The 72,089-nt window shown below is 40.9% G+C and overlaps 1 protein-coding gene across 1 annotated transcript; it reads right to left on the reverse strand.

Moving 5' to 3' along the window:
- Nucleotides 1-797: 797 nt before the first annotated feature.
- On the reverse strand, nt 798-58,516 carry LOC111233823 (xenotropic and polytropic retrovirus receptor 1 homolog). Its single transcript, XM_022761728.1, has 16 exons — nt 58,078-58,516; nt 32,268-32,319; nt 16,122-16,223; nt 14,943-15,166; nt 13,787-13,936; nt 13,535-13,618; nt 12,579-12,660; nt 11,987-12,076; nt 11,793-11,890; nt 11,428-11,607; nt 10,367-10,532; nt 10,090-10,284; nt 8,420-8,586; nt 8,191-8,330; nt 6,784-7,005; nt 798-5,643 (listed from the first exon to the last, which is right to left on the reverse strand). Exons 1-16 carry the CDS (start codon nt 58,144-58,146, stop codon nt 5,589-5,591), a joined length of 2,076 nt encoding a protein of 691 aa, XP_022617449.1. The 5' UTR covers nt 58,147-58,516; the 3' UTR covers nt 798-5,588.
- Between the last annotated feature and the right edge of the window lie 13,573 nt (nt 58,517-72,089).

Genomic DNA, 72,089 nt, shown 5'->3' on the forward strand with positions numbered 1-72,089 from the left:
GGACCTGGAGCTGCAGCGTCCTGGACCTGGACCTGCAGCGTCCAGTGGACCTGGACCTGCAGCATCCTGGACCTGTTGCCTTGGGAACCTGAGCTCAGCTTGTCTTCAGCAACAACCCTGTTTTCCCACTGATGCATCAGATGTGAGGATAGAGAGCCTGGAGCTGCTGGTGGTGTTTCTTCCTCTGTAGAACCAGATTCCTCAGTCTGTTTTCAACACAAGGACTTTTACATCTTCTGTCTCACCACGTGATCCTGATGCTTCACTACAGAGCTGAATGTCTGACAGTCATCTGATGCCAAACTCAGTCCTTTGTGGTTCCTGATGAGGTCTTAGAGAGACAGTAGTAGTAGCAGTAACAACTCATACAGACAGGTTTGTTCTCAAGTGGCACACAGAAGCCATTTAATAGAGTTTGTGTCATTCACCAGTTCACCAAATGAAACTCACAAGTGGGTCCAGACCTGTTCTACAAGTACAGATCTCCACAGGGGAAACACTCATGTGACTTAATGATGACATGTTGGAGGCTGTATTCATATTTTCTTGTTGTTTCAGTAACACCACTGTCCTGACACTGATATATTAGTTCTCTCTTTGGCAACATTTGTGTAAATGAAACTTTCCCAAACAGACTGAAGCAATTTAATGTGAGTTCAACTTAAAAACCGGAGTTCTCCTGCTGCCTTCACAGTCGTTTGATGGATTTTAAAATGTGAGACCACCTGATTTAAGTTCACTGAACTGGAGAAAACAAGTCAAACAAACGGAAAATATGAGACTGAATCAACAACTGGTCAATGAGAAAAGCTTTACAGTGTCATATGCACATGAACAGGTAACATCATCAGGCCAATACCAGTCTGCTGAATCTGACTTGTGATGTTAGTACAAACAAAAAGAATACGAACATGTTCTTGCATAAGGCCTGATGAAACTGGAAAATGGAACTGGTGAAAAAATCCTTAAGACGTTCGGAACGAACTTCTGTTTGGTCGAGAAGGATCCGCCTCTCTGGACCAGAGCTGGGTATCAGTGGTTCTGGTTTCTACACAACTCATGTTTTCATCTGACAAAAGAGGCCGAATGTTTCAGGATTTAAATGTTTAAACACAAGCTGTTGTTCCAGAACTGTGCCTGAATAAAATCAGATGAATTCTGATTGAAATCTGGAATCTGAATCCTGAACTTTAACTGTGAGATGCCAACACGGTATCTCACAAACAACACACTTCTGTCTGTGTGTGAGACCCAGCCCTGTCCTTGACTGGCAGCTTTCATTTGGACTGACACCTGGAAAAGGGGGGATAGTTTCACCGTCTGTCACAGTCTCACAAACCTCCACATACAAGTGTGGCGTTCAGATGTAATGGGAGAGTGAGGCATCACCTGGAATGTGGAAGAAGAACTAAAGGTATGTTTTCTAACTTTAATCCCAGTACACCATGGTCCAAATCAGTCACAGCATGGTCAGCATGCCGGAACAGAATCATCAATCAACAAGAGAAACACATAACATGTGAAACACACAACTCCATCAGGCTCTGTAATGGGACACAAACAGTTTTCAGAGATCATCGTATGTTACTTCCTGGATTTGGATGCTAAGCTAAAAGCTATGCTAAAGCAGATCTCTGGGTGTATTTATGTGAGAAACATACATTCATGGAGTAAAGGTCTCAAATGGTACATTCATTAAAGGACTGCCAAAAAAAAATGAGGGATCAGGTGACAGGAAGTCAATAAGCTCACGTCCTGCTTGTGCATCAGCAGGCTAAGGTGCAAAACTATGTCCTGAGCTCAAATCTTTATAACACAGGAATAATGGGTTTATGATAATCTAATACGTCTCTCAACATGAAAACCTGAGGAAGTAGAAAATAAAAGTCCTTTAGAAAGTTCAACTGTTCTCTTTGGATGGAATGATTGTGTCCGCTGCAAGAAAATGATAGAAGACAGACAGCAGTTTCAAAGCTTGTGTAAAAAACGTTCTGATTAACAGATAGAAACAAGAGACGAGTCCTGAGCTCCAGAGGTGCAACAAAAGGCAAAGTAGAAAACTTAGAGCTGCTACTTTTACTGTCCAGAGACAAACTGAGGTCAGTCAGAGAGCTGCTCATCTGTGACTGTAGTTGTATCATGAAACGACAAAGGATCCAGGAAAAGCTGCAGCCACAGATGCATTTTATATGACTGAACTAAAGACCTCATTAAAAATGTTTTCAGTTTAATGTTTTTTAAGATCAACATTTTCTAGCTCACTCCAATTTAAAGCTTCATCCTGGATGGGCACAGAGGTTTATTGCAAACCTCAAGCTACTTCCTGAGCTGCCAAAATCCAGCTCCAAGGAGGCACCTGTAAGGTCAGGGTTTGGGTGGTGGAGCAGAGTTAAGCTGCATGTCATTGCTAAATGTTTTGTTTAATAGGCTAACTGCTGAGCTGCTGTTACTGGTGAGCTAATCACAGCTAACTCTAGGATAACCCCTGGAGATTCTCCCTGCTGTTCTGTTTACTCCCTCCTGGTCTGTTGTTCACTGTTGTACACAGTGTTTAATAAAAAGTTTAATAAAAGAGAAAAGAAAATCAGCTTGCTAACATCCTTTAGCTCGTTAGCTTAGCTTGGTTACTAATGGAACAATAAGATCACACAGTTTATTTGTATCTGTAGAATTAACTCCTGTTTCACAACTGTGAGCAAACAGTTTTTACTCCGAGGATTTTAAATAAAAGTGAAGGGTGCAACACAACTAATGAGCTACGAGCTATTTCCTTTATGGACTCTGTAGCTCTCTGTCCCCTAAAAGGTTAATGCTGTCAGGACAACCAGCTGTTGGTGGAATCAACTTTGAACCTCGAGGGGCAAAAAAATCTTGTGGATTTCCTTTGTACTATGGAGTAGTGGTGTCTCCATGCAGCATTTCAATGGCTAAATTTTACCCCAACACTGACTGCTGTGTTTTAATTTTTTTTTATGACATCTGCAACCAGCACAGATGACCTGACTGAGGTTTAATCTTTGTTTCATGTTGCAAGATTTACTTACACACCAGAGGAAGTTGTAAATAAAGTTTGCAGAAGCTCTATCTATTAACACAGTTTCTCAGTGTTAACGCTGAGCAGCAAGCCCCCACTTCAAATATGTCACACCACTTAGGGAATGTGAAAAACTAAGCTCTAATCTTCACTCTATTAAAAACATATAGAAAACATTTTCTCCAGTGTAATCACAACTACCCGTCTCTACCAAACCATAGAGATGATTTGATTTTGTGGCTCTAATGACTTGGCAGCACAGGGGTGGGGGAGGGGGCATTCCTCAGCTGGTAGAGCAGGTTGGGCACTGATCCCTGGATTGGCAGGAAGAACCGGCATAAAAACCTTTGCCAATTCAAATATGCAGATGGTACCACCTGTCACTGCAGCGGCTGAAACACAACAATGATCTGGCAGCACACACTGACATTAGTGTCTGCAGCGCTGACATGATGACAAGAAGTTTGTGAAAAGAGTCGCCAATATGCAGATGATGTGATGGTGTCTGTGTGTGACCTGCAGTTGGTTGCCGTTAATGGAAATTCACATAAATTCTGGTATCATAACATGAACAAATAAAGACCAGCAGGTACAGGTCTTACACCAGTCAGCTGTTCAGTTTCTCTGTTTAACAGAAACACCTGATTCATTTCAGTTTCTCCTCCTGACTGATGTTAAACATGTCTGACATGTTGTTGTACTCACCACATGTTCACATCTACTGATCTAATTAGAGCATAACGCTAAATTTATCAAGGCATCAGGTAAACATGGAGGAAGTTTAGAGTTCACTTCACTGGGCAGCAGGAAGCAAGTAAGACTTTCTAATTTAATCAAGATAAAAGTCCTGGTTCTCTCTGCTACTGTGGTAAAATAAAGGCGATTTCAGAAGAAAACTCACAATGTGCTGAATATTACAATTATATATTGAACATACAAATATATTAAAATTACTTCCTCAATCAGATTCAAACCCACATGGATCCTTCAGCACCAAACCAGCTGGATGAGCCACTTCCTTCAGATTCAGCTTGAACTGTACAGTCCTTCTGACTGCATGTTTGAGGGTGTAAGTGACAGACAGGTGACCTCCCCCCTTTTCATCATCATCATCATCATCATCATTATCATCACATTTCAATGAACCAACATCACAGACTATTTCATGAACCAGCAGCTGCTGATCAATCAGTCTTCTGTTTTTCTCTCAAGGTTTCAGGGGACAAATTAAAATTCCTCGGGTTGATTTTTAAAAAGTGCTGGGTCTACAGGTGATGACAGGTGGTGTTCAGGCATCGTTCCCACTCATACATACATAAATAAGTTGGCATACATTCAGCAGTAATGTTTCAGGATATTTTCTCACACAGGGTGACTGGGAGTTACTGCGGGACACTTCAGACCATCATCTTCTTCTAGAAACAACAAGTTGTTTCTCAGCTGAACAGTCATTCCAGCTGCTGTTCCAGTAGTTTTTCAATTTCACACCACTTCCTGTTTTGGTCCATGTCATATTTACAACAACGGTTACAAATAATCTATAGTCTGTGTGTTTGTGTGTGTGTGTGTTGCATGTCCATGAACAATTAAAACATATTAAAATCACTGTCTTTAGGCATTGCAATTCACTCTTCCTATAAAGTGTCTGTCTGTCTGTCTGTCTGTCTGTCTGTCTGTCTGTCTGTCTGTCTGTCTGTCTGTCTGTCTGTCTGTGTGTGAGAGAGAGTATGTCTAAAGCATGTAAGGTGCAGGTAGGCAGCTCTGTGATGATGGGACAAGCTGAAGAGCACGGACAGTCAAGCCAGCGACTGACTGGTGGTACCAAATGTTCGTCTGTTGACCAGCGCGGCGGGGGGGGCACACGGTGTGACCCTTTTATTCACTCACACGAAAAAACAAAAAGGGGCTTCAGGTTCAGTTCCAGGTCCAGACTACAGGTGGATTCTTCAGGTGCAAATGGTACATCATTTATTCAAGGCCTTTTTCTAAGTGTTACCTGGATGCTGGGATTGGAGGAGGAGACTAATAGCTGAGGGTGGCGGGGGGGGAGGGACCTTTTGGACCTGGACAGCAGTTGGGCTGGAAGTGTCGGCCTCTCCCTGTGTGGGAGTGTGTGGCACTGAGAGGGAGTGGGGACACTTCCTGTCAGGGTGATCGGCTTGCATTCCATTTAGCTGTGTTGTTCATGCTAGGCTGAGAACCAAAGCAAATGGCTGAGGAGTGAGTGTAGTTCTAGAGTCCACCTCTGGGTGGTTGAGGATGTCAGGGAGAGATGTCTCTCACAGAGTCTAAGTGATAATCCCACCTGTGGTTATTATTGAAGGAAGCAGTGGGAGCTCTGTGGCCGTCCTGCTGGGCTGTTTGTTCAAGTCTTCTAAGTTCTGAGCCCAGGCAGAGGCTCGTGCACTGGAAAAGGATTATGTAGGCATGAGAGTTCAAAACTCATCCTCGGTTCAGAGTTCGACGCCCGACTCGCTGGGTAATTCCTCGGTTAGGAGGCGGAGTTCCCTCCTTTGAATAGATTCTGGACCCAGGCGAGGGGCGTGGCCTGATGTCAGGAGTCATCATCAGTGTCCTCTATCAAAACCTTGGTGTCACGGGTCTTGGACCTGGAGGTGAGAAGAGAGACTGTGATTTAGACTCAGAAAACAAACTGTCACCTCCAAACTTTACATTAGAAAAGCTGCTGTGCTTCCATATGACCTGAAGCTACCAATCACAACAAAGAGCAGATGTTACACAGTATACTTAGAATGTACAATGGGAGAATGTGAGTGGTTTGGTGTGAGGCTGATATTAAAAACATGAGGGAGACAACAAAAATAATTTCAAAATAAAACCATCATGAAATCATAAATAGAAAAAAGAGTCCAAACAGTCATTTTAGGGGAAGATCATGAAATTTATAGTGTTGAATTACTACTACTACTACTACTACTAATAATAATGATAATGAAAATAATAATAATTATGATGTAGAGTTTCAAAGAGAAGGGTGTCAGACTTCAGCCTGTGGTCATCAGTAAAACAGTAGGTAGTTAAAGACAAGCCAACAGCACAGGTTTGACTATTTCACTGAACACAGTGACAGTAAAGTTTGTGTTAAATGTATCACACAGTAGATCAGTTTTTATATTATGTCAATTAGACCTGAAAAATAAATGTACTAACTTACACCAGAGCTTTACTGTCCCATGTTTACAGTTCTTCATCCACATTCATTTCAGTCAGTCACACAATAAAACAACAGTGTGACTATATCAGCATCATCACTATCACTGTGGTTCAGAAATAACACCGTCATCTAAAGACATGTTTTCTGTTGAGCCATTTCAATAGTAACAACTTTAGCAGCCCATCTCATTGCATGTTATTTAAAGATTTTAATATAAAGCTAGCTAACTAGCAAAAACATTAACTAATCTCTTGAAAAGTGTAACAGCCACCAACTCTGCCTGTGTCACATGGGATGTTTCTTGTTAGCTCGAGATAACAGACCCTGTTAAGAGATTTGTGCCATCGATTTTTCAGTATAAAATGAGCTTCCAGCTGTGTGGGGACACACCATTATTTTCAGCCTCTCATTAGAGTTGACATGACCTCTGCCTTCTGGGTTGAAAGCTTTGCCTTAAAATGTGTTTCACTTATAATGAAATGAATGAAAATTCACTTATAAAATCTTAGATCTTGAATAAATTCCTTCATGTTGTCCTCAATCATTTTCTCTTGGTGTTGCTGTAAAGACTCACTGCGAGGCGAGTCGTGGTCTGCGTAGACTCATGCTGTAGCTCCTCTTCCAGCTCTTCTTGCCCTGCCGGTTCCTGACTCCATCCTCCTGGTCCATCATCTGCTCCAGCAGCGTCTGGTCGTCTGCGTTGAGCGGAGCCACGCTGATGTCTCGGACGGCCCTGAACTCACCACAGTTGTTCAGATGTTCGTTCTCCAGGCGGAAGAAGTTCCACACAAAACGCCTTAGAAGAACAAACAGAGCAGTCAGAGGCTGATTTATTCACATTTTCATATGGAGGGTCATGTTTGCAAATATTGTCTTAAGAGATTTTGTGTTTAGATGACATTTAAATGTTTATTTCAGCCATTATTTATATTTATACATAGTATTCCAGTGTGTCAAACATACAGAGACCAAAAGAGAAAGTAAGAAAAAAGTAAATAAAAGACTTTCACTGCTACATTTATGCAATTAGAATGATCTTATCATATTTATTTATCACCATTTACCAAGTGAACAAGACATTCTTAGTTCATCCACAGGTTTAACTCTTTGACAGATATGCATCTTCTTTTTACATTGGTCCTTACCCTCGTCTTTTTTGAGTGGGAGTAAATGATTTTGTGCTTTCTACATTATCTGTGCAGTTTTAAAGTCAAAGCAGATCATGAAAGTTTAAAGCATATGAATGAATAAATAGTGGGTTGGTTGGTTCATAATGATCTGATTGACTGTAAATTGAGTTTGTGTTTGTTTCTCCATGTCTCCACACAATAAGTCATGTATGGTAATATGAGAGAGCAGTATAATATATGTAGTGATTTCTGGTTTAAAATGTGTTGCAACACTGCAACAGTTTTAGCTCATTTTGTCTTTACATCGTTTATTTGTGGCTTTCAACATAATTTATGATCAATAACGACACCCAGAACCATACTTAGTTTGACTTAAATTAAATGATAACTTGTTAGTATCAAACCATGTCTTATCGTTTTCAATTCTCCATCCACTGAATTCAGAAGCTGTTCCAAACTCTTCCCGGAGCAGTATAAATAAAACAAATGTGTGTTAACAGGCAGAGTTTGGTCATTTATTTTTGTAACTGATATAAAGCAGCTGTGAGTTTCTGAATGTTAATAGGACAAAACAAACTATTTAAAGACTTCTCACTGGTTCAATTTGTAGAATAATCTACATAAAAAATGAAAAGAATAACTCTGTTTTCTCTTTGTCTCATTCTATTATTTACTGTTGTGATCTTCACCAGATCCACATGCACAGCTTTGCAGGTTCAGATAAGAGTAACTTAATCCTGTGTAAACTCTGTACAAGACGAGCAGAGTGTAAAGACTGGAGGAAGAAAAACAACAGCAGGAAGAAGAGACATGGATGAAATAATAAAGTGGTGGTGGTGGCGGTGGTGTACCTAAAGACCTCCATCGGGGCGAGAACAGTCGCTAGTATGTCAGAGATGCCATGCAGACCAGAGACTGTGCTGAGGGTGACGGTTAAAGTCCATGAGAACCGCAGCAGCACGTCCTCCACTATAGCACTGTAGTAATAGGCCTGAGGGAGAGAGAACAGGAAGAACACATCAGACCTGACCAGAGTTCAACTGCGTCTCAGCCCGTCCCCTCCACAACATGGACACGTACCTTATGAGGGTAGACTATCTCCTCCCTCAGGAACGTGTTCTCCCCTGCGTTGCGGTCAAACAGACCCCAGTCCATCTTCAGATCCCAGACCAGTGTGTAACAGGAGCTGACCACCAAACAGCTGATGTACAAGTAGAAGAAGATTTGGGCATCATCGTGTTTCTCAGCTGCGGAGGAGAGAGGGAGGGAGGGAGGGAGAGAGAGAGAGAGAGACATGAGGTCAGATTTATATGTGTAAAAATGGAAACATCAGTCAAAGATGTTTGTTTTCTAATGATCCAGACACCTGGGTTTTCCACCGCCAGAGCACCTTTAACTTCTCTGATGATGAGAAGCTCAGACTGATTTAAAATCTCTGCTCTTTCTGTCTGTTAACCAGCTGTTACTTCAGCCTCTGACACACAACAGGAGAAGCTGCTCCATACTGAACATACAGAGAAACAAAGAGAAACACTGACGCCTGGGAAACAACATGTTACAGTCTACTCAGCTGTCACTTAGAGCTGGTGACTGCAGTAAACACGTTTACCCTGCAGGGAGCACCGTCACACCCTGGACTCAGCTCCGCCCAAGATGACTGTGATTAGTTTAGAGAAATACAAACCAGAGCGTTTCTTCCTACTAATGGTGCTGTGAAAGTAATAGAAGATGGTTGGTTTATCATTTCAATACCAAAATGTGGAGTTGAAGTTATTAGTTGAGCATTCATTCATTCTTTTCTCCTGTGACGTTGATGCATCATTAGCAGTAAATGTGTTGCAAAGGCCCGCTGATCTCCTCATCCTGTTAAAGAGGTTATCTGAAAGTCAAGGTGTTGCATGAGGGTTGAGTTCTTAAGTAACTTTAGATGTCTTGCATTCAAGCACATATGTGTAAGTAGTAGATATGTAAATGTAGGTCTTGTGGTTGGTTGCTATTGGTTGTAAACATAAGGTGATGTGTATCTTGACCAATCTGTGTTCACTTCTTTATCCCATGTTCTTGTTCTATAAAAGGTTACTCGCACTCTGTGTTGTTTGGACAAGGAATGATTATACTTCCCAACTTTGTGTGAGCCTTGTCCCCTTATTGATCAATAATAATCTTTTTTACTCATCTTCAGTCAGTCAGTGTCTGTGTTTGTATTTCTGTGCTTATGTCCAGTGATTCACCACAATACACCACCACAGTACAGCCAGAACTTCCTCCAGCTCTGACACAGGTATTCAACCAGAGGGCTGCATGAGAAAACTGGTCGAACACCTGACCGTAAAAAACAAGATGACCCGTCACATAGCAACAAATATATGGTAAATTCAACCTAAAAGCTGAATTCAGCATTTATACAACAGAGTGACATGACCTGTTTAATTTTGATGGACCAGCAAAGAGAGGAATTACAGCTAATGGCTGAACGCCAGAAAAGTAAAAGAAGAAAGACTGGCGTTAACATCTCTGCAGAAAATGCTTTTTCCAACTGTGACTTTGAATCTTGATGTTTCCTTATTTATTTTTTCACTCCACTGTTGAACTGATGAAACTCTACTGTAACAAGAATTTATCAAGACGACAGGAACAGGAAAGAAGTAAAATGTTCATCTTCCTAAACTGCCTGGGTGCTCTTTATATTCCAATAAAGCTTTATCCTGAACGCAACAAACATGTGCAGTGCACACGAGTCTCCGCCCTACCTTTGTGCGTGCTGTAGAGAGCAGCGAAGGTGACGACAAAGAAAGATGTGGAGTATTTCCCTGCATTGACCAGGTGAGGGAAGGCCCGCTTGGTGTCACGGTAACGCCGCAGACACTGGACGAAGCGGAACCACGCAGGAAGACACTGGATGACGGCACGGACGCCGTAGGAGTAGGAGTTGCACACGTCTCTACCTGTAAAAACATGACACGCAATAAGATGTGAGTCTGTCATCACGGGATCAGCTGTCACAGCAGTGTTTCATCTCAGCCTCACCTTCACTGCTGATGAGCCCGTCGTGTTTCTTCCAGTCCAGTTCGAAGCTGTAGAAACAGATCATGTACTCCAGGTCCATCAGAACCACCACTAGAGAGTTCAGCTGGTCGGCGAGCCAGAAGTCTGCGAAGCCCACACGATGGAACGGAGCCGTCACCACGCGAAACTGTGGAGGAAGACCAAGTGAGGAAGTGCCTCAGCCACTAACACTAACACCATGGCCAGGATCAAGAAGACCCAACAGCAGCTCCATCCCCTCCAGAGGCTCGAGCAGGCCAGCCCACCCATCACCTCCTTCTACAGGGGCGCCACCCACACTGTCCTCATCTACTGCACCACTGCCGAACAGAAGCAGCTGAACGGGACTGTGAGACCAGCAGGGATGGAGCACCTGCATCAGGACCTCCAGGTTCTTAAACAGCTTCATACTCCAGCCTGTGAGGATCATCAACACTCTTGCCCCCCCATCATCAACTCGTAATTATAAGAAGAGATCCTGTAATTCTCGTAATTATGAGAAAACTTGAAAGGTGTAAATCAGTTTTTCGATTGCTGGTTTGCTGGTTTTTGATTTCAAACAGAAAAACGGAGCAAACGAGCCATATTTCTGTTTTTCCAGTGTCCATGAACATTGAATATCAAGTATTAAAAATGTATTATTTATGAGATTTTTCTCAGACTTTTCTCATAATTGCAGGATCTTTTCTTATAATTACGAGATACGAGATCCCTGCAGGTCTCAAAGATCTCGTAATTATGAGATAAGTGCACTTCCATGTGCAAGAGACAGTGACAATGAAGAAATCTAATCTAATCTAACATCTTCTTTGGTTTAAATCACTTCCCACCAACAGTCAGTCCTAACCTCACTGACTTTTATGACCTGCCTGTTGCTTTATAGAATCATCATCTTAGTTTAAAGACAGGGACACTCTTTTCCAGAAATGTTAGATAGTTAAATTTATGCCAAACAATTGAAACATCTTTGTGAACAATAAAGACTGGGATTCACTGAATCAAAAACCAAACAATATGAAGCCTGTATGAGTGAGTGGAGTTACCAGGAGCTTGAGCAGCCAGAAGCGTGACTTGTAGTAACACGTCTTGAAGGGGTTGATGAGGAAGAGGAAGAACAAGCCGTACAGAGCAAGAGGGTTGGCCTGCATCGGCACCAGGATACTGTCACTGAAGAGACACGACAGCAGGCTGACGCACCACAGCACCCCCAGCATACCTGCAATCTGCACACACACACACACACACACACACACACACACACGCACAGAGAGAGAGAGAGGGAGAGACTCAGACATCTCCATCAGACTCATGGTGAAGCTGACGGGTAACACACTCTGTCACTGTGACCTGAGTGTCTTCAGCCATTTGCTGTGTGTGTGTGTGTGTGTGTGTGTGTGTGTGCTCAGACCTCAAACAGATGTTGGTGTGACAGGTTGTTTCTGGGGTTGAGTTCAAATATGAGAACATGGTTAACTCCTGCCTGTCTCCAGCCGTAGGTGTTGATGCCTGGAAGAAAAACATACAGACAGTCAGTCAGTCAGTCAGTCAGTCAATCAGTCAACAAGTGTATGTGTGTGTGTGTGTGTGTGTACATGTGCATACCTAACAGGAAGAGGAATTCTATCAAGAGGAATCCTCCTCTGTAGATCCGGACCATAGGCCAAACATCAGCACTACGGATCACCACCGCTCCTGATGATAGGGAGAGAGAGAGAGAGAGAGAGAGAGAGAGAGAGAGAGAGAGAGAGAGAGAGACAGATAGAGGGAGAGAGAGGGGAGTAAAAAAGACAAATGAAAGAAGAGCAGATTTTTCAGACTGTTTATACTTTTATACTGTTTTCATATAATGTAATGTTTGTTAAATACTTAAATACTAATATTAGTAATTGAGTAGGAAAGAGGTGTCGTTTCTGTTATTACAACGTTTCGGTTATGAGTTATTGAGTTATTACTTTACAGAAGTATATTTATCTCATTATCACAGGATAATGAGCTTTGTTATCTTGAGATAACTGGATAAAGAAATATGTACGAGTACTGCTTTTCTGGGCTTCCGTACTGATGGGACCAACACATTACAAATACATATCTGGTCTGATTCACTTGATCATCCAAAGTTTCAGACCTAGGAATCCCACAATGTTATTAGATGCTTGGATGTTTGTGTGTGTGTGTGTGTGTGTGTGTGTGTTACCTGTAATGACTACAGTAACCATTAAGACGAGGAAAACTCCACAGTAAAGTCCCACTCGAAAGGTGGTCCAAGCAGGAGCAGGCTGCAGGTACAGAGACACACAGAGTCAACAATATGACATGATGAGGACATGATGAATACATGATGAGAAAATGATGAGGACATGATGAAGATATGATGAAGATATAATGAAGACATGATGAGGACATGATGAATACATGATGAAGACATAATGAGGACATGATGAGGACATGATGTCTAGTGATGGGATCCGTCAACATGTTGACATTATGACCCCTGAGTACTCCCCCTGATTACTCAGTAGTCATGGCTACATTACTACAGTACTCATTAGTTATGGGTGGGACCACACCCATTCCCAGCCAGCTGCAGTCACGACTTTAATGCAGATGTCACAGATGTGATCAGAACAAGGGCCTCAGTGTATAAGGGCATTATGCTGCTGCTGTTCTCCTCTTTTATTTCATTACATCTTCAAACACACTGTATCGTTTCATCATAGATTTAATAACATCATTTGCTTTGGCAACAATGTAAACTCAACATTTATATCAGTAAAGCTCATTCGATTTGAAGGGGCTGTGTTTGGAAAGACAGAGGTTAAAGAGAGATGTAAATGTAATAAAAAAGAAGAAATAAAACATAAAAACAAAGAAAAAAAAAGAGAGAGATGGTTTCTCCCCAACCCTTCTCAATGATCACCTTTAAAGACTGTGTCTACTGGGAGGAGCATCCTCGTTTTAATGCTTGAAAATGATCACTGTTACCTAATTTAAATGGGACGTTTGGTTTGTTATTTTGTGACTGTAAACGTTTTGTGGGTGAGAGTTTTTTGTGCAATGAGGTGACAACAGGAACGAGTGAGTGAGAGTGAGTGTGTGTGTGTGTGTGTGTGTGTGTGTGTGTGTGTGTGTGTGTGTGTGTGTGTGTCTGACCTGTGCAGCTCCCAGTGGAGGCACCCTCAGCCTCTTCATGGCCCTCTGTCTGTCACCACCTTCCAGCTCTGTTGTGACCAGAGCCTGAAACACACACAGAGGTTTGAGTGTCGTCCTCTTCCTCTCTGATATGTTAGCAGGATTGTACTTAGCTACAGCCATGCTAATGAAGTGAATATGAGCAGGATGACACGTACAGTACAGGCCTTAACTGAGTCATGTGACTGTATATCTATACATATGTGTGTGTACCTCAGTCTCAGAGATGAGCTGTGTGATCTTCTTGCAGGTGTAAAATGGAGCCACTTCAACATGGGCCACCCTCCAGTCAGCCCCCCTCGATGTCTCCAGAATCTTATCATGCTTCTTCAGGATCTTCCTGAAACCTGTGAAGTTCAGGTTCTACAGAGAACCAGAGAACCAGAGAGAGAGAAAGAGAGAGCGAGAGAGATTATTATAATTAGTAGTAGTAGTATTATAGTAGACCTATAATACAATGATTACTGTTCTTTTAACTTATTCATTCTATTTTACTTCATAGATTATACGTGTGTATGTATGTATTTTTCCTGATATCATTATTATACTGTCTGTAACGCTTTGGAAATATTGTCCACCTCACATTCATGTCAATGAAGTATACTGAATTGAGAGAGAGAGAGACAGAGAGAGAGAGATGTTTAATGAGAAGAATCAGATGTGTCCAAAGCAGCTGATTGAACAGACTTGAAAGATGTGAGACAGTAAAAGAAGGAGGGACAGAGCTCTGCATGTGGTCTCTGCATGTGGTCTCTGCATGTGGTCTCTGCATGTGGTCCAGCTGGGACTGAATGTACTGTATAAAGTGGGGTAACACTGTAAACACCCTAGTCCATCTAGTGACGGGATCACAGTGGCAGAGACACCCGTCACTGTGTCGATGTTCTGACCTCCGACTACACAGTAGCCATTACTACATCATTACATGATTCTCAGTACTCATGGGTCGGACCACACCCAGCTTCCAACACAGCTTTCGTTTTGATCTCAGCTAATAGTGGCTGTGGCTCAGGAGGTAGAGGAGGACGTCCACTAATCTGAACATGTCTGCACTGCAAAATACTGTAGTGATAAATGATTACTATGTTGTGTATATGAACATAGGAGCTGCTGTTTAACTTGCTCTTGTCTTTTCAACATCTTGCCAACAGATGAAAATTTGCCTTCTTGGCTCATTTACAGTTCTTTTTAATAAGCGTTGTCCCTGTCAAAATAAAATTGTTGATTTTATTCTGACAGGGACAAAATCTGTTATGTTCCCCAATGATGACCGAGGGGATGAGTGGAACAAACAATGTGGAAACTGGAAAACTGAATCCCTTTGATTGTATTTTTATTGTGTTGTGCTGAGTTGTGTGTGAATGTGCACCTGGTAGTTCTGCAGCAGTATGAGGCTGAGGTAGAACTCGGAGAAGGCCAGCTGCAGGTCCTTTATGTTTCTGTGTTTGCATCGCTCCTGCTGCGACAGGGCGAACACCGTCTTCCTCCTCCTCAGGCCCCGGGCGTTAGCCGAGCTCTCTCTCTGGGCGTCCAGCGAGGACTGCAGCTCGTTCTGCAGCGTGGCGAATCGCCGCTGAGCCTCAGCCAGCTTCTCTGAAGGGGGAGTGGGAAACAGAGGGAAACTAGTTTAAAGACAGAGAGGAAACAGCCACAGAACAGGTGCACTCACTGAGCACATTATTAGGAACTCAGTTCCTCAGTTCTTCACGTCATGGATCCATGTTGATATGAATGCATCACATCACTTCTGCAGATTTGTCAGCTGCACATTCATGCTGCCAATCTCCTGTTCTACCACATCCCAAAGGTGTTCTACTGGATTCAGGTCTGGAGCCTGTGGGGGTCACTGAAGTTCACTGAACTCACTGTCATGTTGATGAAAGCAGTTTGTGACATGGAGCATGATTCTGCTGGAAGGAGCCATTAGAAGATGGTGAACTGTGGCCATGAAGGATGAACATGGTCAGCAACAATCCTCAGACTGAAACAGTCAGACCATGATTGATTGGTATTAAGAAGAGAACATTCCCCACACCATCACACCACCACCACCAGCCTGGGCTGTTGACACAAGGCAGGTTTGTCCATGGACTCTGTCTCTTACTCTATCATCTGCTGGCTCAGTACAAATCCACATCCATCAGTCCAGGTCTTCAGCTGTCCAGTGTTGGTGAGTCTGTGTCCACTGCAGCTTCAGGTTGCTGTTCTTGGTGACAGGAAGTGAAACCTGACATTTCTCTGCTGTCTCCAGAGTAAAAACTCTAGAGACTGACGTGTGAGAAAATCCAGGAGATCAGCAGGTTGAGAAACACTCAGACCAACAATCATGTCACAGTCAAAGTCGCTGAGATATATTTTCCTCATTCTGATGTTTGACATGAACATGAACTGAAGCTCCTCACCTGTATCTGCAGGGTTTTATACACTGCTGCCACATGATTGACATGATTGGCATGATTGGATACGTATGAATAAGCAGGTATACAGGTGTTCCTAATAAAGTGCTCAGTGAGTGAATATGCCTGTGTGGTGTTCGTTGTATCTTTACCAGAGTAGAAGGTGTTGATCTTGGCCAGCTCTTTTTCACACGTCTGGAAGAACTTCTCCTCAAACTTGGCGTAGTACCTCTTGACTGTGTCCTCGTCTGTGACTGTGGGAAGAGACAAGGTGTTAGATCAGTGAACGACTGTTTGTCTCACAGCAACGACCAAACCTTACTGCACCTCAACGTAGATAGGAGAACAACAGGTGGGCAGACAGGGAAGGTGGAGGTGGGCATGGAGGACTGACTGACTGTATGTATGTATGGTACTGAGTGAGACCATGGCTGCAGTGGAAAAGTCTTTTTTTCTTAAGAAAGTTCAAACTGAGTGAAATGAGCAGAAGTCTCTGAGCAGCAGCCATGATCAGAGCTGCTCCACTTCTCTAGATGATGAGGAAAGGAGCCTCAGTGCTTCCTATCTTATCCCCTTTAGCAGAGGAAGCACCGGACCTTCCTTTATGAAAGGAAAGAAGAAGATGCCGTCCCACAATTCCTTGCTGCAGCAACATTTCAAGTGACACACCGTTGTAGTTTCACCTCAGCAGACCCACGTAAATGTAGAAACATCAGAGCAGCTGTTTTATGTTTGTGACTCGATCCAGAACTGATGGAAATCCTTGTCTGATCCACTGAAGCCCAAATCCATAAATATAGATTTATTCTCTTCCAATCAGGACTCATGAAGAACAAACAGGTTGAATCTATAGTAAACAATATCATCATCATAACAAAATACTGTAGTCTATACATAAATGTTGTTTCACTAAATCCTCTCATTGTGTAAAGCACTAAAACGAATTTCTCCCCTAAGCAAATGTATAGAAATGTCAAAAACACCTATGAAACTATAAACTTGTGTCTGAATATAATTTACTTTAACCTCTTGCTCAGTTCCTCATTTCTATTTAAATATTATTTCAATGGCTCAACTTTCTCTATTTGTATATTATTGTATTGTTTCAACGTTTCAGTCCTGTTGGTTTTGTTGGTTAGGAGAGGAGGATTTAGTCTCCTTTAGTTATAAATAAAGTTAGTGAAAAAAAAACCTAGTGTCAGTGCAGTCAGATTGTTTTCCTGCTCGGCCAGCAGATGGAGCTGTGACACAGCAGCAGGTCGTCCAGTGGTTTCTGTGAGAGTTGACATGTTTCAACCCTCCAGCTGTGACAGACATTCGATATTTCTGTTTGTGGATCTGAGACCGTGCTGCGTTCACTAATCCAGTGTAGACAAATTATATTTCTAATTTAACTTAATTCCACTTTGACAAGAAATAAACACTTCATGAAAAACAAAAAATTTGCCAAGAAAATGTTTTTAACATTGTTGACTAATATTTGATATTGGCACACTGACCTTCCAACACATTAACCACAGATATATCATTAAATAAAACTCAATACACTTTTATTCATCACTGCAAGAGGAACTGTACACAACAGTGACCAGGCCAACACAGACACAGCTGAAACAACCAAATGCTGAAGCTAAAGACTTTATGTGGGACTCTGGGAATATGTCGCACTTAGAATAACTATTATTCCTACTAGCAGGTAGAGCACACTGATGTCCTGATGCCAGTGGTTCAATATGCTCATTGATTTCTTCATGATTAATTGGTCAGAATAAGAAATCCCTCTGTTTGACTCCAATAATCACTGAACAACACAATACAACACTGTTCAGGCTGTTTCTGCCCCTCACTGACAGACGGTAAAACCAGGCAAAGGAAATCTAAGGTTAAAAGATTCCAGATAAAAGACTGATGAAATGATTTAGAAAAACTGGACTGTTTGTTTTTGAAAAAGCTGCACCCTTTGATTGACAGTTATCTGACTGTTGTAGCTGGCTGTCAAACATTGTGCTCATGTTCTTGTAATGCTGGAATCAAACAATATATTTTTTCTCTTCAGATGGTCGATAGCCTTGTTTAAACAGAGATCCCGCTACGCTGCTGTAACCACACCCCACCCCACCCCACCCCCCATGTGATGTTAGATATGTCAGCTAGAGGAATCACAGGTGTAGCGTGTGACATAACATGGCTGGCGTCCTGTCCCGCCATGATGTCTCCTCCTCTTGACATGACTACAACACCTCGTCCTCATACAGGTCCTCCATAAACTACATTTCTGTCCTGTTTAAGGAACCAAATCTTTTGAAAACTGCACAATTGAGGATGTTTTAGAAATTATTCCTGACATCTGCCGTGACAGCGACTCTCCTGCTGCTCTGCAGAATTATCTTTATATTAAAAGTTATGTTTACTTGTTTTTTTTTTTTACACACTGAGAGGTTAAACTCTCCGCTCCTCCCACTGAGTCAGACGCTTTTTTTTTTTTTAGTTTTACCAGAATGCAGTCCTGTAATTTTCATCACTTTTGATCTCAACTATTTAAGAAGTCACGCCGGGACAGATTCTGGTAAACTCTAATTGAACAGTGGACATAGAGAACCTGTGTGTCCAACCACTAACATGTAGCCAGTGTCACGTCAACAGCAGCCAAACAACAGGCCGGGCAGGTGGTTTTGAGTCAGGCTGTGCACACTCAGTGATTCACTGTGTTTCAGACTGGCTGCTTTTAGACAAGACACCAAATTAACTCAATTGGAGTGTCCCAACCCCCCCCCCCCCCCCCCCCCCCCCCCCCCCCCCCCCCACACACACACACACACAGAACACACCACACCACACCACAGTCAGACTACAGTAATCTCCTCATCCCTTTTTGTCCTTATTCTGCTCTTTTCTCTCTGTGTCTCAGCTCATGTCATCATGATTATTATCATTATTATCATTATGACACGTCTGTCTCTCAGTAACAGGCTATACTTTCCATTTGACAATTGATGTTTTTTAGGGCCATTTTTCAGCAACACCCTACTTCTTTCTCACAGTAACACACATCCACATGTTCACAACTCGGGCTCTTAAACAGCAGCTAGACCAGGACATTATGTGCTGTTTAAAGAAGGAAGGCTGCTTTTATTTGACATATCTGTCTCTAGGTTTTCTGCATCCACTTTAATACAATGGACGTGCATGAGATCTCATCTGTGATGCTCAGACCGTAAAAATGGAATGACCTCCTCCTGGTTGTTTCCTCCACCAGCCAGTACAGTTACAGAGAATATGGTCAGTTTCTCCTTCCTGAGTCACAGCAGTGAATAATGACCAGAGGTGTATTTTTCAGAACATTATGTTGTCATAGTGAAGTTGAACTTTGACCATTTGGATATAAAATGTCATCACTTAATTTATCCTTATAGACATTTGAGTTAAATTGTGTCATGATTAGTGAATGAATTTGTGAGTTATAGCCAAAGACATGTTTTGTGAGGTCACAGTGACCTTAACCTTTGACCACCAAAATCTAATCAGTTCATCCTTGAGTCCTAGTGAATGTTTGTGCCTAATTTGAAGATGTTCCATCAAGGCGTTACTGAGATATCATGTTTATGAGAATGGGACGGATGTACAATGAATGTCCGTACGTAGGAACAACCTGAAAACAACATACAGTGCCTCTGGCTCTGGCTGTCGTCGCAGAGGAGGCATAAACATGATGAACATGCTGTCAACCTTTTGAAGACAAATTTTTTTGCCGAGTGGCAAAACACAATTAGAGCTAAATGAGAAACTTGGGTGAAGCAACCCTTTTAACAAGACATTACCAGCCAGGAAGTACGTGCACTCAAACTTCATATTCTCATTATAAACATGCATCTTTAATTTCATATTACTACCACCCAACAACCAATAGACAAAAACCATATACAGAGATGGGCAATTCATTCAATGTAACTGAAACTGATATTATGACTCTCTGACCCAGTGGTTCTCAAGCTTCTTCACATCAAAGACCCCTGAACTGACGCAAACTAGACCACAGACCCCCGTTTTATAAGATGCTGTCCCCGGGTCCCCATCTGATAAGGTTTTTGCTTTTAGACGTTTTAATACAGAAAGTGTTTAAACCCACGACTGAAACAGTCACACACTCTGTCATTGTGTTACTTATGGATGGAATTATTGTGAAAGTAAATTATTGCACTTTTTGCTGGGAACCCTAAGGAACCCCCTCAAGGACCCCTGGGGGTCCCTGACCCCACTTTGGGAACCACTGATCTAACCCAACTCATTTTAGTCATGTTGATATGTTCAAGAAATTCATTCCTTAGTACAACAAAGAGTACAACGCTACAGATCTAAATACACAGCTACTCAGAGTTTTCCGTGTGTTCATTTCCAGCAGTGATGTCATTAACTGTGTCCAGTCAGAGACAAGACCACTCACATGCTGCAGAAACAGAGGGAAAAGAGTTGGTTCACAAAAAAAGATGGTAAAACAAAAAAAGACTAAACTAAACAAAGGTAAATGTAACTGTCAGAAAACAGCAGAGTATACTGCAGCCTCTACACAAGCAACGACAGTCTGGAGATCTCACAACACAGACCTCTTCTCTGTCGGTTCTGGTTTCACTGCTGCAGTAGTTTAGAGCGACCAATATGTACAAGCGTGAATTAAAAGCTAAAACTATAATACTACTACTGTTATTGTTATTGAAGTGTTTTTGGAGGGAAAACAGAGAGTATCAGACTGATATGATCTTCTTCCAGGTTGAGCAGATATAAATTAGCAGATAAAACCAAGCAGCAACATCTGGTGTAGATTCAAACTGCATCTAGTGTTGTATTGTATTGTTGCAATCTCAACCACACCCACTTAGGAGACAGGAAGTGTATACCATATCCTCTGCTTGTAATGCATCATCTTTTGTTATAGAGGATCTTTGGTAAGAGCTCCTGGTCGGAGTCTTGTGTCAGGTTCACTCTCCTCCATGTTTGTTAATGGATGATAAACACATGTTATTGCACAGTGTGAGCGTAAAACTAATAGAATTAGTAGGTAAGTGGATGTTATTGCACAGAGACTGTTCCTGAGGTTACAGAGTGATGGCATTGTCTCCTGAGCTGCAGTCATTAGTGCAGAGAGAGAAGAGCAGTAGGGAGAGCACACATCCCTGGGGGGTCGCTACTGTTGCCTGCTGATGTGATTTTCCCACCCTCCCCTGCTGCTTCCTGACTGTAAGGAGGTTGGCGGTCCAGTGACAGGTGGAAGCAGGTGCAGCTGGGTTAGTCTGGAGGGGAGGATTTCTGAGTCCACAAACAGGGAGGGTGGGTGAAACATAGATGGATTTTTTTTTTTTTTCCAGAAAGGGTCACGTGACAGGAGTGTGATGAGTCCGGGAAGGATGCGACTGATCAGACCCAATCATGGGGTGAAGGTGGGATGAAGGGGTCATCAATTCCAAAGTATTCCTTTCTACCCTTCCAGATTAAAATGCAACCACAGAGTTTTCAAACTAAAACAGGCCAAATGTCTCTGTTCTATGGCTCAAAAACTGGATGAAGCTTTAAGCCACACCCACCCTACTACGTTTCAGTTCTAAAACGCATCTCTTTTGCTATGTTTCCTCTCCCCGTCCACACAACTCCAGAGTTGTCAGCCAGCTGACAGCTCTCCACAGCACTGGGGGGACTGCTTCCTGTCACTTGCGCATGGTCCCTAGCAGAAAACTGTTTTTTCAGCTATTCAGTGTAGCCTCTCTTTGTACTCTTTATCCCTCTTGGTCAGTGCGTTTGTGGCCTGGTTGTACAGGATCCTGTCCCCATTTCTGCAGTCCTACTCCTTGGCTGCCTGAGTTTAGCTGGAGACCAGGGCTTGACGTTGATGAAAGTGGGGGAAGTCTTCATGGGCAAACATGTCCTCCCTGTATGACGTCACAATGTCAGTTTATCCAGGTCTGTAGCTGCGGTTCTGCAGTTTGTCCGTCTGCTCACAGTCTTGACAACAGGCTTTGCAGATTTTAGTTTCTGCTTCTACGTTGGGAGAAGATGAAGCAGGCAGAGATCAGAGAGTCCCAAAGCTGCATGAGGGGTAGAGTGGGACATCTCATATGCTGTCTGTATTTTGGCAGTTTGTGGCTAAGGTTTAGCTGATCAACCAGGTGTTGTGATGCCTCACTAACACAGGCCTGAGGTGGGATGTGCAGTAAACACAGACTGACACAGTGATGCAGGTTCAACCAGCGCTGGACCGGATGCTCACCACTGGTAGAATGAGCACAGAGACAGCATGCAGGGAGGCTGGCTGTGAGGGAGACTGGTTTGGTAATTATGTAAAGTAGTTCAGATTAATTCTGCTGTTTAACACTGATGTATTGTTTAGCAGTTCCAGATTCAAGCCTTAGAGAATGGTGACAACAAGGGATTAGGCTATGAGAGTTAAGAGCCTTCTACCACAGGGTTCACTTATTATCTTTGTCACTGGATCATTTATACACTTGTCTGTAACTTATCTTTCAGTGAAATCAAAAATGTATTTCCTATCACTCCACTGTTATACTATAGAGGTGTGCAAAAAAAAAAAAAAACAGTTCACATTAGAATCTCAATCTGTCTCTACCAATTCAAAAACAATTCATAAATTCCAAAAAATCAATTCATATTTTCAGTCTTGTAACAGCGCTGGTACGAGTTTAGGTCATCAGTCCAAGAGATGGCACCATGTCATTTTCCACCCAGATACTCCTCCTTGATGTGAGTGAGAAGAATGTAATTCAGCCTGGCTTCAGTGAAGCAGTGTTTGGACACATTTCAGATTTTTATAACCTCAAGGGAAGAGGCAGTTTGATCAGACCCATGTTATCTGTGGCTTTATATATGAGATCTGATCATAACTAAAGAGTCTGTCATGTAGAGAGCTAATAAAAACAAATTAAATGGTTAAAGTTCTCATATTGACATTAAAGGTGTATTAATTGATTTCCAAATGTCAATCATGCATTGAATAACACGCAAGAAAACATTCCACCTTAAAAGATGTCGGTCGCTGCCAGTAGCCTCTGATCTGCTCAGTGAATTAAATCATTAAAGAAACATGACAGAGTCAGTCTGTTACACTTGGACACCTTGTGCTGCCGGAAATAAAACCTAGCTTAGCTACGTTTTCATAGCCTAGCCTCTTAGCTTAGCTTGACCTCTGCCTTCCCCTGCTGCTTAATGCTATGCTAATTGCAACCTGCTGCATCCATGGTATGGTCTGATATTCAGGGTTCCCACACATTTTTACCAAACCAATGAATTTTCAAAACTTTTCCATAATATTTTACCATTTCCATAACTTCATTTAAGCAGAGGTACACCCATGAAGGGATCATAGGACGCAGTAATGAGGCTCTTGCTGCGATGCACTAGCCCTATGACTGTGTAGCAAAAATGGAATGTCTGTGCCTGCACTCACAGTAGACCCAGAATTCCATTCCAATTCCATTCCAGCAAGAGCCTCATTATTGCACCCACCCATATGCTTTTACTTTCACTAATCCTGCATTGCCTTAAGTGAATGTCAGCATTTGCCCCATTTATCAATTTAAAAGTAATAATGCATAGAAGTTTTATATTATAGGGTTTTTTGGTTTTCCTATCTAAAAGTTAATTTCAATACAAGGAATGTATTTCTTAACGCAAGATGTGTTTTGGAAATTTTATTAATAAGATTGCAATATATGTTGCAATGTTTTTAGATGTTTTTCTGCCTATGAAGCAGTTTCATCATGAGTGAATGATGAATAAAAGGATGTTTTGTCTTTTCATCTTTACTAATTAACGATTTAAGTCACTGAGCAGCTTAGAGGCTACCGGCATCTTTTAAGGTGGAATGCTTTCTCGAGTGTTGCTTGATGCGTAAAATCAATCAATACACTTTAAATGTCAATATGACTTTAACAATTTCATTTGTTTTTATTAGCTCTCTACATGACCGCTCTTTAGTGATCAGATCTTCAACCGCTTGTATATGTATATAAAATGCATATAATACATGTATATAAATATCACCCAGATTATGTGAACTGTAGATATTTTATGTCATCTGGAAAAAAAAAAGTAGTGGAGCGTCGGTCCGGTGTCTCTGGCAGCTCTACACCTGTGGTTCCATCACAATGTTGCAGGCGGTACAAAACAATTTAACTGCGCTTTCATGCAAAACATTGGGGAAATGCTTTACACAGTCTTTAACAGTAATGTTTGTTGGTAAACGTGAGCTTCACAACATGCTTCAAAACCAGAAACAAGGAAGTGAGTTTGGTGACTTACATCAAGGTTTTGCGCAGGGACTGGTATGATTGGTTCAACGCGCGGGTCACTATGATTTTTGATTAAAATTGCTTTATTGTGATCGGACAAAAATACAAGGCCGCCCAGAATTCACAGGGATTGGTTGAATTTGCGTTGCCTGGAAAACACTTTTTCTAATCTCATCACTTTTCCAGGAATTTCATGACCGTGGGAACCCTGGATATTACTGAGCTGGATGTTTGTCTGATGCTGCGTCATATTCTCAACATGATCAAACAGTTCATAAAGTCAGTCTAACATTTGATCATGTGATCATAGATGACTTATAGATAACTTAATATTAAACAAGCTGCAACCTAACGGTGTCCGTCACAGGTGCACTCTAGTGAATAAACAAATAGCTCTACACCTCTGACCATCTTATATATATGAAATATGGAGTGAAATACTGTATGACCTATTACCATTGTTTTTGAATCAAATTGTGGGCCGAAGAATCAAAATCCAATCAAATCATCACATCTTCATGCACCCCCTATTACACTATGAGTCATCAGTGAGTAAGGTTTTAGCACAGTTGCAAACAGTTGACATGGATAAATGGATCATTTCAATTTCGGTGTTAGTAGCCTGGGTTGACAACCTGGTAAAATTCCTCTGTGTAGTGTAGATATGATGTTACACAGTTGCACATTTTCTGTAAATGGTCCTTTCCAAACTGTTGACCAGTCAATTATATGTGTATTACTGCTCCAAAACCCAGTAAATTAGACTTTGTGTGCAACTTATTCTCAAAGCAAATACCACTGAAATTAAATGATCATTACCTCAGGTCTAATTGACGGCTGTCCTGAGTTTTTAAACAAAATCTGCAGTAATTTTCTGTTTGTTTGTTTTTTGGTCAATCTTTCAGTTGTTTTGCAGGCCACCACTAATGCTGCATCAGCTGTTGTGTTTGAAAAAATGTGTGACTTCTGTTTCAAGCAAAAGTTGGTCATATGGAGAGGGAAACAGAACCAGATCATGAGGGAGGCCATAGTCCATGGTAGAGGGATAAGTGAAATGATAGATGGTTTGTGGGATTGATTTAACAAGCCTCCCTCTACATGTGAAGCACTAATACCCAACATCTCTAAAATCTGCCAGCGTCTCAAATTCCTCCGTCTCCTACATCAGCCCGTTTGTTTATGTACATTTATGCTAATTACAGTGCTACTTGAGATTTTGTAGATTGTTTGTAATCTGGACTGATCAAAGTGATCTTGTGCTGGATGCTCAATACACTTCACTGTTAGACGTTAAAGCAGGAAACTCAAGCGTCCACAAAATGAGGAAGTAATTTCATTACTGTGGGATCAAGACATACACGTGGTAATTCACTGTACAGGAAGTTAAAGAAACTAATGCGTTGGGGAGAGCAGTTGTCTGCATCATGACACATTTTCCAGCTGATCGTCTGAGCCAAAGAAAAGTCAGAGGAAAACCTTGAAAATAAACTGAAATAAAGGAAATAATGAAACACATTGAGACAGTTAGGTGGATTTATCCTGTGAATCACACCATTAACATGTGACTATGCACTTCTGTATATAACATTGGATCATATACATATATATATATATATATATATATATATATATGCTGAGCTGACAGTCAGTCAATGAGCAATACCATATCTGGTGAAAACACACACACAGGTGTGGTATGGTGCACAGTCAGTGCAGCAGTGTCAGTGCTCTGTCTGTCTACACAGGATGCTATCAGGATCAGTACTGGGTAGAGGTCACCTTTGTTTGGGTTTAAGCACAAGTGAAATACTGCTATTACATGGCCTGTGCAGACAGCTGTGCTAATCAAAAAAGACTAGGTCTAAACCTAGTCTATGTCTGGACCCCCTCTGGTCATATCATGATTTTATAACTGTGACGTCATCAACAAACACGTCAAAGAAAGACAAAGACTGAGCTGTGATTTCAGCTGGATTTACTGTAACATCTCACAGAGAAGGTTAGAAAAGACACAATATCTTTCTTCTTTTTAGGTTATTGTTTCAGGCTTTTGCATTAATTACAGGGAGGGAGAGAGAGAGAGGCAGGTCTTTATGTCTAACTCCCTGTGTTTGATATGTAGAGTTGGTCATAGCCGTTAGTATGAAGCCTCATTACCAATGACTTCTCTCTTTCCCTCCCTCTCTCCTGCTCTCTCTGTTCTGTGTGTCTTATGTTTAGTTATTCCTCTAATGATACATGTAATGAAAGTAGTTTATTTGCTGTAATGAGGCTAGACTCAGTGTATTGGAAGCGCTCCTCCTCTTCCCTGCAGTTCCCGAGCAGCCGGGAAACCAGAGCGGCTCGGCAGACTAGCTCAGTACTCCACTGACCAGAGGTGGAAATGTCATCAGTCAGTCAGTCACTCACTCAGTCAGCGACATTCATGATTATAGGGCTGGCCTCGCTGTTGTGGTCCAGCCAAACAGCACAGTAGCTCACCACCATCCTGATGTTGGAAATGAACTTTCTAAAACTTCTTTTCTTCAGTCAATTCTTTGGAGTTTACCTCCATTTTAAAATACTCTGATGCAACTTCTGCTCCTTTTTTTTTTTTACATCATGTGTAGGATTCTTCTTTAGCTCACCATGATATAAGCATCTTAAGCTCAGAGTAAACAAGTAATCTGTTCACAAAATACAGGTTTAAGTTGTCAATGACTGTAATTTACTGTGAAGTCTTATATAATCACAGCAATGTGTCTGCAGACAACAATAAAAATCTGAAAATGAATAGAGCTTAATAAACATCGTGTTGAAAGCTGTTTACATGAACAACATCATTATTGTTGGAGGGAAACAACTAAACACACACCTCATCACCTGCAACAAAGTCAGTCAGTCAGACGGTGCAGCTGTTAGTGAAGTGACTGTAACTCACTGGAAAGAGAGAGTCAACCTGTTTAAACAAATCCTGACACATCAGGAAGTGATGCTGTGTCTCTGAGCATGATGGGATAAATACAACTTACACCTCAGCATCCATGACCTCCATAACAAAAAACAGTTAGAGACAAATAATGAGTTATAGTGAAGACTTCGTCCATATCCCTTTTTTTAATAGTGAAACTTACAGTTCTACTATGTAACTTTTCCACATTAAAATGTCTAAAAACAACTAGACCTATGTTCTAAATGTTGTTAAGTTGTGTCCTTACATTATCCCAAATGTTTCGCTCAATTCTCATACCTGAGAAATCTGTGATCTTAATCACGGTAACGATGCGTTTCATTGGTTGCCTGTCAATGACATCATATCCTCTATGATCAGCATTTGTGTCAGTGTTGTGTTTGTCTGACAGAAGCTCAGGTTTTCAACTATATATTATGTATGCATCTCCTCCTTGGTGTTTCCCAGTGGGGGAGATTAAGATGGATGAGGGTTAAGGTTAGGGCATTTGCCCAAAAATGTCCTGTCCTGACTTGAGTTTGGGTGATCTCAAATTTTCAACATGTCGTCAAGGTAACCAACATGGAGAAAAATAATAGCGTGCTGCAAAACGGGCTCTGACCACAGTTACTTCTGCATCTGTTTTAAATGTATGAAAATTCAGAGCAGACACAGCCACTGAAAACAGCCATAAACCGACTGATCCAATGAGGATGGACAAATGCCATCCCAGCAACATAACACAACATCAGCTCATTAATTCTTGTAGTATTGGTATTTCACAGCGCAGAAGAATATTTTAGATGCTTTAGATACAGCTCTACACATGACACAAACAACCTGAAATTCACTCACTCTCTGCTGCCATGGAGAAGTCTGACTGGTTTGGAGTGCATGAGCTAAAACAGTCTCACACTTAAACCCGGTCTGAAATCATGTTGATTCACAGGACACAGGATAGTACCTACTGACCAGTTCAGCTGCTAACAGCCCGCTCTCCCTGTGTGTGTGTGTCAGGTCAGTCAGAGACTGATGACCTTCTCATGAAAACTAATAACACACGCCATGCCAACACATGCCATCAGATCAATTGGCAGTTGGCAGATCTACAAGTGAAGCTGATTACAGTGCAAGTGATGTGACAGCCCCCCCGGCCACAGCACCAGTTCCCTGTCTGTCTGGTTGCTGAGACCTGGGGAGCCGCTCATTAGGAGTGATGGCCGACACCTGAGCAGGTGGCTGCTCACCTACTTATATCCTGTCCAGCAGCAGGAGCTGCTTTCACAAAGACAGAGTCTGACTGTGGCTCAGATAGAACAAACAGTCAGGCTTCAGATAGACTCAGTCTAAATTCATCTGCTGCACAAAGCACTTTAGTTCTCGACTATCTTAAGCCGGACTGTGGTACAATGAATTCTGGGTAAAATAAGACCTTTTTTCAAAAAAAAAAAAAAAAAAAAAAAAAAAAAAAAAGGCCAACCGAGGAAACGTATCCAACCACTAAGCTCTGCTAACCCCAGCAGAAAATGAGAAGAATGGTGGTGTAAGTGAAACAATAAAAAGAAATATCTGACTTGGAAATAAATCTCTGTAGTGTCTAAAAATTTTCTTTGCTCTCTCCATTACAATGTTTGCAAACCACAAATTATGAGCCATGTCTTCTTGTTTTTTGTTGTTGGGTACTACTGGCCAGTGCGCGTGTCATTGATTCTTACCATGGTTACACTGGTCTCAGGCCTGAGATAGCCCGGGGGTAAGGTGTCTAATGTTTTTAACTTTAAAGTAACGATGCTGCGATCATGTTTTTTTTTGCCACTGATACGACCATCTATGAGTGAGATCAGCTGATCCACGGTTGATATACCGATCATTTTGGCATGCCATTGCAGATTGTATACGTTATATCAGTCTCAGACAAGGTGGGAGGCGGGACTACACTACACAGCACACAGTACTGCTCTCAGCCGTAGACACCATTGTATTAACCACAGGTGACTGGTTTTAAGGTGATCGGAGACTAGAAGCATTAATTCCCCTCTAATTTTTCATGAAAATCGGCTGATCAATCGGGGTATCCCTACTTAAAATGAGTCAGTCTTTATTTCTATGAAACAGTCACATCAGACTGATCTATGAGCAAAATGAAAAGTGGACCAACACCACAGAGCAGTCTGAGATATCTGTGTGAAACCGGCCCCTGGTTTGACTGAACTTTGGCCTTATGCCTGAACATGTTCACACATCCACACACATATCACTGATGAACTGGTTGCACACTTAACTTAGCTTTCTTAAATGAATGTATTTTACTTTGAAGAGTCTTGTGTGGTCTCTACAGTCTGTCCGTCCTCTGAGCCGGGTGGCGACAGTGTCTGTATGAGAGGTTGCATGAGCTGCAGGTTCCACTTGTTTGGTTGCATCTGATCCGCTGGTAAAAACATTGTTTTGTGACAGACTGATTTACAATCACAGGTTTAAATTCTGTCATGACTGAAAACAGGCCCTTTAAGTGGTGAAACTACAGAATAAGATGACAGGAAGGATACCAGGAAAAACATATTGTGCTGGTCACACTGTTGTGTATCACTCTGAGAGTACAGTACAGCACAGAGGCACGAAGAGGCTTGTAATTACATGATGAAAAATAACTGGTTTAAGACGTTTTAAGACTCTGTGAGGCCTTAAATTTTGGTCATACTGTGACTGCTGTTGTGTATTTTTACAAAGACACATAATTAAGCAATAATGCAGGATGAGGTAGCTCCGTATAAAAAATAATGAAGTAGCTGAAGGTAAAAATCTGCACACGCCAATGTTTACAGCAGTAGGGAGTGGTGTTCTCTCTGCTTCCTCCAGCTGAACTCCTGAGAGTAACATCACACTTCACTGTTTCCCATACAGTCATTTATTTATGGCCGCCCGCTCGGCGTGTGACAGCGTGCTGCGTTTGTGTGTGTCAGGACTGAGCTCAATCACAATAGCCCCCACCACCCAGACCTGGTCAGGGCTGTTACAAGGTGAAGCTCTGGAGCCGTGTATTGTTCAGTTAGTTATTTATCACAAAGTTGTCAGCAGTTACAATATTTGAAGTGGGGCATATTTTAATAATTAAATAATTAACCCAGATACAGCCACAAACAGAATCTAATTCTGTGAGAAACGCTGCACTGACACCAGCACAGACATCTGAATCAAACTGAAAACACTGAGGACGACTTCAGACAAATACTGTTCATATTCATACACTGAAGGCAACTGTCCTGCTGCTTCTTACACTAGGATCATTACAAGCAAAACATCCCATAATACTGCATTTTATATTTGTTTTAGCCACATTTCACATCCTCTATGATCATGTGTCAGTGTGTTTGTCTGACAGAAGCTCAACATCGACTTTTATCTAGTTTAAAGCCACATACACTTTTGACACCTTGGTGGTTTTCAGCTCTATATTTGAACCAGATGAAGGATTTTAGTCGTCGGACGTCTGGATCTGAAGTTATCAGAGAAACAAGCTGAGGAAATGTTAGACAGCTCAGCTCCCAGCTGCTGGAGACGTCCTGTCCTGTGTCACTGAAGAGCGTCGCTGAATCTCTGAGTCTTAAAGTCAAACTGCTTTATTCAGTGTTTCTACTGGTTCTAATCCCCTGGTGTGTTTGTTATGGAGAGGAGGACACCTCTGTGGAGAATTCAGCTGCTGGTAAAAACCGGGGGTTCATTGATGTAGTGACTTGATGTGACAACAAATACGTGTGAACGTCAACACATTTGCATTTATTTTTTCTCAGTGACATATTGTTGTTGTAACGCAATGTAACGTCACGCGTCTCCCTTTTTCTGTATTTGTGCGTTGGCAGAATGAAACATTACAGGGGAGCGCGTAGAGTAGTTAATAGTTAATCGAATGGGATCTTCTGACGGATTTAAAAACAAACATATACAATGTCAAAACGAGTCGGGAAATACACTTGGGTGGCCAATAATATACCTGGGTGGCTCGCCCAAGTAAAATCCATGTGGGAAAACCTGACTGCTATCTGTAGACACCTCGTAGAGTGAGGTGTTTCCCAACACGTTTGCTTAATTGTTTATTTTTTAATAAAATGTTCAGGTGATAGACCCACCTCACAATCCAGTGCTTCGCCTGTATCTTTAACTCACTATAGTTCTGACAGTTGTCATCTCAGATTAACTTCATGGTGGAGAATAACTTTCCTTCTGTGTTGGCTCAGTGAGCAGGACAGACGATCTGCTGAGGTTAAATCAGCAGAATCATTGTCCCAGACTCATCAATAAAACTAACAGTTTTTAACAAGTTCTCATCTCCAAACATCACAGCATATGAATACAACACTCTGTGGTAACTGGATAGTGAAGCTCTGTCATTACACCTTCATGTCAGCATGTGACTGCACTATGAAGAGAACATGCTGCCATTATAACACTATGAAAGTTTAACCAACACCAGTGCAGACGTGTGTTTCATCATGATGCATTCATTATTCTGAGTAAGTTTCAAGTCCTTGTCAACTGATCTGAAAGCAACTTTTAACAATTCAAGACCAACTGGCGCCTGGAAGGCAGCAACAAACCAGTGGATGGACTGGGAAATGGTTGTCAGTAATGTCAGTTGTGAGCACATATTATCGTAGTGGGATGACTATGCAAGATAAGTGGTCCTTTAAGTTAGACGGCTGGGCCCCTCAGGGCAGGGGTGTGGGGGACCAGGGGAAACTATGGAGTGAATCTAAGTTGGATAAATATGATTTGTCTTTCAACTGTGTTTGCTGGTGCTATCATGCTGGCCTTTATTTCACTAAAATTCTGCTTTTTTTTAGGTTGCTTCCTGGATCATTGTTCATGATTGATAAAATGTAAAAATTGTGGGGAGGGGTGGTGTATACATCTGAAGGGGGGCATGCCAGAAAAGGTTTTAAAACCACTGCTTTAAGCTCTTAAAGGATCATCCAAATTTGGTTCACATACACAATGCTTGTTCATTCCAACTTCCCAGTGTCTCCAGCCACAACACTCTAATAATAGAACAGACTTATTGTATATAAAATCTGTAATACCTTCAATAGATGGAGCCTGGTCCTGAGCAGCGTACAGCATCTCTTTGAAAGCCTGCAGGAGAGAGACATGATCACATTATTAAATATTAAACACTTGCATTCATTATTTCATCTCTTGAAACATATAAAAGGTTTAAAAGGCAAGTGCTATATGATGCCAAATACCACCATATACTTATATACACTTATAGATCCCACTGGATAAATGTGTTGTCACCACAAACAATGAAGTGTGAAGCTCAGATTACGTTTGTTCTCATACTCAGCTTCTGAATGAGTTACAGTCATTTTGGAGGCTGCAGTTTGTGTGGGGGTGGACGAAATATGGACAAAAATCTGTCAACATAACACAATACACTTCAACAAAACCACAAACTGTTGAATAAACACAGATTCAATAAAAACTTGACATTACAACCCTCATGACAGAGGATTTATTACAGGACTGTGTTAGACAACATCAGTTTTTGCGAGGTGTTCCTAATAAACTGCCAACTGAGTGTACACCATTATGTTATACAAGTCCCATACTCTAGGTTTGGGGCAACATTCAATAATATGACATACTCGATATTCAATAATATCAAATATCTCGATGTGTCTTGCCATACGTGATATTTTTCATATTGTCAAAAAAATATTTATATATTTTTACTTTTGTAGTTGTGCACAGTCTCCTTTGTTTACTGTACATTGTAGTTTGGCATGTGACAAACAAAACTTTGAACTGCTGTTTACAACAATACAAGTGCACTGGAGGAAATAGAGTATTTGCAGTTGACATATTCCAGTTGAAATTCTTAAAGAATCAATCAATAAATCTAAAAAAATTAAAAAAAATTGTCATTTAGTAAAAATGTTGTAGATGCGGTGTTTAACTAATGAAACAATAATAAATAAAGTTCCACAACAGGTATATCTAATTTTTATGCCTCTGCGCCGGCAACAGTAGATTTTGGTGGTCAAAGGTCAAGGTCGTGTTGACATCACAAAACACTTTTTAGCCATCACTCATGACTTGACACAACAGTTATGACAAGATTTCACACAAATGATTCATAATGTATATGAAACTAAGTCTAATTAAGTCATTCACAACATCAACTAATGCATTAAGTAACACACTAGAAAACATTCCACCTTAAAAGTTGCCGTTACTTGTCGGCAGCACAGTGAACTTAATCAATTACTCTACCAGACTACTGTCAACTGGTAAAGACGGAAAGGCAGCAAATCATCATTTATTCATTCATCATCAATTCATCATTCACTCTTCTGATGTTTCTTTATTTGTGATGCATTTGCAGAGAAACTGTTAAACTTGAACAGTTTGTGCAGCTGGAATGAAAGATGAACTTTTCATGAAGTCAGTTTAACACTTGATCTGTTATAGTTGACTAATGTGTGCAAACTTGTTACATAAGCCCCCCCCCCCTTTCAGAAATGATGTGATGCAACCATGTCAATATGGACCAGTATCTCCTCTACCTATTATTAGTCTGGTGTTCCTGATGAAGTACATGGTGAGTGTTGCATTGGGGAGGTCTCTGCTGTAAACTTAAAATTACTTTCTATGTTGCACCTGTTGGGTTAATGTGCTGAGAACACTTCAGCTCATTTTCTAATACAGATACTTAAGCCTGCAGCCTCATACCTACAACCGAATCACAGCTGTGCTGATATTCAGGGCAACATCAATCACTCTGTGATATTGTTTCTATACAACCGTTCTAGGAGTGCCATATGAGTTAACAGTAAAAAGCAACAACAGATTATGATTTTTCTGTTTGTTTCATCATTTATTTGGCAAGGCCAACACAAACAGTTGACTACACTGGACTGTTGTCAAGCAACACAAACATTTTCCAAACCTGCGCACTAGCTTGCTACTGTATTTGTATCATTCTGCCTCTCATGCTCTCCTTGTAATAATGCAGAGCTGTTGATGCAGCCACTCAGTCTCCGTCATGCTGTGTTAGTGTATCTGCACTGTATACTGCAGCTCGTCTTTGCTGTGGAGAGGGCGGCTACACCACAGTCATTCAGTCTCAGTGAGTGCCAGCAAGACAGGAAGACAGTCGCCCTTTTTCATCTGCTCTGGCTCGAGGCTTAGACAGTAGAGTGGTCAGTCAGTGTTTCAGACCACAATGGCCTCACTGTGCCAGTCAGTCAAAGAGCGGCAGAGTGGGGCACACTGGCTTCTGCAGCAAACAGCCGAGCGAGTCAAGGTCATGATGTAGTCCACACAGCCCACACATTCTCACTGCTTCACCAGCGTAACCACTCAGATGTAAACTACAACAATAAACCACATACAACAAACACAGGGTTAAAAACAGCAATGAAGAACAAAGAAATGACTTTCTAAATACACTTTTAAAGTTGCATTGAATTAGTTTGAACTCCTAGATAAACACAATTACAATTAGCCATGAATTGAAGAGAACAGAGGCCTGTACAATGCAGCAGGTAGCTTATTCTCTTATATTTACTGGGGTAAATCTCCATGGTAACTTATGCTGCACACCTAACCTGCTGCAGAACAGATCAACATCTATAAAAGCTCCCCAACCCTTCAATTCATATTTTCCTGTTGGCTGCAACAAGCCTTTTCATTGTGATTTTGTATGATATCATCCTCCACCAGGGACTGACTGCAGCCCTGAAGCCTTGTACTTGTTGCTCTTAGAAGATAAAAGTAACTTGACTCACCGCTTTGAATTATGTTTTAATATTTATTGTTTGACCACACTGGACTGCAGATGAAAGAATCAGGCTAAAAGAATACATCTGAGCAGCACATTCATTTCACTGAGTACACACATGTGATTATAGTCAAATCTACTCATGCTCTAATGATGGGCAGTGATATTAAGTTACACATTCTCACAGCTGGTGATTTTTTGGCAGCTTCAACTGTTGCTTTCAGCCTGAATCATGTGTTTAACTTCTTTGTATTTGTCTATATTACTTTTTAAAATATGCTGCTCTGCTGCCAGTAGATTTGTCCATGTCTATAATTGGTCAAATGCTGCAAATCCCACCTCAAAAAAAACCTGGGATGACTCACTGAGTTGATGACCACTGTTCACCATTGTGTGACTGCTTAGCCTGGCTGTGGTTGTTCGGCTCAGTGATGCCAGACAACAGAAAAATATCGTGGGTGTAAAGGTAGAGATGCACCTATCAATTGGCTGGTGATCAAAAAGGGACGATTATCAGTATAATGACATTCGATTGATGATTGGCTGATCAGTCTAGCATTGAATTGTCCGTTAAAGAAAAGTTAAACTAGAATCCCCTCCTGGTGGTCGTCTGCCTCCTCCACTCAGACTAGTTTCAGGTTACATCCCTGTTTATCCAGAGTCAGAGAAAATATGAACCAATATGACATTTTGTCATAACTGCTTTGAAGTCTTGAGTAATGGCTAAACAATGTTTTGTGAGGTCACACTGACCTTGACCTTTGACCACCAGAATCTAATCAGTTCATCCTTAAGTCCTAGTGAACGTTTGTACCAACTTTGAAGAAGTTCCATCAAGTGTTACTAAGATATTGTGTCTACGAGATTGGGATGGACGAACGGACAAACTGAGAACAATATGCCTCCGGCTCTGACTGTTGCCAGCGCAGAGGAATAAAAATGTTTGTCTGTCTGTCGTTAATAGTTCTTAGAAAGAAAATCGTGATTTGCAGTTCAGACCTTTAAAAACATCAGAAACCGGAATCGGCCAACAAAACTGCAACTGGTGCATCTCTATCTTTTACCCAACTCAGAGAAAGTCCTGCAGATACAACACAATGTACCACAGGGTTGTGGACTAGATAAAATCATTGTGTTGTCATTGATTGGCTATAAAAACAGAGTTATAATCTGTGTGCCACTGTAACCTGAGAGATGCAGAGTTTTCAAACACTGTGAGGAGTTGAGTCGACTGCTGTGAGCTCCGTTTAGTTCAAACAGCATTCCCATCAGCTCCGCTGCCCTCACTGTGTTTTCCTTCACCACCAAGAGAAACAGCTTCTTTTCATGCAAACACAACACACACATGAACAGGGCAGAAACTAAATCCAGTGTTTCTGACTGACACAATTCTCCACCAGGGACCTGTGTTCAGACACATTTTCTAACCTGCTGTGTGGGAATCACTGATGCTATAAATCACATTGTTAATAACTGCATTAATACCATCACTTTCATTGTCATTTATCTAAATAGACAGGTGCAGACTTAACTGCAACTTGCTACTGACAAAGTCTTAAGAAGCTATGTGAAACTGAGAGATCATAGTTAAACACTGCTGTTGATTTCACTTGATGAGCGTCACTTACTAATTTACCAGCTATGGCTAATTACTGTTCTTCCATCAGTTGGCCAAACTGGCTGTTGTCTGGTTGACATGTTGGATGTCAGTGCGGTGGTTTTCTGCCATAAGCATCATAATGGAAGTTTTATCCAGTTTTACAGGAGACTTTTAGATCTTGGTCATTTTAAACTATATTTTAATTGGATCAAGGATTTTGGTCATCAGACGTCTGGACGTCAGCAGCTCAGCTCTGACATGAAAATGCTTTATTCCGTGTTTCTACTGGTGATAATCAGCTGGTCTGTTTGTTGAGGAGAGGAGGACACCTCTGTGGATAAATTCAGCTCCAGGTTAAAACCCCCTGAACCACTGACACTGAAGGAATCCAAACCAGAAGAAGCTGTCAGCAATGGTGCTGGAGACAACAACTCCCATGATCCCATACTTCTTCACAACATCACCCAACTCTGTCTGTTGCTATTGTTTTGAGGTAGAGACCTCTGGGAGTAGGAGTTACATATTGTGCTTAAGCAGCATCACTATCACCACATGTGGATACAGGAATGTGTCGTTGTTATCGATAAATAAAAACACTTCCAAGTCCAGTTTACCACTATTGTAATATATTTATAAATGAGCTCGTTAGGTCATATTAGTTTATGGAAAACCAGATACAAATAAGACTGTCTCCAAGTTTACTTTTCTCCACCACTAATCTGACTGTGATTTTATTTGGTATGATTATATCTGCTTTAAAATTATGTAGACCATACATTTCCTCCAGCTTTTGGACTATGAATTAAAGACACCATTTGACCTTGGAGAACATTCTCTATACTATGAGAAGGTGTGCTCAGAAATCCCATGCTATATGTTAACCTATTTTAACTTATGTAGGAAGAATGGACACTACTGATACTGCAGTTTTGTGAAACTGACCCCATATCATTTATTGTAAGTCTATTGTAATCTTTTTGTAACTATCTATTTAACAATCTATTTTTTTTCTATCTACTGTATTGTTTAATTTAATTCTGTTCTTTTTGCTTGTGTTTTTAAAATTTTCTTTTGTCTCATCAACATTTTTTGAGTTGCTTATGGTTTGTGATCTGATGGAGATGACAGTGAAGATATCATGTCTCCTTCAGTAACACCAGATAAAAACTGTGATTCAGCGAAGCTCTGTATGTTTGATCTGTATGTGGATCAACTCTCTGGATTCACCTGCAGAGAGTCTCAGTGACCTTTAAGCCTCAAAGCTGCTCTGTTGCTCTGCACTGTTATCTATTTGACTGTGTTATTGGCCACAATGTGTAAACAACACAAACATACAGATACAGTTTCTTTGATGCTAATTTATAGTGTCACAGTGTTTGTTCACCAATCTGATGTCATGCTATCCTCAGCAGCAAAGACACACACACACACACACACACACACACACACACACACACACACACACACACACACACACACACACACACACACACACACACAACATAAGGACACATATAGGTGATAACTACAAAACGATGAGCTTTCCCACACTTCTCCTGAGACCCATGGGATGTGTGTGTGTGTGTGTGTGTGTGTGTGTGTGTGTGTGTGTGTGTGTGTGTGTGTGTTTGTTCAGTGGGCTGGCTCAGCATGTGCTAAGGCGCAAGTTTCCAAAACAAAACACAGGCAGCTCAACAGGAAGGAGGGCAGCTCTGCTTATCCTCACAGATTACCCTACTTCTGTCCTTTTCCCCTTCACTCTCTCCTTCTCCACCTCTCTCTCTCTCTCTATCCTTGGTAGCTCTGTCGAGGGCATTTTCTCTCCTCTCTCTCTCTCTCTCTCTCTCTCTCACACACGCATGCCTCTACGTTGATCCAGACACATCATTTGTGGCCATCACCACAGGCAGACAGTTGGACCACTACAGCTGACCACAAATCAGCCAGACTGACAGTGTGGTGTCTTCTCCACCCCTTTGTTTACTTTATCATCTCTTTCTAATGTTTTTGTGTCCTCTTCCTTTTCCTCCTTTTGTCCACTAATTTATAGTTTATTATAACCTCTCTCTCTCTCTCTCTGCCCACTCTCTATCTCACACACATGCTCCTTCTCCTTTGCATAATCCCTTTTATACATTCCTTTCCCTCTCTTTCAGCCCCTTGCTCTCTCTTCCCTTACCCCCACCTACAAGTAGACAAACACTTTATATCTTGACACCAAACTGTCAGAGGGATTATATGAGTCATAAGTGGATTATGCTCTCGTTTGTGTCCTGTGGAAACCTAAGATGTCAAGGCTTTTCCTTATTTCTGTGTTTTGTGGTGGCACACACAGCCTGTGTACAGAGTGTGTCCTGAAGCCGGGATAAAGAAGATGAAGGGAGCTGCTGTGTTCGTGAATCAAACGCCTCTGAGGGCGTTCCAGTAGGAAGCAAAGATTGCCCCCAAAATCCTAACAACTGAGGCTTGTGGAGATATGTTTGTTGCATGACTGTGATGTCACACTTAGTGACGTACAAATGACGCAAACTAAAAGCAAAACCAATGTCTTCACTCAGTATTAACCTCTGACTAAGCAGTTCTTTTAACTGTGTGGGGATTCAGTAAAAGTAAAAAGGTGAAAAATATTTGAATCTTTTATTTATACAAAGACTACTGAAACTGAAAACCAGCTTTAGAGTCCAGGTTCTAAACCTGTGTTTTGGATTGTGGTGACAGGTTACTGCTTGTTTTGATCTGGCTGATTGACTGTGCCTTTAGGAGGTTTAGCAGTTTGAAGATAATTAGTTTATCTCAATTAATATGCAAATTACTAGAACTAAGTGTTCCAAAAACAGATATTGTCTCTACTGAGGTGTCTGCTCTGGCAGTGAAATGTCTATCACATGTTCAAGTGTGTGTTTCATCACAGACTGAGCCTTTAGGAGACATTTATTTCTGACAGATGTTCAACATGCTGCAATCATAAAAAATAAAATCACTTCAGTGTGAGGAAAACAGTAGTTACTGGATGTACACATGTCAAGTCCTCTAACAGGCCTCGCTATTGGTTAAGGCTCCGCCCTCAGCACTCTCAGACAGATCCCCCTAATCAGGGGGTAGGGAGGCACATGTATGCCCAATGTGAACTGTTGTCCTTGTGACTGAAACTGTAGGCCATTACTGTGACTAAACCTATGACAGTGGTCCACACTCTTTCCCTGTAGACTATACACTGATGAGCCAACACATTATGACCACCTGTCTAATCTGCTGTTGGTCCTCCATAAGCCACCAAAACAGCTCCACCCTGCGAGGCATGCACTCTGTAGGACCTCTGAAGCTGCGGTATCTAGCACCAGGACGTTAGCAGCAGACCCTTCAGGTCCTGTAGGTTGTGAGTTAGAGCTGCTGTGGATCAGACTTGTTTCAGCACGCCCCCAACACCCATCATTGGTCTGTGGTTTGACTCTCCTCTGACCACTGTCTATTGGTACTCACCACTGATGACCAAGGAGCACCCCACAACGCTTCAGATGCACCTTTCAGTGTATTTTTAATGGTGGACTTTCTTAAACTTTGAATACAGAACAGAAATACAAATAACAAAATAAATTAAAAAAAAAAAAAAAAATCAGATAAATAAATAAAATAATAAATAATAATATATCTGAATATATACAATTTTATATATATATTTATATATAAATAAAAATAAATTAGATCAAAATCAATACGATGAACTATGTTGTTACATTAGTGTACTTCCACGACATACGGAAAACTCCAAAACATATATTCAACATTGTGGTAAACTATACTCAACATATTCAGCTCAGTAACTCAGTCGAACGAAATTAAAGGCTGAACCAGCAAACTGCTCAAGATGACGCACTCCTTCTTACGCTGCTAACGTACGCCAAAACGTAACCAGGAAGTGGATGGAGGGATGGTTTTTGTAGCGGGATGAAATTGTTGTGAAACAAAATGTGGCACAATAATCGTTTTATTTCGATTATCTTCTTTTCATAATCATTGGAAGACAAAATCAAAATCGTAAAATAAAATGTTGTTCCATCAATAAGCTGGTATGGAGGTAGTCAGAGAGCTCCATCTACATCCGTGTAAAAGAAAGAACCAGCATGGCGGGACAGGATGCAGATGGTGTTGTGTTACACGTCACACCTCTGATTGGGGGGGGTGGATCAAACAGTGGGACACTGTTATGCCAGTTTTGTTTGGTTCAGTGTATTTGATCCTTGTCAAAGTCACATCCTCCCTCATAAATGTTGTTATCACAAAAATACCTTGCAATACTGTAGTATGATTTCAAGGTCATGTCACCCACCTCAATCACTAATCAAAGAGGTTTGGATACAAGTTTAACCAACAGGAGCCCCAACAGTCTGATGCAACACAGCCTCAGACATGTCACATTTAGAGCTGGCTCACAGGAGTGATGTTCAACTTTACCGGTGGAAAAAAATCTCAGTCTCTTTCTCTGACTATGCCACTGCTGCTGTTCCAGGAAGTAACACGTGTAAATGCTCTACCTGCAGTAGAAGGTGACAGAGAACAGACGGGAATAATACTTAGAAGGTATGTCTTATATAAGACTTGGCTCACAGGACAGGAGACGGCTATGGGAACTCAGAAGACATCTGTGCATGTGATCTGTGCATGAGGTGTGAGTGTGGACCCTCTAATACCAGTCAGGTAGGAGCCAATGCATTCACTCTGCTCTAGTCTTTCACATCCCTCTGACCTTTTTAGCCATTTGTCCTTTTCCTCTGCTTTTTCTCAATGTTTCCATGTTAAGATATTTTCTTTTTCTCTAAATGTTTCCCTTTGTTCCTACAAAGGGGTTTAATTAGAGTTTGTATGAGGATTATGACAAAGTCTTTAGAAATGTCAGACTCTCTGGTCTCTCTTTTAATCCCTCTCCTCTGTCTCCTCTGTTATTATCCATTTCCTTCTATGGACACTGACCTCTGTGTCTGTCCACATCTCTCCATCTTTATCCCCCTACATTTCACTCCCTCCTCCTCCTCCTCTCTCTGCTCTCTCACACTCCTCCTCTTCTGTCCTTTATCCTTTGCTTTCCACCCTGATCAGATAATAAGACCAGCACAATCAGCAGCTGTCTTCCATGACTGTATTCTGCTGAAGGCAGCAATACCAGGGACCAGCAACTTGTCCAAAACACACACACACACACACACACACACACACACACACACACACACACACACACACACACACACACACACACACACACACAGACAGGGTGCCTCTCCTGAAGTCTGCATTTTAAGAGCAGATATGTCTGAACAGATTGATATCTGGGAGGGTCCTCTGAGTATGACCTAGAAATGAGGCCCTCTCTAGTCCGTATGTGGAGGATACATGCAGTGGGTGGGCTTCGCGGCCCCCTGACTATCAAACAGTCCACTGCTGTTCAACTGTTACACACTATACTAGTGAAGTCATTAAGTGGACAAATATCCCAAGACTATGTCATATTTACCATGTGTCTGTGTTCTGATGTCCATCAGTCACTTGTAAAAAATACTACATCACACTAACTGGACAAAACTGAAAGCCCAGTCCAGTGTTCATTGTTTGTAAAGGGTCCATCATGTGAAATATCAGTGTTCATACTGAACCCAGGATTCATAGAACTTATTTGAATTATTTTAATTCTGATGCAGAACCTGCATTTCTTAGAGATATAAAAAACTTTTTTTTTATATGTTGCTTTTAAATAATAAAACTTCTGTCGAAACACAAGCAGCAAGAATTTGCCTCAAAGAAACACAGTCTGAAATCTAATAAATCATTATCTAAACCAGGAACTTTCTGGTCAACCAGAAGGGCTGCACAATTAATCAAATATAATCTAAAAGACAATAAGAGAGAAATAAAAACATTTTTTTTTTAATCTTTTTTGTCTTTTATCCATTTACTGAAAGTTGGAGGAAATGTATCCATCAGTTTAAACAATAGTTTAGCTAAAAGAGATGCAAAAGCTATCATATCTTTTGCCCGATGACTAAGATGTGCATCTTGTGGAGTCACTGGAAACACTGCTGTAATAGCAGAGGGTTCTACGGGTACCTCCAAAACATCTGAGAAGGTTTTAAATATTGACTGCCAGAAACCATGTAATCTTGGACGGGACCAAAACATATGTGAAAGGGTGGCTGGTGCTTGTTTGCATCGGTCACACACCGGATCGACACCAGGCATAAATTTGGCCAGATTTACCTTGGACGAGTGAAGACGAGGCAAAACCTTAAACTGGGTAATTCCATGCTGTAGGCAGATTGAAGAGGAATGTATCCTGTCCAAAGCCCTGTTCCAAACCTTATCAGAAAACTGTGTCTCCAAGTCCTCCTCCCACTGATTCTTCAACAAGTTCAAGGGTTCCAAATTATGTGAGTTAAATAAGGAGTAAATTATCCCAATGGACCCTTTGGAACACGGATTGTCTGAACTGTGTCCAGATTTTGAAGGAATGCTTTACAACTAGATTTGAAGTGTATCTGGATATAGGATATGATAGGGGGAGTTTTGAACAGAGCAGAGCATATAAGGAGGCGGGGCCACAGGATGAATTTTCCAATTGTTAACATTTGGGGCCAGCCTCATATGATGAAGGCTTGGTCCAATACAACATAGTCCTATATAAAATTGAAAATTAGGGAGAGATAGCCCACTGTGTTGACAGCGCCACTGTAACATCCCTTTACGTACTCAAGGATTTTTCTTATTCCAAATAAATCCAGACAACTTGTCTATGGACAAAAAGAAAGATTTTGATAAAAAGATAGGAATGCATTGAAATATATATAAAAAAAGATTGGGCAGCACATTCGTTTTGATTGTATTTATTCTACCTCCTAGTGATAAAGGCAACTGATTCCAACGCTCCAAATCTTGTTTCAGATGAAACGGCAGTGGTGGGAAATAAGCTTTAAAAAGGTCTTTGAAGTCATGTGTGACCCAGATTCCCAAATATTTGAACATGTATGTGCTCACCTTAAGGGGGAATGAACTAAGCGTGACCGACTTGGCTACAGTATTCACCGGCATGACCTCGCTCTTTTGTAAATTAGTCTTATATCCTGATATTTTGCCGAAATCTTCTAATAGGCAAAGTGTTTTTGGTAAGCTAATAAGAGGAACAGATAGATATAAAAGCATGTTGTCATCATTAAGGGATACCTTATGTTCCGAACCATTCCTCTTTATTCCCTTAATGTTGACCTCACCACGCAGTGCAATCGGCAGTGGTTCAACTGCAACAGCGAATAAAAGCGGTGATAGGGGGCAACCGTGCCTAGTGCCGCGGCGGAGAGGGAAGTAGGGGGAGAGACAGTTGTTTGTTCAAACAGCTGATAATGGGGAAGAGTTTCCTCAAATACAGGAAGCCAAATAGGGGCAAGCTAGTCATTAAACTTCTTAAAGAATTCACTTGGGAACCCATCAGGTCCTGGAGATTTTCCATTTTGAATAGAGCTGACTGCATTTGTAAGTTCCTGTGAAGAAAATGGTTCTTGTAGATCAGCAGCAGTCTCATTATTAATAACTGGAATATCCAATTTTTCAAAGAATGAATCAAACAAGGAATCATCCCCAAGAGACTCTGTAGTATACAACTTAAAGTAAAATTTATGAAAACATTGATTAATCTCTGAATGGTCTACGTGCTTAACACCCAACTCATCCTAAATCTCAGCTATAGTTCAATCAACAGTTTTCTGGTGGAGCTGATGAGCGAGCATCTTCCCAGACTTTTCACCAAATTCATATATCCTGCTCTGTGTTTTATTAATAAGATTTTGTGTGTCTAGTTAAAAGGAGGTTAAACTCAATCGTTGTTTAAGTGGGTCAGTAGATGGGGTAAAAGCAAGCGATGCATCTAAACTCAGAAAATCATTTGTTAATTGTTCAAGTCAGGCATTGTGACGCTTTCTAAGCTGTGCACTGTATGATATAATTTGTCTCCTCAGATATGCTTTCAGTGATTCCCATACCAGTGAGGGAGATATTCCCTGGGTCTGGTTCTGTTCAAGAAAGGGAAGTTATTTCAGTTGAGATAAAATTAACAAAGCCTTCATCAGAGAGTAACAATGAATTTGGACATCAAGGACAGTAGTTGGTCTGGGAGGTTGGTATACGTAGGGTCATTAGTAAAGGGGCGTGGTCTGAGATTACTATTGCCTGATATTCACATTTACTCATTAGTGGGAGAAGCTTCTTATCCAAAAAGAAATAGTCTATACATGAGTATGTCCCGTCAACGGGTGAAAAGAAGGAGTAACTTCTAGATGTAGGATTCTGAAAACGCCACGCATCAGATATCCCATTTGTATTGAGAAATAATTGGATTGCAAGAGCTGCTTTGCATGTGGCCGTGATTTTAGATGAACTACGGTCTACAGCAGGGGATAGTGCACATTTCATATCCCTTCCAAGAATAAGATGGTATGTGTCCGTACTTGGAAGCTGGGCAAAAAAAATTGTAAAAAGTGAGTTATCGTCCCAATGTGGTGCATAAACGTTGGCCAGGGTAACTGGTGTATTGTATAGCCTGCCTACTACGATAATGTAACGGCCTGAGGAGTCTGTTTCAACTTTTGATGTATAACGAATGGGATGTTCTCTTTGATAAGAACTGCCGTCCCTCTGGACTTGGAGTGAAAGTTAGAATGATATGACTGACCAATCCATCTTCCCCTTATTCGAAAGTGATAAATAGTTCGCAAATGTGTTTCCTGAAGGTAAGCTATCCATACATTAAGTTTTTCTAAGTGAGAAAGTACCTTTCTGCATTCAACAGGGTGGTTTAAAGATTTCACATTCCAATTTATGAAGGTTACATCACAACCAGCTGGTCCGGCTAGGAAATGTGAATTAGCCATGGTCTTGTATACGAGAGGAAAGATTTAACAGCACATTGAGACTTAATGGACCTAAGTTTTCTGTGATGTTGAGACGACCCCTCATTAAGAACTAAAACAGAAAAAGAAGAGAAAATTTAGCCTAATTAGTGGACTGAATGGACGGCATTTATAGCCTTTATTATCACAGTGTACACTGTTTACTCACCAGAGAGGTCAGCATCAACATAACCCTGATGTGAGATTAAATCACTTCTTACTTCAATCAGTTAGTCAGTTAGTTTGTTGCTTCTTGCATAATTTTGGTTCTCACATAAACCATGGCATCCTCTGGGCTTTGGAACTGTTTCTGAGAGCCATTATGTGTAATGCGAAGTCGCGCTGGATAGGAAAGGCTTTATACTATCCACAGAGCAGCCGCTTGACCTCGGTGAATGCAGATCTGGCCTGTGCAACACTCGGGGGGTAATCCAGGAATATGGAGATGGCGGTTCCTTTGAACTGGAGGGGGCCGGACTCCCTGGCGCGACGCAGAACTTCCACACAGTCTTGATAGTAATGTATTTTTGCCACAATGACACAGGGTTTACCACCTAGTTTCCTTGCTTGCAGACCCCTGTGTGATCTATCAATCAAGACGTCTTGGTTCATGTTCAAAACTTCTCTCAGCAGTTTGGAGACCGCCGTTGGAGTGCTTGAGTCAGGGGTCTCTGGGACATTCAGTATTCGGATACTGGAATGCTTCATCTGTCCCTCCATGTCGAGGAATTTTTCCCGTAGGCTCGTTAACTCCGTCTCGAGCCTGCTTACCTTAGCTGCAGTGAAACTACCTCGTCTGAGTAAGATGATAAACCATATTCCATTTCCAATATGGTTGTCTTCATTTTCTCCACATCAGAGCAAATTGTCACAGTGTTGTGAGCTGTTTCTCTTTTCACTGCATGTAGTTCAAATTTAACAGTCTAAAATTCCTCAGCAAGCAGAGTCTTTAGTTCTGACCTGAGCAGCACCACAATTTCTTTTTTCTGCAAAGTGCGGATTTCAACTTTCAGGTCCGCCGTCTCCATTTGATTATCTGGTTCAGGGTTTTTCCTCCATAGAGAATTTGCCTCCATCGAATTTTGTGCCGCCTCCGCCTCCCAACAAAATCCAAGCACAACCAGCTTCTAAAAAGGTTTACCTAAGTTAACGTTACATCCCATCGTTTTTTTTTTTTTTTGGTTTGGTTTTTTTTTTGCAGAAATGTCTGGTGGAAGGTTTACCAATAAAAAAGGAAAACAATTAACTTAAAACATTACTTCCTAGCCTTTCGTGGGTGTACAGTGCCGAAACAAAACTTTTTAACCAAATTTCAGTAGAGCCTGTCAGAAACACGACCTTCTCCACTACCTGCTCACTAGCACCCCTGCTGCAATTTTTGTGATAAAGGTAAAATGTGTCACATTGTTGTGCATTGTCAGCACTATAAGCGTTGTGGTGCTACAGAGACGCCCCGGCCTACAAATCATATTCTCCAGACGTAAAGGAAACATGTTTGTTTCGTACAAGACCAACAACAATCACGTCATCATTGTTATTTTTTTCAGTGAAAATAGAATGCGAAACTGTCATTCCAACTGAAATCACAACATCTGCCAACATAATCACAATATGATGATTTTTGCATATTATTGCATATGGACACTATCCAACAGTGTCAAAGACATTCCTCACAACTTTTCAGACCTACCAGTTTTCAGTGCTCAGTGCTCTGGACACATTCTGACATCAGAGTCATTTGCCCCCGAGCTTATCGATTCACTTCATCTAAGCCTCCGTGCTTGTCAGAGCAGGACGGCGCTAAACTTTCGTTTATATATAAATATCTATATAAAACATAATTTTGCTGGTAAAGAGAGGAACTGAGCCCCAGCTGCTATCTTGACCTTGTGAAATCGCCAATACCTGATATGATGGCCAACGGGGGCGCGTGGGGATGGTGGGGTTGGCTCTCTAAGTGCTGCACAAAACTTGACACACTCTCGCTCTTTCTCGGAGTGAACACATCCACAGTAGGATAACAAATACATTTTATGGCTATGTTAAAATTAAACAAAACTGTCATCATACAGTACAATAATCACTCCAAATCAGCAGGAGGAGGCGTGTAGGCACAGCTGTTTGTGGCTTTCAGTTCTCTCTCTCTCTCTCATTGCCAGTTCCTTCACTTCTGTGTTAGAGCTGAAAGTTTTATTTACAACCATGAAAAGCAGGAGCTAAAAAACCAAACTAAGTGATGTGTTCAGTCCATCGCTCTGTTTAATCACAGCGCAGCACCTACACAACAAGCAGCGCTTAAATGACAGTCAGTTGGTCAGTTTGTGTGTGTGTCTGTGTGTGTGTGTGTGTGTGTGTGTGTGTGTGTGTGTGTGTGTGTGTATGCACACGTGTGTGTGTGTGCATGCATTATGCATTATACTACTACTACTACTACTACTACTAATAATAATAATAATAATAATAATATTAATAATAACAACAACAATAATAAGTAAATACACTAATGGAAAAACAAGCCAAATATTGGCAAAGACTCTTATCATCTTCTGTTGGCACACTCTGTAACTGTAATGACTCTTATTTTCTCGAGGAATAATCCACAACTTCTAAAGAGAAATGACTAAATAAGCAGAAGAATGAATTGTGTCTGACAGACTTGTTGATTCACCCTTATTTTTCTGTCAGCTTCTCTGTTCATCACTCAATTGAAACCAGCAACCATCAGCAAACTAACTTCCCATGAACTGAGGCTGCTGCAGTGAGTTTCCACCACTGCAGTGATGACTCAGGAAAAAAATTACAAGCTTATTTATACAATAATGAAACACCTCAGGCCAGCGGCATATGGAAGTTACATCACAAACAAGGTGCTGGTGCTGCTGAATAGTGGGGTGATTATACCTCTACACACACTGTTATAACACGCTGTTTATCTATTGCAAGTGACATATTGTTACTGAAAGACCCTGGGAAAACAAATGAAAGTAACATGAAAGTGTTTCTCTCACTTTTAAAAAAACAAGAAATGACAACACCTGCAACATGTTTTCATAGAAGCTGAGGAACACAAAAAGAAAAATACACATAAATCATAAAATGAAATAATATCCTTTGCATGAAAAATATAGAAAACTTGTTAAGATGCAGAGACTTTTTTACTTACTGACAGTTTCAAACATAATTTTCATCTATTTGCATCTGTTCTATTGAGGCATTGTGTTAACACATTAAACACTGATGAGTTTGTTGAGCTTTGCCATTATAATAAGGTGCACCTCATTGCCAAGACAGTTTAAGAACTTGTTTGAACTTGAAGTTGCTGAAGCCAAAGACATACTGTTTTCAGGTTATCCGTACATCCGTCTGCCCATCCCAATGCAGTACCTCTGTAACACCTTGAAGGAACTTCTTCAAATTTGACACAAACATTCACTAGGACTCAAAGATGAACTGATTAGATTTGCTGGTCAAAGGTCAAAAGTCAGTGTATTGGGCGTTGTGTGGCGTAGTGGTCTAAGCAGGCACCCCATGTGTAGAGGCTACAGTCCTCGCTGTAGTTGGCCCCGGTTCGAGTCCCGCATCGGACAGCCTTTGCTGCATGTCATTCCCCCTCTCTCTGCCTCCCCATTTCCTGTCTCTCTCTACGGCACTATCGAATAAAGGCATAAAAAGCCCAAAAAATATACTTTAAAAGTCAGTGTGTTTTGAGACCTCACAAAACACGTTTTTGGCCATAACTCACAAATTCATTCACTAATTATGACACAATTTAACTCAAATGTCTTAAAGGATAGAATTAGGTGATGGCGTTTTATATCAAAAAGGTCAAACATCAACTTCACTGTGACATCATAATGTTCTGCAAAAACACCTCTGGTCATTATTCAACATTGTAGCTCAAGAAGGAAAGACTCTGACCATATTTCCTGACACTTGGCTGGTTAGTGGAGGAAACAACCATGAGGAGGTGATTGTAGTATAATTTTGCTTTAAAGGAAACATTAACGACATTAACGACAACATTACCACAACAGTTCAAAGTTCAATGCAGCAAGAAGCAGGAGCAGGACAACAGAAAGGTTTTGCAACATGCTAACCAAAGAGTGCACCTAATAAGTTGGCAGCTGGGGCTGCATCGTCATCTTGATGTGAGCATGTGCAACAGTCCATAGCAGAATGGGCAATGTCAAGTAACACAACTGAACTCAAACATGTCCCTTGATTGATTCAAAAGGAAAACTCACAGTCTCATTCACTACAGTTAATCTACACCAGCAGTCTACTGATATATGTAATCTACTTCTTGGATACACACAGTTTGTTTTTAGTGGGTGACACAGAGACTGTGCATGGACAGCAAACCATCAATCACAATCATTCTTGATCAGTTTATCAAACAACCACAGCAGGCCCCACCCCCGCTGGTCGTCGACCACATCCTGAAAATGAGCGGAGGAGGAGGAAAACACAGAGGAGGGAGACTTGGTTGCAGACAGAAAAGTAAGGTCAGTTGTATGGATTATTTCAGCTACAGGGGATGACGTTCAAGTCATGGTAGTCTGGTATGTATGTTTTCATATCGCAGAAGAAAAAAAATACTGCAAAGTCAGTGTTTTCCAACATGGTGCAGCCCTGTGGTAATAATCCTTCATCGTGCAGGAAAACGGCACAAAACTACACAAAGTACAGAAGGTCAAAGTTGAACCTGGAAGAACAGTCTGAGTAATAACTTTACCGTCCGTTCCCGTTTCCTCTGCCTAATCATTTTGGAGGGAAACCCGAGAGCTGACCTCTCACGTTTCTTCTACCTTCAAACGTCTTTTTTAAGATACCATCCCCTTTTCTGATATGTCGACAATGTATTAGGTAAGTAAAATGAACCAAAAGTTCCAGAAAGACAAAAGCATCTTACAACAGACATATTAGTTATTTTCAGGTCATTACAAAAAATGTTCTTTTCCTGTATCGCAGGTTAAAGTCAGATGCCTGTTCTTATTGTGTTAGTTCATACTGACAGACGTCAGCATTGCAGTACTACAGCTACCACAGCAGCATACTGTATCCTGACATCACAGAGCTCCATTAATCCATTACTCTTCTCTAGAGCTGAGTCAATTCATTAATTAGGAAATCAACAGAAAATTAATCTGCAACTATATTGAGAATCAGTTCATTGTTTGACTCATTTTCAGCCAAAAGGTTCCCGCTTCTTGCTGCTTTTCTCTGTCACATAAGACAGTAAGTGATTGATAATTTGGGTTTTGGACATTTGGTCGGACACAAGACAGAGCCATCCGAAATTACCAAAGGAGAAGAATACGAGCACGCTGGATTTTCTGATTGCAGGAGGTGGCGACCCGATTTTGCTGCTATTCAAACAAGTGAATGTTATCTCTTTTACATCGAAGCACACCCAGTTTCTTGAAAAGTTTCCCCAAATTAACATTACATCCCATCGTGTATAGGTTTTTTTTTGCAGAAATTTCTCAAATCACAGACGATTTTAAAAAGAGAGTTCATGAGGAGGAGAATCACGAGAACAGGTGAAACAGTGCAGAGTGCAGACATCATTAGTGCTTCTAATATGGGAAAAGAAGTTCATTCATGTTACTGACGAGATAAGGTTAATGTGTCAGGACTGACCGTAGGCCTAGTCCTCAGCCACAAGTGGAAGGTGCCGGTGGAGGAGAGGATCAGAGCGCGAGAGAGGAGTCAAGGCGAGAGTACCAAGTCTTTAGCAGTGTATTAACGAGTGTATTAAAGGCCGATGTTTATTTACGATGGTTCGTACAGCATAGTACCACCCCCGCCTAATTTGCGGCCAGGAAAAACCCTGTTTGTGCCTGGTCCAAGTCTCTCACAGCTGACTGAGAGCTCCAGTCCTGCAGTCATTACGCAGGTTTTTACCCAGACACTGCTACAGTCGACCGTCAGGCATTAATGTTCTTATAATCCCTGTGTGGTAGTGACGCTGGGAATCTGTCAGGTTAAATAAAGCTGCTTCCACCACACATTTTTACTGGGAAATGAAGCCAGTGTGTCAACAGTCAGTCTGACTCTGTCCTATTGTCCAGAATGAATCAGAACATCTCACACATTTCTGCAGATAAACCTGCTGCAGTGTCAACAGCCTGAGCTGAGCAGGAGCTGCGATGAATCATGGCAGGTTTGAAACATGAAAACAGAGGAGCTGACCCTCTTTGGTTGAGCTCAGGGTGCACCTCTGTTTATCTAACTGTCCTGCTAGGTGTCCGACCCAGACACAGCTGCCATGAAAAAACATGGCGTGCATGTAACAGCCCTGTTCAGCATGGCTCTGCAAACCTCAGAGGCCTGGGTCCTACATCTTCACAGGATTAAAACTAACTGGGCCTGGGGCCAGATCTACAGCTGGATGGAACAACAAGCTACATCTGGTCTGTGTCCGAACGCTGCAGGAGCAGGAAGAAACCCACTCCATGTCAAACTACTGTGGAAATAAGCAACACAAGTGCACAGAGATAATTATACTTCTCCCGGTCACTGTTTCACAGATATATTAGGCTGAGTATCACCTTCACATCACTGAGCCACAGTGTTTGTCCCAGACAGAATCACAGTCTCAGGATGCACAGTGTAGGGCTGGTAATTTAAGTCAGTCACATAACCCTTCTGATAATATACAAAGGCTGCAGCTAACATTTAGTTTGATCATTAAGAAAAGGTGTCCTGCAGAGTTTTAAGTCATGTTTACATTCAGTGTCACTTACTAAAACACACTGTTCAACACATTTCACATACACTGATTCCAAAAGCTGGGATGGCTGTTGTGACTACCTCAACACGACCACGATATCATTTTAAAGCGCCGTGTTAAAACAAATCTCTCAATCTCTGTCCAGACTAACACACCTGAAAACATATACATGTTATCATATAACATATCACATGACCATTCACCTACACTAGGCATGTGCCAGTGTAAAGCAGCAGCAGTTGGTTGTATAGAAAATCATCTGAACAAGGAACAGCAAAGACAGTTGTAGCATTAAAATGCAAAATTGAACTGAACAACAGCTGCTAGCAAAGACAACAAGGTCAGTAACACTGTAATTCATTATCATGTTGTATTCACCACTGGTAGTCCAGGCTGATGAGAGCCAATCAGGAGAGACCGTGGGTGTCTACGTCATGGTTTCCAAAAGTCTTAGTTTCCATCCAGATTACAACACAACCCCAAAGTTTTCGAAATAAAACAGGTCCAGCAGGGTTTCTGAGTCACTGTTTCTGCACTCTAAATCTCTGGAGTCGTATGGACGGGAGGAGGAAATGTAGCAAAAGAGATGAGTTTTAAAACAAAAACGTAGTAGTGTGGACATAGCCTGTGAATGAGACCTGGATTTGAAGCCCCGCAGCCTTGGTGTAGCTGCACATGAACCAGTTCTCCACCTCAGCAGAAAAAGAACCACTGTCACCAGCTGCAAGACAGTAGAGTTAGAGTCTGTCTTTGGGACCAGAGACCTGCCTGTAGACTGAACTTTCAAATTAAGACACTTACATATAGCACCTCATAAATAAACAACAACTACGTCCAAACAAATACTCCATATGAACTAAGAAAAAAGTGACACTGTTTGTGACACAATTTGTAAACAACATTGTGGGTGAAGAATAGTGGCGAGACAAACAAATCAAAAGAGGCGTCAAAGTGGCGGAACCTGTCAGGACTTTCACAATAAAACCAGAGCACACAAACACATCAAGATTGTCATTTGAGCTTTAGGCCAGATCGCCCACCTGCAGCTACACTACAGGGGAAAGTTGAGAAAGCTTCATGCAAATATTTTGGGAAGGACAATATCTTGTGATCCGATCACAAGTGGACAGTTCACACCTAGTTAAGCTGGGACGATATCCTAAATGTAATATCTTGATGCAGTCCAATCCAAATATTGTGATATACGTAATGGTTGGCAGTTAGTCTGTCAACTGGTTCCCTCTTAACTCAGGCCAGCTCCTCCAAAATAAAAGCAATGCTGCCACTGAACAGCAGTTCAAAGTCTTATGTGTCACATACTGAGGTTCAATGTACAGTAAGCAAATAGAGAAATGACGGCCAGACTCGGCAACAGACCAGACTGTGCAAAACTGCAAAAATAAATGAATTAATCAAAAAAATTAAATATTATCGATGTTCAATATTATTAAATATCACAATATTTCCTGCCATCAGAGTTAGGTACAGCAGGGGGCTCTAGCAAACACTGGGCAAAAGGCAGGGTACATCGTGGTCAATCACAGGGCAGATGCAGAACAACCATTCACCTTCACAGTCACACCTACAGCCAATTTAGAATCACCACTTAACCTGCATGTCTTTGGACTGTGGGAGAAAACCTGAGCACCCAGAGGAGACCCACGCAGGCACCAGGAGAACATGCAACCTCCACACAGAGAGGCCCCGGGCAGCCGGCAGGTTCACACACAGAACCTTCAGCTGACCACTTCACCACCACTGTGACACCGAACAGGAAATAAATACTTTGAATAGATTTCATAACAACACAAGCATCAACTTTGTCCCTGCATTTTACTTCCCCCTCAACTCATCTTGAAGACATTTTATTCCAACAGAGACCAAGGTCATTTCTATAGACAAACGTTTGGCAGGAGAATTTCCAACAGACCAGACTGCATTTCAGAAGCTTTCTAATTGACCAGAGGTCTCTTTGGTTTGGTTTTTACAGAAGCTGATTTGGTTTGTTTGGATCTCTGGAGCTGAGCTAAGTGGGGTGAATCCTAAAAAGGAGGTAGGCTGATGTAACAGTGAACAGCACTGCTGAGGCTGCTCATCAGACTGCATTTGGACCAGCAGGAAAATACCTTTTAATATGACTGTGCTGCAAAAAGGACACAGAACTAAAACAAAGTGTCAGGGGAGCAGAGAGGAGATGACTGATAGCTACTGACTTCAGGCCAGAGAGCTTTCCTCTGTCTCATACCGACTGGAAGAACAGACAAATGCACCAATGAACCAATGAATAAATAATCTAAATATATACAACACCATCACTGGGTATTTCAAGGTCACTTAAAATAAATCCCAGATCTTCATAATGTCATAACATTGGAGGTTTTTGGTTCGGAGGCAAAGTCAGTGACACTGAGTGAAAGAACATGCTGCAGTCACACTGAGCCATACCAGTATGTGACTATGCAGAGCAGAGGCGATGACTTATCAGAATACTGCGACTACCATCCCCAAACAATGCAGATACTGCTGCTCACAGGTGCAGAGAGATGGAGAGAAGCAGGAAAACACGATCACTGCATTCCTGCCACATCTGTCCTCACAGCAGTGTACAGCACTACACCTCTCAAAGCAACTTTACAGCTTATTTATACACATATATGATGTATTCCTGTCCTGTCAGTCACAACTGGAGCAGAAACTGCTGCATCTCTTTGATGCAATCATAATAATATATGAAACCAATGAAGACATGAAAAGACTTTATAACAAGATCTGTGCTTGATAGTCCAAAGCTGTAAGTTAACATTATGGCCCAACCAATGTAAGGCCGCTCGATTATGGCAATAATGATGATAACGATTATTTTGGCTGATATCATCATTGTTCAACACGATTACTCATCAACTTTGGAAACATCATGTATTTATTGAACTTAGGGATGGCAATCATGTTTTTTTTTTTACCGCCAATACCGATATCGTCATCTATGAGTGAGACCGGCCGATCCACAGCTGACACTGATCATTTTTGTCATGCATTGCAGATGGTACATGTTACAGCAGTCTCACACACTTTGTAAAAGTTCCACACGGCTAACATCTTGTTTTCTTGTGGTGACCTGTTGCGCACCGTCACATTAAACAATGTGGGAGAAAGGACTACACTACACAGCACACAGTTCTTCTCTCAGCCACAGACACCAGAGTGTTAACCACAGGTGATCGGTTTTAAGGTGATCGCTGACTAGAAGAATGAATTCCCATCTACTGACCACGGATTTTCAATGAAAATCGGCCGATCAATCGGGACATCACCAATCAAACTCATAAAACCTTGTCTTTTTAATAGTGGATTTCCTTGAAATACAGTAGTATAAAATAAATAAGATCAACTATGTTTTAGTGCACTTCCACAACATACTGAAAATACCGCCGTATAGCAAATCTTTCACAGTATGGGAAAAGCAAGTGTTTCCAAACAGCTAGATTGGTTTCACCTTTCTTGACCAAAGGCGTTTTCCATCATCCTGGCTCGAGCTAAACTAAACTAATGCCACAGCCTGGCTGAGAGGGAGTCTGAGCTTTTAGAGAAGTGTGAAAAAGGAAAGGGGTGCGCTGGATTCATAACACAAGACAAATGAAGAGCGTATTGCAAAACAGAAAGCAGCACAATGATCACTTTATCTTGATTATCTTGTTTTTATAATCATTGGAAGCCAAAATCGAAATTAAAAAATCAATCATGCAATCATAGATTGGACATGCACACTCATAGAAAAATCATTAGACAGAAAATTAATCTGAAACTATTTTGATAACTGGTTAATCATTTAAATCAAAAATCCCTCGTTCCACCCTCTCAGACATACTGACTAACTGCTCTTATTTGTCTTCAGGGAGAGTAAACTGCAGATCTTTGAGTTTAGGACTGACATCAGATGGGTATTTTCCACCATTTCCTCACATTTTATGGAGCAATCTATTTATCAAGAAAATAATCTGCAGATTATTCAACAATAGAAATAATTATCGGATGCAGCCCTGTATTTGTCCCTTTTTTTTGCTTTTTTTGTATTAGCAAAGAGCGACATTCAAAGCCTTCAGGTAACATGCTTTTCCACTTTAACTGTAACTATTGTTTTCTCCATTTGAAATGACAAACATCTCCAGCAGCAGATTATATAAACTGCATGTAATTAAAGTTGATCATGTAAGTAACTTGGCTGTCGTCTGGTTAATGTGCTTAGCTGGTGTGGTCCCGACTGCAGAACCAAAAAGTTTCATTTACGCTGACCATGACTCCATGACCGCAGGTGAACTGTGTGTGTGTGAACAGTTCAACAACAGAGTGGTGAGACTTCTCCACTGAAACGATCCTGTTGATCTCATCACACCAGTTCCCCTGATCTTATGTGACAAAGAAGTTCTGCAAACTCCCCTCTGTATTTCATCGTATCAAACACATATTCCGTCATCTCCTTCTCAGGTTACTAACTACAGCTATTGAGCAATACACTGCCTCTTGAGTTATTTTTTACTTTAGTAACAGTTGATGAAAGCTGAAAAACAAATGTTGAGAAGTGGATTTACAATTCACCTTTTGCCTCATGGTGTTGGAACTCTACACATCATCTTTAAGCAATTCTGTGTTCGATCTGACCAGGCCATCCGTGTGATATGTGACATTTCTGTTGGTTGTTGAACTTTCACCACCATCTATTTTGTATTTAATGGTCTCTTTAATGTCTTTTCCTGTTGGTCTCTGCTAAAGGAGGGATTGAGAGAGGAGATGCTTGAGTACAATTGTTTGTGGACTTAGATTCAGGACGCAGATCTGATGCTTCATTCAGACTGGGCAAAACTCAAATCCCTGCACACTGACACACGCTTAACACCTGTCCTGCAGAACTGGTGCTGGCATTATTTGTGTGACAGTTTAACCTAATGATTAACTCAACTGTGTGCCTTTTACATTACTGATTACTGAGGACTGTTGCAGATTGACTACTGGTAATGAAAGGAGAGCAGCTGTGTTACAGCTTTGATTTGCCTTTATAAGCTTGGTATGGCTTCAATAAGACTTATATAAGAACTGCCATTCTCTCAGGATCAGCAGCATGTTTTGCTATATAAAAATAACCTTGACAGCGTTTTGAATACCAGTGTAAAATATACTGGCACAAATGCAAATAGGGTTCTTTGACCCTTTGATCATTTGTTAATTTGCCCTGCTTCCATCATAAAGGTGAGAGCTGAACTGAGAGCATTAATAGCATTAATGGATCAAAGGTTGCAGATCGGATGCAGACCGGACTCTCAGTCACCCAGTGACCCCAGCAAACCCTGACTTTCGACCGCGGGCAGCGTTAACTAGGAGCTGGGTCAGCATCTGAGAACAGACGGAGGGTTAGCAGGCGCATAGATTAACCCGCTCAATAAATGATGACTCAGCCGAATGCCTTTTGTCTCCTAAACACATCCCAAGCAGCTGGAGAAGACAGACATCCAGACACGCAGGGCCCGCGTACACAGCAGCTCAGCACAGCTTGATGTGACTGAGGTAGTAACCCGCAGAGCAACAAAACAAACCTAGCTAATTTTGCTAGCTAATGCTGGTATGTAGTTGCTTGATTTGCGGACGTAACAACTGAAGCAGTTCCTGTCTTCCTGTTGTGGAACAGCGGGAGGGAGAAAGACAAGGAGGCCATCACCAACCAGTGCCATAAGAACAGTAATAACCGGTAGAAAACTGGGCAGACATCCAATTGTACGTCAGAGGCTGCCTCGTTAGCCTGTCAGCTAGCTAGTGGCTACTGGAGAGCAGCAGATTTAACGTGAAGCTAACTCACCTCATATTGGATGTACTGTTTTCTCCACTCCGGGGTGATGTGCGCTGAGAGATGCTCCGTGAATTTCATGGTGACAGTCTTGGTGGTTCCCCCCTCGGCCGCCTCTACAGTAACCAGGACCGGGTCGGTTCAGTTGAACAGAAGGGGGTTTCTGCCGTGATGGTTCACCAACGTTCACACTGGAACTCTCATCCGAAGATTACGATCGGGCTGCTCGGTCAAACACACAGAGATGCCCTTTTCGTCTTCACGTTAACCGCGATAGTTACCGGCACATATTTCTGTCGTTTGAGACACATTCGACGGAGGTAGAGTCACATCTTAGCCACAGAATAATGCTTCAATTTTGCTTCAATCTCAGGCGCCAATGTCGCAAATTTAGCGTTTAGTTTCTGGTTCACAGGCTCCCAGTGTTGGCGCTAGCTGGGTCTTGCTATCTCCCCCCTCCTCCTCCTCCTCTCTCTCTCTGTCGTTCAGCCTCAGCTCTCTCCACCTCCCGTCTCCTGCGGCGTTCAGGTGCAGTTGGAAATATTTAAACGAGTCAAACCTGAGTGCAACCGTTAGCGGGTGTGCGGCATTCCTTAGGAAACTGGTCGGTTTTAAACTTAATGAGCTTGCTGTCATAGAAGGAGGAGGGCTGAACTATACAGTCAGTGCATCAGCACAGGAACAGCTGTCATTTGATGCTTTACTCACACATTACTGTTCCTGTACATCAACAGATGGGGTTTTTTTCTCATTCACTCTGCTGGATTTTGCTTGTGCTTTAACAAAGATAATTTTGTTGAACTTCCCCTCAGACCAAAAAGACCAGAAAATTTTCACATCTAAAATGAAAGACACCTTTAAACAACGAGTTAGCCTACCCTCGGGTCCTCGAACGGCTTCCACCAGCATCTCTATCCTTCATGTGTTTCATTAAATCTAGATAGATTTCCCTAGATATTTTAACCCTAGCCAATATGACAAAATGTGAATCAATAAAGAATGCATCCTCAGCGTAGTATTCTGTTCAGGCCTGTGTCTCTGAGAAACATTTCAACATGGAAAAATCAGTTTAATTTCATCTCTTTGATGCTGTTTCCTCTCAATTTTGTTTATGCATTGTACATCAGTGAACAAACATTATATAATCCAATAACACCTGAATGCCACATACGTGACGTTGCCAGTCACCTTTGGGAGAAGATGACGTAGATGTTGATTGTCTTTTCTGTGTGTGTGTGTGTGTGTGTGTGTGTGTGTTTGTGGAAAGTTTCCATCACATATCCTCTGTGTGTTTCTGTTTGACTTGATGAGAATCCAGTCACAAGATCCATAAATAAACACACATGGAAAAATGAAGCAGAATGATACATACCTGACAACAACCTCACACTCACTCATGATTTATATATTATTTTTTTGTTTTGTTTTGTTTTTTTTTGTTTTTTTGTGGGGGGGGGGGGGGGGGGGTCGGAAGAATGGAAATATAGCAATGGAGAACAATGAAAATATCCTGTAGGAAGTGATGACAATAACATCACATGCACAGGTTCAAAGAATAGAAGTCCAACAGAAACCTACTCCCCACTGTTACAAAAAAATTCCTAGAAATATAAAACATGACTGCAGCTTTGTTCTTAGCTTTAATCCTTTGACACACTGGTCGTAATTTAAATACTTTAAGTCCCGGACCAAACAAAACTCACACAGCCATGGGTAAGTACTGGGATTGTGCCTCTGAAGGAGGACCATAATACATGTTCCCATTGTGCCTTTAGTAAAGCTATGACTGATTTGTCTTCTACTTATTGAATATAACACCTGTAACCAATTCTTTTACATACACATCCATTTCACATACTTGTCTTCAACAACCTGCTGAAGAGACTGTTGTGTTATTTGGAGTGGGAGGGAGGTTCTTAATTAATGTTTGAATGTTCTGTTCACTATGTAAATTTAGAATGAACAAAAGTGAATGAAGGTCAACTTGTTAAGAGAATCTAATTTTTTTTTCAGTGGCAGGACATTTGATGATCTAACTCTCTGGACACTTTCTGACATTTCTGTAAGTCATACAGATGTTGTTGTTGTTGTTTTCTAAGTCTCATGAGAGAACAGCTGCCAATTCAGTTATTTTCAAGGGGGGTGTTGGTGATCAGAATAATAGCACTCTCTGGTGTTTGATTGTGACATTGCAGCCCTTATGTTAGGGTCTCTGAACTGTAAAGCTTGGTTTGTACTTCTGCGTAGGTTTGAGGCTGAGTCTACGCAGGGGGCCTGCCCTGCCTTGTGTCTGCATCACTGTGATACCAACACACTAGTTGGTGGTGGGGTTTCTAAACCACTGTGTGTGTACTTCAAATAATGGTGAGTGTAACTGAATGGATAGTAGACAATAGTAGTTATATAGTAGTTATAGTATAGATAGTGGACAATAGTTTCTTTAATTGAAATGACAGTGCCACGTCACAATAAGACTCGGCTTATAAAGGATTTATAGATGGTTTACAACCAGTTTATTAATCAGCTTGTTAACACTTTATAAATCGTTTATAAGCTGTTATAACACATTAGATAAATAGCCCGATAGTGACAGCCTCATATCTCATCAGTTACTCAGCTTTCTTTATTTTCTCCATCATCAGCATTTGTAGCTGCTGCTTCATCATGTTTGCTCAGTTACTGGCAATGAAGCACCGTCAGATTCTTAATGGTCAAACACTTTCATCTGGCAGATCACATGATCACATCACATGACCAGATTCATCCTCTAAGGTCTTGGCAGTGTTGGTAACCTCGACCTGCTCTCAGCAGCCGTCCTCACTCTAATCCCAGCTGTTGATCAGATTGTTCTGCTCAGTGGAGATCAACATGCAGATGCTTTTCACTGATTGGTCTCTTCTTCAGGACTTCAGCATCCAGGTAGAAGACAGGTGGGAACCTTCCTTTACCTGGTGAACTGCTCACCCGTCCTTTGTCCCCCTGTTCACATCTCTGTGATTCTCCCTCCATCATCTTCATGTTTCTTCATCTCATCTTTACAACCATTTATTTATCACTTACAAACATTTATAACTGGTAAAAGGGTGAAACACATCATCATTTATCAATGAGTTGCTATTTAAACTGGTAGCACATTAATAAATGATGATGTGTTTTACACGCTACAAACAAGGGTCCTTTTTTACTAGTTATAAATGGTAGTAAGTCATTAGTAAGATTAATGAGTAGCAGAGGTGGACAAAGTACACAACTTCATTACATCAGTCAAAGTATAGATACTTCTGATCAAATATGACTCTAATACAAGTGAAAGTTGTTCAGTCAAAATATTCCAAAAAAAATTTTTTCCATCAACTCATTATTGTATTTTTCCACATTTACCACATTACAGCACTGACTGACTGACTGACTGACTGACTGACTGACTGACTGACTGAATGTAGAACCTGTAGAATAAAACACTTGTAGAATATGATACAAAACTGATAGAAATGGCCATAAAAACACAATTGAATCAACAAAACGACGCCAACTACAGGCTGTTTTTTCTGGAAATAAACATTTAATACCTTGACATGCTTTCTGAAGTTGGACAGCAAATTTCTGTAGAGTGATGAAGTTTGGTCGTGTTAAACACAGCAAACATTTAAAAACTAAAGGAATTTTTATTTAATTTGAAAATTTTAAACATGGACTTGAAGCATCTTCTGCTTCATCTTTATCTAGGAGCCATCGTTAGGACAGTGCCATGTTCAAACTGAATGGTTTAAACATGGTTTTTCTCCTGTGATGATATTTGTCTTTTAAGTGCAGTGGAGTCAAAGTCATAAGTTTTTCCAAAAAATAATACTCAAGGAAAGTACAGATACTGGAAAATATACTGAATCACAGTACACTGAGTGGTAAGCATTAACTTGATCTTGCCAAATAGTAAGCTGCATCAATGTATGAAAACTGTGTTATAACTTGTTTATAAGAGTTTATTTATGAGTTATAAACTGTTAATAAACTGAATCAAAAACCTAATTATAAACCATTCATAAATCCTTTATTAGGATTGTCTTATTGAAGTGGTTGGAGGAGAGAATGTGTTTGACCACTGAACTGATTGAGGCAGTAGGGGGAGTTTTCTGTACTCGTCCAACCTCTGAGAAACACGGACCAGACACGCTACCAAGCCAACCAATGACAGTGGTCTGCGTCCCCACAATGCATAGTTGTATTTTTAGAGAGGTGCCTGCCACACTAATAGCAGCCTTTACAAACAGATCCATGGAGTTTCTCAACTTTGTTTTTTCAGTTCTACAACTCTGAGAAAGTTATTAGTTATGTAACTTCACCTGCTCATCCAAGTGCTCAAAGTGTCCAGAATATTTAGTCCAGACAGCATTTCTCTGCCCTTTAATGTGAAAACAGAGAAAAAATGAAATGACAATTTATAATGCATATATATATTTATATATATATATAATTTTAAAGAAAACATTTTTAAAAAATGGAAACTTATTTTCACTCATTTGGTTCAAATCTTATGAAATGTTGTAAATGTCTTAAGATCGACAGACAAACTGTCAATCCAACACCTTTAAAGTAGGTCTGAGGTCAGTCACCATGTGAGCCTGTTGTGCCACCTAGAGGTCAAGACACAAGCTGTTTCTTATTATACTGTATGTCATTGCATGTAGGCATAACTGCTCTCTAACACTGTATAAACATGTATGGAGTTAAAAGCTGACAACAATAACAACATAACACCCACTATAGTAGAAACATTTTTTCCATGTTTTTTGACACAAAACCAACCAAAAATAATAGGAAAAGAAGAAACTCAAAACAAGAATGCTCCTGTTTAAACAAATGCAAATTTATACAAAATGCAGTAATTAATTCCATTATATGTAAAATATAACATGTCTTTAGAAAAAAATATGGACATAATAATGATAATAATAATAATTAAAAAACTCTGAAACTGTCCACAGGAATCACTTCTCCACAGGATCATCTGTTAAATGTAAATCATTAACATCATTAAAGAAGAGCCTCCGTATTTTCTATTATGCCTGTTTAGGTTATTCTTTCTACCGGAAGCTTTGATAATATTTCTCTCATCCACTGAGCCATGCCTGGTGTGTCAAAGTGTTTCCATAAGTGGAACACATATATAACACATTTTAAAACCAGCTGACATCTCTAAATGCTTGTTCATTGATATCATCGTTATAATTCTCTGGATTTAAGCCGGACAGAAACGGTTCAGGGTCCAGCGATTTGTTTTGAAATAATTTTTGTTGATTACAACACTCATCCATTGCCAAATATAAAGAAACCATGTTCCTGAGGTTTCTCTACATTTTGTGCACGCGTCAGGTAGATTTTTCATTATATGGATTCAATTCCACTGGTGTTACATATGTTCACATTACAAGCATTTATAGACTGAGTATGAGCAGTAGTGCAAGCTGAAATTTCTCATTGCAAGTTTTCCTTCCAGGCTTTCAAAGTGTAAAGTTATTCAGACTCTCCTGCTGCCATGGCAACAGACGACGACCTCTTTTACCTGACAGGTCACTGTGGACTTCACCTCTCTAAACAGACTGTCACACTGTAAACATATGCTGTGCTGGCTGCCTCATCATTTAGTTACTTTTGAGCATGTAACTGGACAAACACAGAGAAACGCAGTGTTAGATTACATAACATTGTGTGAGTGTGTTTGTAAGTGTGTGTGGCTGGACATGAGTGGGTGTGTGTATACATGTACATGTGCATAAAGCACAACTCTAAACAGAACTTCATCTGTACCTGAATAATGATGACATACTGAGTGTAGCGGATGTGACTTCCTGCCTGTGGAAACACGCAGCCATGGAGCCAGCAGGACTAAATGTAGAGCAATCATTACTGAGGATTAACAGGCAGCCGGGGTCAGATTAGGCTGCTCGTCTTTTATAACCAGGCTGTTTACATGTAAACTAGCTGCTGTGTGCACTTCAAAACAAACAGGGAATACGTGTCTCACAGGAATAAACTCAAAGATTTCTGCTCGTCCACCTCAAACTCAATGAGCGGCAACAAGTGTTTCCCTCATGTTAAACAGCCAATTAAAACTAGAATCACCTCCTGGTGGTCGTCTGCCTCCTCCACTCAGACTAGTTTCAGGTTACATCCCTGTTTATCCAGAGTCAAATAAAATATGAACCATCTGTGTGAAAATTTGTCATAATTGCTGTGAAGTCTTGAGTTATGGCTAAAAAGTGTTTTGTGAGGTTATACTGACCTTGACCTTTGACCTTTGACCTCCGATGTCTAATCAGTTCATCCTTGAGTCCAAGTGAATGTTTGTACCAAATTTGAAGAAGTTCCGTCGAGGTGTGACTGAGCTATTGTGTCAACAACCTGAAAAAAAATATTCCTCTGGCTCTGATTGACAAAAACCCCAGTGACACCTCAGTGACAGTCCACAGTGTTACCATAATGCAACTAAAGGCAATCAAGACACAGCTAATGACCACATCAGGCTGTCAGACACCACAGCTGTGATTATTTATTCATCAAGATCCTCAGTCTCTCAGCATGATGTCATTATTTATCTCACTTGTTTAGTTCAGGTTCTTCCTCTGCTACATGAGCATCCAGCACAAATAACCCTGTTCCCATGTTTATATATTGATATTACTTAATTTCTCATACGAAAGTGTCTTTTTTGTATGTTTTTGTTTGTTCGTTTGTTTCTGTCATTCTTTTTTCTTTTTTCTTTGTTTTCTTTCAGTCTTTTTATTTATCTGTTTTACAGTTATTTTGACCTGAAGCTTGATGTGCTACTTGGGCAAGGCAAAACTGAGTAGTATAATGATGCTAGCTTCTCTGTTTGTTGATGGACTGCCTTATTGTTTTTAATAATTCATAATAATATGTTCTAACCACAGTGAGACTAATGGCCTCCAGCCAGCTAAGAAAAAACTCTCCTATGTATGTGTGAATAAGGATTTCTAGACAACTGCAGAAACTGAAGGGGGACTCCAAAGATAGAAAAACCGTCGGCTTTCAGTTTATAGTTTAAAATGTAAAAGGCTGCTCCATGAATTTAGCATCACATTTCCACAAAGTTTGCAAGCTTAGAAAGACGTGTTAAAAAAAATGGTCAAAATCAAAGCAGCAGAGGATTTAACATAATGTAATATAACAATACTGGATCATACATTTCCCATCATGCAACACAAATACATATTTTGTTTGGGTATCCCTGCCAAGAACACCCACATCTTCAATGTGCAATGCAAGAAATATAATTAATGTCATCACTATGACATCATTGGGGTTCATTTCTCAGACTTGACAAAGCTCCTCCAGAGGCACACGAGACACAAGTGACCCTTTAAAGTTCTCCTCGTGTGTTTTTAAAGCAGGTACCATAATGCCTGCATCACTATTTTCATGCCAAGAAAATAGAAAAATACAAAATACATAAATTAATATATACTATTAATATATAATTTTGTTTCATGTGTCTTCAGTCCTCAGAGGTTTTTACTCTTACCCTGGTGTCATGGAGTCCCAGCCTCTTAACAGTTTTTAAAAAACAAAATCACTTCTCATAATAATAAAATTGTTTTATTTGTCCTCAAACATCAAAGAAAAACACTAAGTACATTTAGACATTACATAAATACATGGATAATAAACATAACTGAGTATACAATTTAAAATAATTTAAATTATGAGTTAATATATCAAATCTGAATATGTTTAGAATTTAGGTCCTGAAGTACATGTGCTCATCAGAGGTAAACAAACAGGGAAGAAGAACTCCGATCTTTTACTTAAGTAGAAATAGCAATACAATGTAAAAACATAAAGGTACAGCAGTATTAACATCAAAGTATACTTAAAGTACCACCATGCAAAATGTCCCATCTCACTGGATTATAATAATTGATGCATTAATGTCTGAGCATCAATTTAATGCTGCAGTTGGTAAAGGGCTAATTCAGCTTAATCCAATAACAATACATTATAAGTTATTTACATAACCTGTGATAATATAAATACATACAGCACACACTGGTATGCATTTAAATATACACACAGCAGCTTTTAGTCCATTCATTGTGGGGCAGCGAGGCTCCTCTCTTGGCATTCACCGCGTGCCTTAATTGACAGATTTTAAATCAAGGTCCACTGTGAACACTGTGAGAGAAGCCCAGAGTCACACAGAGACAGAGACAATAACCTTGAGGAAGAATGTCTGAGGTTAAAGCCACTACACATCTCCTGTGTTTCTGCTTACTGCGTGTATTTCTCTGAATAACAGTCATCTCAACTGAATATCTCATTAGCAAATTGAAGTGTGCAGCATCAACTGTCCAGCAGCAATGTGTTTCTGAAAATCTGTCACAACTGCCTCAGTATAAAAATAACTGACTTTAAAGTCTTTAAAGGAAAAATTTGACAAAATCAAAAATTGTCTGAAAAACTAAAACACACTTCCTCACAGATGATATTTAAAGGTCATGCATATACCTGCTGACCATCTTCCTTTTACTCTATAGTTTATGGCAGCCACCAACTGTTTACACCTCTCCACCCTGATACACAGTCTTCTTCAGCGGTGAAAATCATGCACACACCAACCATATATTCCATCTTTCTTTTTCATGACATGTCAAGGACACATCAAGCAGGCAGCCATTACAGAGTTTGCAGTTTCCTGGTCTGCAGAGCTCTAAATGAGGCTAAAACCAGATTTGATGGAGCCCAATCAGAATGTAAACAGATGGAAACTGGAGCATTTCAATCACTTTATGATAATGATAAAGAGATTTTCATGCACCAAAGTCTGAGAGAAGGATGTTTTTTATAGAAACTCCTGCCTCTTTCCTTGTGCCAAATGGTAACACAATCATTTTCCTCATGATAAGAAAACAACTAAAATGATGTATTCAGAATGATGATATTAACATTTCCGTATGCTATAAATGAATGTGGTGGATTCTAATAAAACCTAAGCATAGCATGCTACATGCTGTACAGTCCTATAAACACACCGCTGAGTAATACAGACACATTGTCCCTGCTGGAATATTGTAATGAAGACAAAATATGTATGTGTATATATATATATATACACACATACATATTTTGTATAAAGTCAGAACAAAGTCAGAATAAAGGGAATATTGAAAAGTACAGACAGACAACACGTCCCTCATGGAATGTTATATAAGAGTCATTTTTTTTTCATTTCACCCCTCCCGACATTAAATGGAGCCGATTATTACAGTATGTAGGCCGGGCCATGCACCATTAGCCTATATGCTCCATCAAGGCCTGAACGGCCACATTCTGCCAAACAATAAGAACACAGAATAAGCAGAAAGGAGCGAGCAGATTTACACAAACATATGAGTTTAGAGTGGGAATGCTCCGTTTGGTGCAGGCTACCTCAGTCTACCTTGCGCACAAAGACAGCCTCTCATCGTAAGACACCATTTAAAATAACTGGAATGAATTGCCTAAATATGCAGAGCGTCGATATCCGCAGTAGATGCTCGTCTCCTTGTCGCATTATCTCCTCCAGGATCCATCCCGAAGCCTCCACATCCTCCCTCTTCTCCTCTCCTCTTCTCTCCATATCCTTTCATGCAGGACAAAAAAAAAATGTTTCTGATGGAAAAAATAAAAACAAATGTGACAAATCTGAAGCGCAGGATCTGGTCTGTCTCTTCTTCCCACTCACTGGATGACAAAAAATGATCTTGGATAATTTGTTTAATATTCGAGACGGATTTGTTAAATGAAATCAAAGTGTTTGGATTCATCCTCCCGGACGGTGCGGACGGGCGGGCGGTGGATTACGCACAGGAGAATGCTTCAAGGATGAGGCGGGGTGACGTCACCATGCAGACAGATGCTCTCTCTCTCTCTCTCATCCCCCACCACCGCCACTATCACCCCTCCCCCTCTTTGCCCTTGAGACCGGGATAGGCCTCCTGTACAGCTGATGCTGCCATTTAGGTCTGTCACTTTGCTCCGTTTCCCCGTTATTCAGCATTTTCGGTTTACAGGGTCACATTGTTCTTCTTTATATCCCACACAGCAAAGTGAATCACCGCACTAGGGCCGCATACTTGTTTTCTTCTGGCCCAGTATACACCCGGTTCCACTGCCCGAATCTGGCCCATATACATGGTTGTCAGATGCTACTTCTCATCTGGACCAAATGTCAGCCAGCTGTTGCCAAAACAGGATGATGACAGAATTTGCCCAGTTGGCGGAGTATTGGGCCAGACTATGTTGTGTTAAAGAGACAACTGATAACAACTGATGTAATATACTGCATAATTCTGTGGGATTAAATTTGCAAAGAAATGTGGAATCACACAAATAAACTGAAACCCAGAATTACTACCATTCAGAAATAGGCTGTAACAAAAAGCAACAATGGGAAATGTAAAGAAATAAAATCACAGTTTGGGTAAAGTTCCAGGAGCAGAGATTCTCTCTACTGTTCTTCTATTGGTCCGATAAACTGTCATATCCTCAAAACCTAACAACCCATGAGGTTAGCTTTCAAATAGGCTAGCTAACTGCTGAGGTTAGCTTTCCGATAGGTTAGCTAACTGATGTGGTTAGCTTTCAGTCAGGAGAACTCAGAAGCTGAAATTCAAGTTATTTTCACTTGTCAGTTTTCATCATAGCTAACATCAGATTACCTTCTGGAAAATATGTAAAAGTGTCTACAGCACTCTAAAGTACTGCTAACCTGTTTGCTAGCTGTGATTTTACATGCAAATCACATTTCTTTACATTTGACATTGTAGCTCTTTGTTATATTTTTGAATCATAGTATTTCTGGCTCCAGTTTATGTCTGCTGGTTAGTGATTCCAGATTTTTTCACGTTTTTATAAAATAGAGTTTATCATTTCTGCCTTGTCAACCAAACAGCAATAGGTGGAGTAAGATTAGATTTACAGATGACAGGGACTGTATTATTGGCTCCTATTTGTCCTGACTTGGATTTATAGTTTCAGATCTGGATTTGATGTGACTTGGCCTGGACTTGAGATTTGTGCCTCAGATCTTGAAGCTGACTGTGCACATGCCCAGAGTTGATTTGGTCACATGTCTGACGTGTTCTGGTGTTTCAAGAGGTACTGTATATGTCAGACACCATTGTTGGCATATAATTATGTCTATATCATGACTTTGTCTCACACAAAATAAACTCTTATCATTCACTCAGTGTATTAACGTGCATCACATCCCTCCTGACAGATTTATCTGTGGCTTTATTGGACCAATATATTGTTGCTCTCAAGGTTTAGAGTACAGTTACAGATTTCTGTCTTTCAAACTACATGTTGTGTTCTCCACTTTGCTTTTGATTATAAGTGATAAAACCTCCATCGCAGTTTCATATGAGCTATGTCCTCTCAGTAACGCGTTTACTTTGCGTTGTTACACGGCTGCACCATACTTGTGAAGTTCTATTGATATCACTACAGTTTCTATTGATGCCATCCTCCCTCCTCTCCTTGTGATGGATTTGTCTGTGACTGATGACTCTGAGGTCAAGGTCAGGGTCAGAACACAGACCAGCAGCTGGTTTCTCAAAGACACTTCAACTGGGACTTTATCAAACTGTGACATGTCAGTGTGACATGGCAGCAGCTTCCCAGTAACATGGTGTAATGGTTGTAAGATTACCCTTTCTTGCGCATGGTGAGTCTGCTGCTGTCCTTCACTCCTGAGGAGCCAGATCTTCTGGATGTGATTTTGTGTAAACGGACGTTTCTGCAGCATGCTTTGAGAACTGATCCACTCTGACTTCTGAGGGTGAATGTGGTCTTTGAAAGCCGCCGTGCTCCAGGCTCTGAGTAAATGCTGGAGGACTGGGAGTCAGTCCAGCACTGAAAAGCTGGAGTGGCCTCTCTGATTGAGGATTGTGTCACAGTGATAACCCTATCATTCACACATGATATGCTTCCGTTGATTTCACCAGACAGAATCAGGTAGATGATGTAAACCTTCTGCTCAGACTGAAATTTGTTTTACATCATGTTTCCTAAATGGAATCAATGAAAAGTTGTGTTTTGGCAGCTGGAGAGGAGCAGATTGGAAAGTTCAATGACATTTCAGTGAACCATCACTCTCTGATATGTTACATCATCACACACATTCATCTGATGGAGGCTTTTGACCAACGTTTTCTCTCTCATTCCTTCCTCATGTCCAGCCTCTTCATCTTTCTCCTCCTCTCACATCACCTGCTCTCTGCTGCAGCTCTGTGTATTCACTCATTAACATGTGGTTGTCAGTTAAACAAAATATTCCACAGATGTCTATTAAATGTCATATAAAATACACACTGGTAAAAATTAAACCAGTGATTCCCAAACCTTTTGCCTTGTGGCCCTCACAAAAAAGCAGTGTCTGCTTGGAGCCCTCGTCACATTTCAGTGTGTCTTTGAGTCTGTGAGACTTTATCAGATTCACCACAGATACATTTCCTCTCTAAATGTCTTTAAACGTGGTTTCATTTAAAACCATAGAGATAAAATTATGTTTCACATGATGAGAGAAAAGTTAAAATATTGAGAACTAGCTGAACTCTGTATTTTCTTTTTTCCTTCTCCCATGAATCATTTCACGACCCCTCAGACCCTTTGGGGCCGACCCCTTGCTTTGGACCCTCTGGACCTATGCTCTGGACTAAACTACTTATCTGTATATAAAGTAGTTCAAACTACACCTTGATCAGCTACAACAGCAAAATGCTGCATGTGTATCAATGCATCAGTGATATGACACATCAGTCACAGGGGATATTTTCCTGCAGAACCCACTGTCACACTGTACTTTTTAAGATACATAAATGAATCCTCCTTCAGTCAGCTCTATGTTCCATTTTAAGATGATCTGTAGAGAAAAAGATGAGAAAAATGACACATATTGTCATAACCTCTCATGTCCATGTCCATGCTCTGGATAAGGAACCTCAACATGGACTTCAGGAGATCACTTTCCTGTATCTTACTTTATTTGTCTTAAATGTTTTCATTTGATTGCTGTCTACCTTTTTGTGATGCAATTTCTCATAAAATAAATACACAAATAATCAAATTACCACAAACCAACTGTCACACAATAAATCCAGACCACAGAGACTCAGGTTTCCTGGGACAGCTGTCTGCTCCGCCTGGCTGGTGACCAGGCCCATCTAAACCAAATCCAGACTGTAATTCATGTACTTCATTTGAGTCCATAACATTGTTTAAATTAAACAAGAAAAACACTGACATGCAGTTAATACTGGATTCGGCATACTGGCCAACCAAGCAGCTACAGCAGGTGCTGTTATGTGAATGACCACTAGAGAGCAGCTCTTCATTAGAAGAATGACACAACAAGCATCAACCTTCATATCATGATAACATCCCCTCTACTGATGAAGTTTGACCAGAAACATGGCCGTTGGTGGCTTCACATTTCATCTCTGCATTTTGAAATAATAAAAATAAAAATGAGATAATAACTTTTGATACATTGATTATAACATTATCAATATATTGTTTGATTCTCCACAAGGCAGCTTGTGTCTCAGCTGTGAAAAGTGTTGGTGATGTTGGTGGTGTTGTGTATTGTGTTGTGTTTCATGTTCATGGAGCAGGTGTCCTCGGCTGTGACCCTGCTCACTCCCGCCCTCTGTTAATCTGATGTCTAATTGGCTAACTGGAACAGATGAAGCTAAGACCAGGAATAGGACTACATCCCATACATAGAGATCTGTGTATGTGTGTGCGTGTGTGTGTGTGTGTGCGTGTGTGTGTGGGGGTGGGGGTGGGATGTTAGAGGTTAGACAGAGTGTAAGGTTAGTACAATCTTAAAAAGAAGACATGAGACAAAAGACTATTAACATGAAATAAAAACTCTGTATTGATGTCTAAACATATCTCTAAACCACTAATCCTCCACTGTCTCACTACTCATGACACATTTTATATGACACGCTAACATTGGA

Source organism: Seriola dumerili, unplaced genomic scaffold, assembly GCF_002260705.1.
Source record: "Seriola dumerili isolate Sdu_G_001 unplaced genomic scaffold, Sdu_1.0 BDQW01000432.1, whole genome shotgun sequence".
NCBI lineage: Eukaryota > Metazoa > Chordata > Actinopteri > Carangiformes > Carangidae > Seriola > Seriola dumerili.

Excerpts from the sequence above, each read along its gene's own strand:
- LOC111233823 (XM_022761728.1), bottom strand. The coding sequence starts at position 58,146 with ATGAAATTCACGGAGCATCTCTCAGCGCACATCACCCCGGAGTGGAGA. Across the intron at positions 15,167-16,121 it reads GATCAACACCTTCTACTCTG|AGAAGCTGGCTGAGGCTCAG; the intron begins GTAAAGATACAA and ends CTCCCCCTTCAG. Across the intron at positions 12,661-13,534 it reads CTCCACTGGGAGCTGCACAG|CCTGCTCCTGCTTGGACCAC; the intron begins GTCAGACACACA and ends CTGTACCTGCAG.